Source organism: Gymnodraco acuticeps, unplaced genomic scaffold, assembly GCF_902827175.1.
Source record: "Gymnodraco acuticeps unplaced genomic scaffold, fGymAcu1.1, whole genome shotgun sequence".
Lineage (NCBI taxonomy): Eukaryota > Metazoa > Chordata > Actinopteri > Perciformes > Bathydraconidae > Gymnodraco > Gymnodraco acuticeps.
In genome coordinates this window covers 2,356,318-2,427,969 of record NW_022990398.1, presented here as the reverse complement: position 1 = coordinate 2,427,969, position 71,652 = coordinate 2,356,318, and the positions used below count along the sequence as shown (strand labels likewise).

At 40.9% G+C, this 71,652-nt stretch overlaps 4 protein-coding genes across 13 annotated transcripts in view; 1 reads left to right on the top strand and 3 right to left on the bottom strand.

Annotated features, from left to right (window-relative positions):
- Positions 1–17,516, bottom strand: part of slc6a4a (solute carrier family 6 member 4a) — a 19,324-nt gene extending 1,808 nt beyond the window's left edge. The window contains exons 1-14 of one of the 2 annotated variants that reach the window (XM_034224638.1): positions 17,348–17,516; positions 14,482–15,372; positions 11,681–11,815; positions 10,967–11,189; positions 8,810–8,948; positions 8,406–8,540; positions 8,201–8,304; positions 7,756–7,883; positions 7,478–7,590; positions 4,674–4,805; positions 4,170–4,269; positions 3,724–3,824; positions 1,781–1,948; positions 1,448–1,651 (exon numbers count right to left, since the gene is read on the bottom strand). In XM_034224638.1, coding sequence (XP_034080529.1) covers positions 1,490–1,651; positions 1,781–1,948; positions 3,724–3,824; positions 4,170–4,269; positions 4,674–4,805; positions 7,478–7,590; positions 7,756–7,883; positions 8,201–8,304; positions 8,406–8,540; positions 8,810–8,948; positions 10,967–11,189; positions 11,681–11,815; positions 14,482–14,956 — 2,115 coding nt within the window. In that variant the 5' untranslated portion in view covers positions 14,957–15,372; positions 17,348–17,516 and the 3' untranslated portion in view covers positions 1,448–1,489. Of the gene's footprint in view, positions 1–1,447; positions 1,652–1,780; positions 1,949–3,723; positions 3,825–4,169; positions 4,270–4,673; positions 4,806–7,477; positions 7,591–7,755; positions 7,884–8,200; positions 8,305–8,405; positions 8,541–8,809; positions 8,949–10,966; positions 11,190–11,680; positions 11,816–14,481; positions 15,373–17,347 lie in introns of those variants that run through there. The other variant, XM_034224639.1, reaches the window with a different exon arrangement.
- A 10,462-nt stretch (positions 17,517–27,978) lies between these two features.
- On the bottom strand, positions 27,979–57,477 carry blmh (bleomycin hydrolase). The gene is made up of 12 exons (XM_034224776.1): positions 57,210–57,477; positions 52,823–53,020; positions 50,992–51,101; positions 48,959–49,100; positions 48,125–48,213; positions 47,941–48,033; positions 37,276–37,431; positions 37,030–37,188; positions 36,860–36,927; positions 35,713–35,830; positions 34,692–34,758; positions 27,979–28,285 (listed from the first exon to the last, which is right to left on the bottom strand). Exons 1-12 carry the CDS (start codon positions 57,217–57,219, stop codon positions 28,137–28,139), a joined length of 1,359 nt encoding a protein of 452 aa, XP_034080667.1. The 5' UTR covers positions 57,220–57,477; the 3' UTR covers positions 27,979–28,136.
- A 1,564-nt stretch (positions 57,478–59,041) lies between these two features.
- Positions 59,042–61,691, top strand: si:dkey-52l18.4. The gene is made up of 5 exons (XM_034224631.1): positions 59,042–59,373; positions 60,301–60,621; positions 60,699–60,923; positions 61,003–61,031; positions 61,161–61,691. The coding sequence occupies exons 1-5, from the start codon at positions 59,322–59,324 to the stop codon at positions 61,257–61,259; spliced, it is 726 nt and encodes a 241-aa protein (XP_034080522.1). The 5' UTR covers positions 59,042–59,321; the 3' UTR covers positions 61,260–61,691.
- A 2,081-nt stretch (positions 61,692–63,772) lies between these two features.
- The window catches only part of LOC117551772 (rap1 GTPase-activating protein 2-like), a 124,365-nt gene continuing 116,485 nt past the window's right edge, over positions 63,773–71,652 (bottom strand). For 5 of the 9 annotated variants that reach the window (XM_034224798.1, XM_034224800.1, XM_034224797.1 and 2 more), the window contains 12 exons: positions 71,478–71,607; positions 71,005–71,160; positions 70,637–70,708; positions 69,653–69,739; positions 69,390–69,530; positions 67,714–67,863; positions 67,297–67,409; positions 66,777–66,875; positions 66,549–66,669; positions 64,784–64,886; positions 64,596–64,672; positions 63,774–64,372 (listed from right to left, as the gene is read on the bottom strand). In XM_034224798.1, coding sequence (XP_034080689.1) covers positions 64,364–64,372; positions 64,596–64,672; positions 64,784–64,886; positions 66,549–66,669; positions 66,777–66,875; positions 67,297–67,409; positions 67,714–67,863; positions 69,390–69,530; positions 69,653–69,739; positions 70,637–70,708; positions 71,005–71,160; positions 71,478–71,607 — 1,258 coding nt within the window. In that variant the 3' untranslated portion in view covers positions 63,774–64,363. Of the gene's footprint in view, positions 64,373–64,595; positions 64,673–64,783; positions 64,887–66,548; positions 66,670–66,776; positions 66,876–67,296; positions 67,410–67,713; positions 67,864–69,389; positions 69,531–69,652; positions 69,740–70,636; positions 70,709–71,004; positions 71,161–71,477; positions 71,608–71,652 lie in introns of all 9 variants that reach the window. The other 4 variants (XM_034224794.1, XM_034224796.1, XM_034224799.1 and 1 more) reach the window with 2 other exon arrangements.

The following is a 71,652-nucleotide window of genomic DNA, read 5'->3' as shown; positions in this document are numbered from 1 at the left end:
CAGTAGAGCAAGTACACACCTGAAAGTTAAGTTAGGGAATCACATAAACAATAATAAAGGTTACTTGCTCAAAGTGAAACAATATCATTTAAGTGTCAAACCTGTATCTTGAATAGGTTTTGAAGATCATTTGTATTAATGATGCTTATGTATCTTGCCATGCACCGTGCTCTGTTGTTAAAGCCCTGTTAATGACACATCTCGTCTGTTTTAGATTTGCTTTTATGTTCAAAACTGGCTACGTGAAGGCTTGCACAGGTGTTGAATGCCGATGTGTGACGTAAGAGTCAGAGGTAAGTGTTTGGTCTGTGTAATTAGGTAATGCCCTACATGTATGCATGTGTGTGTAAACTCTTATTTGTAATGGATTGTTTCTTGGCTCGCAAGGATCCTGGAGGGGGCCTGGGAGTACGCTTATCCGGTCTACATGTGTTTTGTAGACTTGGAGAAGGCGTATGACCGAGTTCCCAGGGAGTTACTGTGGGAGGTGCTGCGGGAGTATGGGGTGAGGGGGTCTCTACTCAGGGCCATCCAATCTCTGTACTCCCAAAGCGAGAGCTGTGTCCGGGTCCTCGGCAGTAAGTCGGACCCATTTCCGGTGAGGGTTGGCCGCCAGGGCTGCGCTTTGTCACCAATCCTGTTTGTAATATACATGGATCGGATTTCGAGGCGTAGTCGTGGGGGAGGGGGTCTGCAGTTCGGTGGACTAAGGATTGCACCACTGCTTTTTGCAGATGATGTGGTTCTAATGGCTTCATCGGTCTGCGACCTTCAGCACTCACTGGATCGGTTCGCAACCGAGTGTGAAGCGGCTGGGATGAGGATCAGCACCTCCAAATCTGAGGCCATGGTTCTCAGCAGGAAACCGATGGACTGTCCACTCCAAGTAGGGAATGAGTCCTTACCCCAAGTGAAGGAGTTCAAGTATCTCGGGGTCTTGTTCTCGAGTGAGGGAACAATGGAGCGTGAGATGGGCCGGAGAATCGGAGCAGCGGGAGCGGTACTGCAGTCGCTTTACCGCACCGTTGTGACGAAAAGGGAGCTGAGCCAGAAGGCAAAGCTCTCTGTCTTCCGGGCCATTTTCGTTCCTACCCTCACCTATGGTCATGAAGGATGGGTCATGACCGAAAGAACGAGATCGCGGATACAAGCAGCCGAGATGGGTTTTCTCCGCAGGGTGGCTGGTGTCTCCCTTAGGGATAAGGTGAGAAGTTCGGTCATCAGGGAGGGACTCGGAGTTGAGCCGCTCCTCCTTCGCGTCGAAAGGAGCCAGTTGAGGTGGTTCTGGCACCTAGTTAGGATGCCACCTGGGCGCCTCCCTAGGGAGGTGTTCCAGGCACGTCCAGCTGGGAAGAGACCAAGGGGTAGACCTAGGACCAGGTGGAGGGATTATATCTCTTCGCTGGCCTGGGAGCGCCTTGGGATCCCCCAGTCAGAGCTGGTTGATGTCGCCAGGGAAAAGAAAGTTTGGGGCTCTCTGCTGGAACTGCTACCCCCGCGACCCGACCACGGATAAGCGGGAGAAGATGGATGGATGGATGGATGTTTCTTGGCTTTGGCTTGGCTTTAATCTCTGGCCTCTGCCTCCTCTTTGATCCTGATCCCAAATAAAGCCTGACGGTGCATTCAAAGGAACTGTGGAACTGTGGAACTGTTGTTGGAGAGGTGTCAGTAAGAGAGCGAAAGGTCGTGTGGGGATAAGGACAGCGCAATGTGAACGAGGGGAGACATAGGGAAGATACACTTCAAATGTGAATGAAAAAGAAAGAAAATGCTGTACCTCTTTGAATGTTCCCTTGGCATTGAGCAAGTAGAAGACCATATAAGCAGGCACACAGATGAATGAAGAGACCCCGATGCAGTAGCCCAGGAAAGTGGTCCATGGAGGGAAGTGGTAGTCGAACAACCTGACTTCTGGAGGGAAGGCCAGGAAACTGATGATGATGAACTGTTGCACACAGGAACGGGAACACAAGCAGATATAACAAGGATTAAACAGCTGAAAATAATATGAGAAACTATAATATAAGCTTATAAGTATTCAAATTGCTCCTCTAGGCATTTACTCAACTTAGCGGCCTTCTGAGTTTGTACATACAGTGGGGCAAAAAAGTATTTAGTCAGCCACCAATTGTGCAAGTTCTCCCACTCAAAAAGATGAGAGAGGCCTGTAATTTTCATCCTAGGTATACCTCAACTATGAGAGACAAAATGAGAAAAAAAAATCCAGAAAATCACATTGTCTGATTTTTAAAGAATTTATTTGCAAATGATGGTGGAAAATAAGTATTTGGTCAATAACAAAAGTTCATCTCAATACTTTGTTATATACCCTTTGTTGGCAATGACAGAGGTCAAACGTTTTCTGTAAGTCTTCACAAGGTTTTCACACACTGTTGCTGGTATTTTGGCCCATTCCTCCATGCAGATCTCCTCTAGAGCAGTGATGTTTTGGGGCTGTCGCTGGGCAACACGGACTTTCAACTCCCTCCAAAGATTTTCTATGGGGTTGAGATCTGGAGACTGGCTAGGCCACTCCAGGACCTTGAAATGCTTCTTACGAAGCCACTCCTTCGTTGCCCGGGCGGTGTGTTTGGGATCATTGTCAAGCTGAAAGACCCAGCCACGTTTCATCTTCAATGCTCTTGCTGATGGAAGGAGGTTGTCACTCAAAATCTCACGATACATGGCCCCATTCATTCTTTCGTTTACACGGATCAGTCGTCCTGGTCCCTTTGCAGAAAAACAGCCCCAAAGCATGATGTTTCCACCCCCATGTTTCACAGTAGGTATGGTGTTCTTTGGATGCAACTCAGCATTCTTTTTCCTCCAAACCCATCTAGTTGAGTTTTCACCAAAAAGTTCTATTTTGGTTTCATCTGACCATATGACATTCTCCCAATCCTCTTCTGGATCATCTAAATGCTCTCTAGCAAACTTCAGACGGGCTTGGACATGTACTGGCTTAAGCAGGGGGACACGTCTGGCACTGCAGGATATGAGTCCCTGGCGGCGTAGTGTGTTACTGATGGTAGCCTTTGTTACTTTGGTCCCAGCTCTCTGCAGGTCATTGTCTAGGTCCCCCCGTGTGGTTCTGGGATTTTTGCTCACCGTTCTTGTGATCATTTTGACCCCACGGGGTGAGATCTTGCGTGGAGCCCCAGATCGAGGGAGATTATCAGTGGTCTTATATGTCTTCTATTTTCTAATAATTGCTCCCACAGTTGATTTCTTCACACCAAGCTGCTTACCTATTGCAGATTCAGTCTTCCCAGCCTGGTGCAGGTCAACAATTTTGTTTCTGGTGTCCTTTGACAGCTCTTTGGTCTTGGCCATAGTGGAGTTTGGAGTGTGACTGTTTGAGGTTGTGGACAGGTGTCTTTTATACTGATAACGAGTTCAAACAAGTGCCATTAATACAGTTAACGAGTGGAGGACAGAGGAGGCTCTTAAAGAAGAAGTTACAGGTCTGTGAGAGCCAGAAATCTTGTTTGTTTGTAAGTGACCAAATACTTATTTTACCGAGGAATTTATCAATTAATTCATTAAAAATCTTACAATTCCTGGATTCTTTCCCCCCATTCTGTCTCATAGTTGAAGTGTACCTAGGATGAAAATTACAGGCCTCTCTCATCTTTTTAAGTGGGAGAACTTGCACAATTGGTGGCTGACTAAATACTTTTTTGCCCCACTATATGTGTAAGTGCTGTAAACGGGCCTCACCATCAGGAAGCAGGGGCAGATGGCCACCCAGCAGATCCTCCAGAAACAACCCGGGTAGAAACCAAGCATGAGATGGATGTCATTACAGAAACGGTTGGTACCTGGAACACAAACCCAGAGTTAATACAAAGTCACAACAATCAGGAGGGCATCTTTTATGTGACCGAAACTAAACAGACACTAAAAAGACACAGAGGTAAGATTATAGTAACGTAATAAATCTGCAACAAATCTGCCTACTAATAAAGGGCTGGCTTATCTAAAGCCAGTTGAGTAGCACTTGAAATGTTTTTGCTCTATGAAGCCTGATGTACTTATATGATTCTGTTTTCTTCAAGTTTGTATTTTGTTGGTCGAACGCACTTATTGTAAGTCGCTTTGGATAAAAGCGTCAGCTAAATGCAATGCAACTCCACCCCATCATTGCTACAATCACACAGACTTGCCGTAGAACCAGGAGACGGCGATGACTTCGAGCAGCACCACGGTGATGACGGCGGGGCCTGTCGCGTACTCCTCAAACAGCTTCACCACAAACGCTCCACCCTGAGACAGCAGGCGAGAACAGAGAGAGGGATGAACTTATGTCAAGCTATTCACACATTATGTAAGAGGCTTCACAAATGATTAGGGGATTTTATGTAGGGTTCTAGATTAATTTAGTTATGCTCAGCCACTGCTTTAATCTGACTACTACAGTCCATTAGTTAAAATACAGCAGTAACAATTAGATACATTTGATCAATATAAGCTAGTTTATTGGTCTATAACATATTTTAATGGAAAGGGAGGATGTGAGAAATTACGGGCATTAAATAAAGTCTTGAATTAATGTTTCAATTTGTAGACGATTATCAAAATACAGCTGTATTATTTATGATAGATTTGTTCAATGCTTATTAGGTGACATTTTGAAAGTGGCTTGTGTGTGATGTGGTCATTTCACTTACATATGTGAGCGTGGAGAGGGCCCCGAGGAAGCAGACGCACACCAGGCCGAGGACAAACCACTCTCGTCTCTTAGACAGGAGCTGCGGGAACTCATCGATCATCGCCGTGATCACCCCCTCCAACCCTGCAAACTGCAGAGAGGAGTGCAGCAAGGAGGGGAGGGAGGCGGAAATAAGCAAGAGGAAAACTCAGAGGAGGATGAACAATTGAGAAAATAAGTATCTAGATACATTTTACTGCATCTAAATATTATTTGTTACTAATCAGCTGTTTGATCTCAATCTCAATTTATTTATATAGCACATTTAAAACAACCTCAGTTGACCAAAGTGCTGTACAGGCAATAACTACAATATAAAATAACACAATGGGAGTACAATAATAAAACAAATAATTAGAACATGATAAAAAGCACAATAAGAAAGATATACACAAACACATACAAATGTAAACATATAATGTTCAACTAGTATTAAAAGCCAGGGCAAAGAGGTGAGTTTTTAGCTGAGATTTAAAAAGTTCAATAGACTCAGCAGTCCGGATATGTACTGGGAGGCGGTTCCACAGTCTGTCACCTCGGGGTTTCTTCCTGCACCGAGGAACCACACCAACACATTTAGCTGAGCTGAGCGCAATGCTCTAGCTCAGTGGTTCCCAACCTGGGGGGCGCCAGGCCTCATCTGAGGCCAAATATCATATTTAGACTTTTTTTTTTTCTTCATTTTAAAAAATATATAATTGTAACGGCCCGTCTACACTACAGGCATCAACAAATCTTGAAGCTGGGTGTGTCTGAGGCTTGGCGATTTCTCACGCCCAAGGCGACCAACAACCAATCAGGATTCTCCCGCCCGCCCGCCCCCGGCATACAAAGCAATAGCAATGTTAAAACGAAGTAAACTGGATATAAAATCCCCAAACAGGCGAAAACCTACCAGTTTCATCCACTGTCTCTGCCACCTCCCTCCATGCCTCGCTCCTCCAGTTTGTATCCCGGTAGATGAACAGAGACTGATCATACAGCACCGGGTGATTCACTACCGCTATAATGAATTTTCCCTCCATTTTTTTGAATATGAGGAAATGACCTAGTCTCTCCCAGCATACACGCGGTTTGATTGGCTAGGCTTGTACTGGCAGATTTGCATACGCAGGATTTGATTGGCTGATGCCAAGCATCGAGCCTCAAAAGTTGAACATTGTTCAAAAGTTGAACATTGTTCAACTTTTGATGCCGATAGATGCTCGTGATGCTTGCAAAGCCATGCCATGCTCCCCACAATGCAGTTCGGCGAAGTTTTAAAATCTTCTACGTCACCCCATTCAAATGAATGGGCGAAGCGTTGAAAGCATTTTTCGATGCCTGTAGTGTAGACGGGCCGTAACGCACAAATTATTGTCGCTAAAAGCCTTGTCTCTACATTACAATAACATATAAGTAATAATTGATTAATTAATTTGAATAAAAATCCAAGTTAGTAGCTATTAAAGGCATAAAAGACAGAAATGTATAATTTTTTCTTTAATAGAAATGTTTCTTCTGCCCGTAAAGTGTCCAAACCAGGCTTGTCTGGATATACGTATTTTTAAAACAGTCATTGTCCATGCCGGTTTCAGTTGGATTATTTGTCAGTTGCTCCGATCAGATTGGTCTCCTCCATTTTGTAGATTATTTACGGTTTTTGAATCCACATAAACACATCGGCAAAATCCGGCTTACTTTGAGCATGTGTTTTAAACAGTTTAATCCCTTTGTGAATTGTTTCCACGTGCGCCGTCCTTTAATTTCTTCATACAGCGGGAATCCAAATGAATTAATCCTGAGTCCAATAACCATCAAAGTCAATCTAATAGTGCTCTTTAATTACGCTTTCATCCTCCTCACATTCATCCAGTTTGTGACAGTAGTTGTAGCATTTTTTAGACTTTTAAACTGTAATTACCACTGGGGGCCCCCCTTGTGTGTGTGTGGTGTGTGTGTGTGTGTGTGTGTGTGTGTGTGTGTGTGTGTGTGTGTGGGGGAGGGGGGGGGAAACTTCCTACAGGAGTCATTTGGGGGGGCTCTTGGGAAAAAAGGTTGGGAACCCCGCTCCAGCTCTAGCTGGAGCATGGGGGTGCAACAACTCAGACAGGTAAGGTGGTGCCAGTCCATGCAATGATTTAAAAACAACAGCTAAGTAATGAATCCAGTAAGAGTATGACACTCTTTTGGCAATCCACAGCACACTGATGACAAATGTTCAAGATGTATTGTGTACCCTGTTATTCACACATTGAAGTCAAAGAAAAAGAAGAGAAAAAACTCCTATCTGACATGAATCCACGTACAGCTCCACATTGTGCGGTAATATCCTCAGTCATAAAATGGAGGAGCATAGCAACCTGGATGCTGATTCCAGCCTGATTATCAGGAGGTGATAACAGCGCGGGTCTCTCCAGCTGGCTGCCTCAGCGCAGATAAACACAGGCTTATGGAGACAAGATCGCCACACAACAGCGATATGAAAGTCCTATTGCATTGTTTTCGCTGACTGTTATCCAACATCCAACAGAGAGGACAAATAATACCCAAAACCTTTATGGAGCAACGGCTACAACGGGTAAACACAAGTCAATCAGAACGAGGCATTAACCTGTATGACAAGGCAAATATGAAGCGTCTGTTTGTGGGTCTGAGAGAACACACAAGAGCCGGGCACTGTGCAACTAGAGAATCAGGTAGAAAGGAAAAAGGTGATGAAACACAAAACATTTGACTTGAGTATCTCAGTTTTGCACTGACATGAGTAATGATCAAACTAACCGTGCTGTCCAGACCCAACATAATGATCATGAGGAAGAAGATGATGGAGAAGAACGTAGCAGCAGGCATGTTTGCTATGGCTTCTGCGTAAATGATGAATAGCAGACTGGGACCTGGAACAGAGGGCAAGGAAAAGTGAATCTTATTCATCCTTACAGCTGCATTGTTGTCCAATGTGTGCATCATTCTGCTTTAGTGATATGATAAGTCAAAGCTTGTCCTACGTACAATTCTGATCAATTCAATCTAGGTTACTTATTCATCCCATTTGTACCTACCAGCATCCTTGGCCACACTCCCCACATCCTGCTGCCTCATCTCAGCCATGTAGCCCAACACGGTGAAGATGACGAAGCCGGACAGGAAGCTGGTCAGACAGTTCACAGAGCTGGTGATCAAGGCATCTCTGAGAAGGACAAATATTAAGAGCAAGAATTTGAGATCGGGAGAGCGTTGTTAATACTTATTCTTTGAGCCTCTTTATAGTTGTATAGACATCGGGAAACTTTGTGATAAAGGAATGTTATTGATCCACCTGTATAGATGCATGTTTCTGGAAACGTGTCTAGATAAAAAAGCTCTGATAATTCTATTTAAAGGATGTCTGTAGAGCTGTAATATAGGGATGAGAAAAAGCACCCAAGGCGGATTTGGCTTGATACACAGATAGGTTTCATTATATTGTAAAATATAAAGACATTTGTTTTCATGAGATGTTCTCACTTGTAGCAGTTGTTGTGAAATGGGTTGTAGCTGGCAAAAGCAAGGAGCACGCCAAACCCCGGACCCAGTGAGAAGAAAATCTGAGCTGCTGCATCAATCCACACCTGACAGATTGTGAAAGGTTCAACAATGTTAGTTTGTACAAATGTAATAGAAACACAAAAGTTTCAAATACAGCCTTGCTAGACTGCAACGACTGACTTACTGTTGTGCTAAGCAGTTTCTGCCAATCAGGTTTGAGATAGAAGACCACGCCCCTCCAGGCCCCGGGCAGAGTGGCCCCACGGACGAGCAGCACCAGGAGGACCAGGTATGGAAAAGTAGCAGTCACCCAAACTACCTGATGCAGGAAAGGAGGAAATACTATTCACTTTTCTGTCTGTAAACGTGTACTCTATGTCTAGTCGTAGGAGCGTAGATCATACTCATAGCTTGTTGACTGTCTATCTAACTAACTTTTCTACCCATGATGATGAATGATACTGGGTGAGTTAAGAGATGATAGAAGAATAAAACATATTTTTCTCTGCATCTCTGGCTCCATCAATCCATCCATCCATCCAGTCTAACTGACACCCCCATTAGCCAGGCAGGCGCCCCTTCGGTTACCTTTCCAGACGTCTTGACTCCTTTCCAGATGCTGAAGTAGACAATGGTGAAGATGAAGAGCAGGCAGAGGGCCAGCTGCCAGCTGACAGAGCCCAGCTGGTGCAGACCTTCGGAGCGGTGGACCTGCAGCACCTGGCGACTGGAGGGAGGAACAAGGCAGGGGGGATGTTGGGATTGAGAGGTGAGGACGAAGAGGGGGAGACAAGACAATTTCAATATACAGTAGGGAGACGACATGAGAGGAGACGGCAGGAGAAAGAGGGAGTCATTAAAAAAACACGGAAAGATGGAAGAAATTGGGGGAAGGACAAAGATGAGAAGGTATAAGAAAAATGTGTAGAATAATAACAGAGAAGATTAGACAGAGGAAGAAAAACAAAGATAGGGTCAATAGATGTTGGGACATTTGGAAAGCAGAGGAAAGAGATAGTGCTCGGAAGGAAGGAGATGGATCAGCAAGAAAAAAAAAACAGTTACAAAGAAGAGGAGATTAATATAGGTGTTTGAAGGGCAGGGTGTCAACAACAGGATAGAAAGGGATAATATAGGACGGGTATTAAATCAACAATACAGTATATTGAATATGAGGATGATAATGCCCAGACGAATATACACACATACATGGTACTTGCAGATGAAATGAGTCATAATGTAAGTTCACCTCAGGGAAACCGTAAGGAGTCTCAATAAACGCTGTGCGCGAGAGCCTTGACTGACTTCATAGCAGTTTACACAAGCCAAAGTGAAAAAAGAATTAGCAGGCAGAAAAGAAGGAGGCAGAAACGAGCAGCGAGGTTAACATCTGGTCACAGGTTAAGCACACAGAGCTCGCACGATAAAACAGAGACGTGATTTATGTTGAAAACAGGAAATTCTGGCGCCAGACTGAGTTGTGGAATTTGTTACTTTAAAACCTGCATTAGGAAAAGTCGACTACGGATAAACTCTCAATCTGTCCCAGCGGTCCGACGCAGACACGGCTGAGCGAGAAGCTGATAAGACCGAGCCAGGAAGACAAAGCTAAGGCTTTACTTTACAGTCAAATAAATAAGTAACTTGAGTGAGGGGAGAGATTTAACTTATTGTGGAAGAAGTAATAACGCTTAGAGTAATATACATAATCAGTTTACATTTATTTTTACCTGATAGGCTAGTACAATCAAATCTACAGTACAATCTGGTTTGTTGTAAAATCTTGAGCACAAATTGTTTCCTAGTCAACAATAGGGAAAAGGACAACTAAAAAAAAACATGTTTGTGTCACAACTGTGTTCTTACTAAAACTGCAGGTATTACTTTTGAATGTATATATTTGTTAACTGTTAGCACACATTAAAGCAGTAAGACAAGTATCGTTTTTTTGATTTTGATATACTTTATTAATCCCCGTGGGGAAATTGTTTCTCTGCATTTGACCCATCCTAGTGTTAGGAACAGTGTGCTGCCATTTTGAACGGCGCACGGGGAGCAGTGTAGGGAACGGTGCCTTGCTCAGGGGCACCTCGGTAGCACTTGGTCTTGCCGGGACTTGAACTGGTGACCTTCCAGTTGCCAAGACAAGTCCCTATCGACTTCGCCACCACCGCCCTCGTTATATTTCACCTTGACACTGACGCTCCACCTCTCGATTATCCTCCAATGATTTCACTGGGATTCGTTTGCAGGCTTTCCTATGATCCAATAATCATCTCAGCTGAATGATATCTAAACCACTTTATCTGTTTTATATCTTTGCTGTCATGTGAGTGTATGCAGCTTCTCTGCTTCACTCCCCCACCTGTGTCAAGGCCCCGTCTACCCTGGGAGGAGATCCAATTGACTGCTATTTATAGAGCTCTCCCCCCATAAATCTAATAGACAGAGTCAACGCCAAAGTCTATCAAGTAAAGCTTGTTCTTCACAGAGTATGTTACTAATGATTCCTGTACTTCTAACAATCTTAGATGAGATCAGTGTTTCTTATTACGAAATGATGGTAGCCAATTATGCAAGTGAACATTTTAAATAGAGGGATGGTGGTTCATCTGCCAGTGCACCTAAACACCAGAACCAGAGCCGGTAATTGCTCTCTGGAAGTCGTCCTCCCTCTCTCCCTCGACGTCTCACTCCTGCGTAACTCACCCCCTACGCATCTACATCCGACTTACATGTACTTACGTATAGAACTCTTCTGCAGGGGAGGTGGAGGAGTTGGACCAGGACACATTGTGGTCAGTGGACATGTAGCGGTTGCAGTTGGCTGTGTTCCAGCTGTTGGAGCAGGTGGTCCACGGCAGGGTGGGCCGAAACGACGACAGCAGATAGTACAGAGCCCAGGCCATGATGGTGTTGTAGTAGAAAGCGACGTAGAGGGCGATGATGCAGATGGCAAAGCCGATCCCTGTGAGAGTGGAAGAAAATTGAAAATCTTTATAGAATCCCCATTTATGTTTATTTAGATGAAATATAAGATAACATGTCTCGTGTGGCACCAGTCATTCACTCCTTCAGGAGACATCAGTGGTGTTTCCAAGCTAATTCAAGTTGCTACTGTGAGTTGGTGACATTTCTGAACAACAACAACAACCAACATACTATCACATTTCTGAGCATCTGGCATTTGGCATGGAAATGTGACAATTACCATAATACCTTCCGTTTTATTAGATGTACAAGGCACCGGAGATGCCCTTCAAGGGAACTGTACTGACGGGGTGGAGGAGGTTAAATGAACCGTCTCTCAGGCTCTGACGGCTGGACCTTTTCCCTTTTTTTGTTCTCCTACTGCCAATGTTCCCGTTTGTAGGAGCTACTCTCCTCCCTTTCAATCCAAGCTATTGCTTTTAACTCGTTTCTCTAACTGTTCTGTTTTCTCTCCTCTCCTACTGTTACCTTTGAAGATGGGGCAGATGTGTTTCCAGATGGAGATGCAGCCGCTGCGGTGGAACTGGCCGAGAGCCAGCTCCATGTAGAAGAGAGGGACGCCTCCAAATATCGCCATCAACAGGTAGGGCAGCAAAAAGGCACCTGGGGTGGGAGGCAAGAAATGGAAAGCATTGGGGATGAGAGCGGGAGATTAAGGCTTGGAAAGAGGGGTAGGAGGGAGAACAGAAATAAAGAAAACATTCGGGAAAGTGAGAGGGAAATAATGGGAAGAAATAAAGAGTTATGGATGAACAGTTAAAAGTCTATCACACTCCGGAGAAACACTTGTGGTTCACACTCCATCTGTAATCTCCTTAGGCCTCTAAATAACTCCCAATCTACAATGACATTAAAAAGCACTCTGTTAAAAACAATAAATATTGTAAGTATAACCGTGGTCATTCAAAATCTGCAATGTGTGCTTGCCCAGTTTCATAACTCTCCATTTAATGTGATGTGGAAAGACACAGTAAGAGGGTCGTTTTGTTTAAATTCTATAATGACAAATTAGGACTAGTGCAATGCTGGCTGCTAACAGAGGAAAGTATACACATGATGGAGGGAGAAGAGGAAGGCCACACACTGAAAAGCAGCAGGATGGCAGGGAAATCTGTGAACTCTACAACCTAATGTGCAGAGTTTGATAACCAGTGGCGAGCCGTCAGGGCCCTCTAGGCCCTCTGTGAGGGCCTAAGATATTCTAAAAAATAATATTTGAAAACATTAAGACAAAAACTTCTTTTTAAAAAAAATTGTATATGTTGTTGTTGTTACATTTTTCATTAGTTTTACCAAAATAACTTGATTTAATTGTATTTAAAATAATATTTCCAAAGAAATAAATCCTTCGAATCTGCCTGTTCAGTTTATGTTGGAATGTGAAGGGTTAAATGCCGTCTCTGCGAGTTATGTGAAGACGGGAGAGCTTGTTGGTCCCTCTGTAGATTCACAGAGGGCCAGCTATAGTAACTCAACCAGAGAGTAATGTCAAATGACAGTACAATTGACCAATCATATCTTCCCTCTAAATGGGCGGGCTTTATTTTCGCGGACTTTATGACAAGTTCCGCCCGCTGTGAGGTCTATGCGAGTGGTGCAGTGACGCGTCCTATAACCCGGAAGTAAGCTTCGCTCGGATTCCCTCGACAGAAAGCAACGGGATTTCTCCATAGGATTTTGGAAAATAGCTCGAAATAAGGTCTGTGGAAAACGAACCTGTTAGATAAATGCACGTTTTGTTCAGCCGGATAATATCCACATGTCTACCCTACTTTTATTGTTTTTGAATCATAAATCTAAACGATAGATTTATGATCGATATATTTATAATTAGCATAAGTTCGTTCATGATGGCTCACTTCAGTGATAGTGATGACATCGTTGCGAAATTATCAACCGAGTCATTTTCAAGATTGAGTTACAATGATAAACTGGAGTGGCAAAGGATCAGCTGCATGACCCGCCATCAAGTGCTTCATCCAAAAGGACGGGAGGATGGACTTTGTGTTTAAGTGATTTGATCATCAAAGGTAGGCCTAAGTCATTTTCAATGTGGGCCGCCGTGCCGACTTAATTCATTTGCAATTGTTAATTGGCTGTGGGTGCCCTGTCATGATAGGTGTTTATATAAATGGTGTTGTTTTGTGTGGTAGAGGGTCGCTGTCATTGATGCGTTTTGCACCCCGGACCACTGTTTTGATATTCCGCTGAAGTATACGCTGTGACGTAATATCTCTTCTTTTTTTCGAGGGAAGGGGGGGTCAGAGGGCCTAGGTATAAAAGTCACAGCTCGCCACTGTTGATAACACATCTCTTTCTTTCTTTCTGATTATCAACTTATTTGAATATGCATGTGTGAATGCGGGGCGGTGTGTGTCAAAGCAGAGCAAAGATAAGGGTTGATTGAGCAGCTGCCTGGGAGACAGGTTATTAAGCAAGGAGCAAGGCAGTGAAGGCGTTCTCATAAAAACCACAATTAATACTGTTGCCTCTATCAAGTGTCTCCCAGTCGCCATCTCTACCTCGCTCCGTGAGACACACACACAGAGCACAGGAAATTGCAAAGATTTTATTATTGCATATTCAATAAAAGTGGAAAGGTAGGCCCTGTTTGCTGCAAAGTGAGGATTGTGTAGTTACAGAGCTCAGGCGGACCACACAGGCTTTGTGAGGAACGTAAGCTTACCTCTTTGTGCCTTAGATTGTGCAAGATGAGCTGAATCAAGCGCTTCTCATAAACAACTAGGGTAACTGCAACACTTCATGTCTACACCCTTTTTCTTCAGCCGTTTCTTTTAGAGAAAATGATAATGTTCTAAGATGGCTCACCTGGTATTCTAAATTTAAGAGGGTTGAAAAAAAGTAAAAAACATTTATGAGCACAAAACATGGAGTTCCAGCTCATTAGTTATGGTAGGAGAATCAGGGTCCGACACTCATTCCTGCAATAGGTCGTAATCGTCAGTATGTTGTCTGTATATACGACGTGTATATGTACATTAGTCACGTGGGACAATGCTATATTTTATCGTGCACTAAGTAGTATTTATGCGTCTTCCTCCATCTTTAATGATGGTAAAAGTTACTTTAGAAAATGGACTTACTTCATCTGCTACATACTGTATCTTATTTTACATATGGTATATCAAGCAAGAACGCTTCTGTTCTTTCTAAACCTTAAAGGTGTGTTTACTCAAGCCAAGTTCTCCTAATCTCCACCCCTCTCCTTATCTTCCCCGTCCAATGTCAAAATAATTTTGCCTCCTCACCTCCTCCGTTTTGGTAGCAGATGTAAGGGAAGCGCCAGACGTTCCCCAGGTCCACAGCGTAGCCGATCACAGAGAGCAGGAAGTCCATCTTCTTGCTCCAGGTTTCTCTGGGCCTCTCCAAGCTGGTCTGTTGGACCACCAGAGTCCTGAGGCCCCCCGGCGGCACCGTGGCCCCGGGGCCTGACCCAGGCGCGGAGGCCGTCCCCCCGGAGCAGGCTGCGCCCCCCGGCCCCTCTTTGGGGCTCTGAGGCGTGGATGTGTTGAAGCCATTGGACACCTGCTGTCCAGAACCGGAGCTCAAACTCTTGGTTCCTTTCTCTGAGAGACCGTCAGCCAACGTCAGTCTGCCATTCTCCTGCTGTGTCCCCTCCTCTTCATCCCCCGGCCCCTCCGCTCTCCCTTTCTCCCTCTCTCCCTCTTTCTCCCCTTTGTCCATATTCAACATGTTCGTCAGCATCATGTCTTGTTTCTCCATTGGGTTGTGTTGGTGGTGGTTATGGCGAGGTGGTTAGGGGTGGAGGGAGGTTCTCAGTGACGATGAAGGGAATGTGGCGCTGCTGTCTGATGTGGCGCCCATCAGGGGAACAGAGGGGTGAGGAGGGCGAGGGAATGGTGCAGGGATGCTGTGGTGACTAAATTAGCAGGATTGTGAAAGGGCAGGTAAAGAAAACGGCTCAAATATACACTAAGAATTAAGAGAATGGGGCCAGATTGGGGGAGTTACGCGTGTGGGAGAGAACTGAAATGAGTCTGTTGAGCAAGAAAAAATACCAGGACGGACACGAGAAGAGAGATGTGTTTGAACAGGATGTGGACAGCAGAAAAGTTACAAGAGTCTTGGATCTTCTCCACAAACTGCTCGTCCTCTGAGACACTCAGTGATGCGGCAAACTGCAACACACAGGGAAAAGACACATATAAGTCACATGAAGAAAAAGGTATTCAGCTCACATTAACTTACTATAGAATGACTCTGAGATTTGACGATAACATAAAGTATCCAGATTTACCGCCCGTTTATTTAGGTAAAGTGAGAGATGGGAATGGACTAAAAAATAATGGTGTAAATCGAGTTGATTGTGCCGAGACGTGCTGACTTTCTTATTTTTTTCTTTCTAAGTTTCTAGTTTCATGCTGACTCAGCTGCATAACCTGTTTCCATGCTTATCTCATCAAAGCTGGAATACTTAAGGCTATACGCACATTATAAACACAAGCACCGGCAGGAAGGCAAAAAACACAAGAGAAAATCGTAAAAAAGTCAGAAAAGAAGAAGTTCTATTTTATTGTTTTGTTGATGTTACCAAAAGCAATATAAATGATTAGAGCAAAAATATCTGACATTAGTCACATATAAAAGTTTTTGCTCAACAGGTTGTCCCTGCAAAATGCTCTAAGTGGACAACAGATTATTATACATAATAAATATCTATAATTTTACCTCAAGGCTTGAAAACTATCATAGAACATTTATATAATACATTAAAACAAGAATATCTAAAATGCATATGTTTGACAGATTTGTAATAAGTATGCGTACAATTAGACATGGATGCTATTTCAAACGCACATTTTATTTTACGTGTCTTAAGTGACACAATTGTGTATATGTGTAAAATATATAAGATACATGCAGTATGTTTAACTCTTAATGAAATGATCAATTATAATTACTAAAGGATTTTTTTACTTTGGTTCTCATTTTTGTAAGAACAGCTTAACACAATTACACAATTACCTTTAATTTAACAAAAACAAACCACACTTAGACATTCCTTTTTCAGTACAAAGTTCACACATGCTCAAAATAGACTCTAAATTGCTCACGTGAGTAATGGGTCAAACTGAGAGCTATTTAGATTAAGAGTGATTTAGTTTACAGTGTTAGCTCAATTACTAATGAATGCCTGAATGTAGGTAGACATCATTTAAACGGAACGCCATTATCTTAATTAAGAACGAGTGTCCGGCACAAAATTCACTCTACACTAACATCTGAATACGCAGCAACCAAGGTCCTCTCTCCTCACACACTTGTACTCTTATTTCCTGATGAGAGCAAGTTATTCATTACAACAATTACTGAATTTAAATCTACTGTACAAAGACTGATTAAAACCAAGTACGCTCCTCCTGGCTGACAAAACCTATTTGATATCAAACTTGACCGACAATGACAGGCTGTGACAATCTCTACTCAAAGGTAGAATCTTTAAGGAAACGTAGGGATACATTGCAAATGTAATCACTTTAACACACATCACTGTTAAAACTTACTGGAATGATTGTACGTTTTTCACTTACAATCATTCACAAAGCCCTCAACGTATCAGCTGTCAAACCTTTCAAAAGAAGGTAGAGAAAAACAAACGATGGTGAACAGATCTGACCCGCAGAAACACTTGATCACAGTCTGAAAACACTGAGTGAAGAAGTAACACTCCAATTAAGTTTGAAAACTGTTTTTCCCCTTGCCCCGTTATCTAAGAAAACACAAAGAAATTGCAAAATGATACTGTGGTGGAAACTTTAAAGCCACTAGTAATGTAACAACATCTTGATTCTTTATCCTTTAGCGTTCAACCAAGAAGACTTTAATAAAGAATAAGCTGCGTAGGATGATAACATCCAGATTCAAACACAGATAAACTGAAATAAGACGCGTGAGAAAAATACCAATGACTGATAATGAAACAAACCAAATAAAAAAAGGTAGACTCTTTTGAGCCATCTCATATCTTAGTAAACTCTATTTAATCTTCAAATAAAATCGTCTCCAGGCGGACAATTTTGAAGCAAATACAAAAAAGCAAAACGAAGACACCATTAAGTTTTTATCCCAACTCCCATGCTTCACATACATTACCTCGAGAGATGGTAAATGAGGACGAGTAGAACCTGAGGCGGCTGTAAGACACTCAGCAGCAGCAGCAGCAACTTCTACCCAAACTTCAAAGAATCCTGTGGTGTTGCATGCACTAGCACATCAGGACACAGTGTTTGCCCATTGAGCTCTCAAACCTCTCTCATTCTCCCTCTCTCTCCCTCCCTTGTTGTCCCTCTCTCCCTGACTTGTAACCACACACACTTACACACATGCTGCGTTCAGAGACGCACAGACATATGCAGAGATGGATGTGCATTCGTTCAGAGAGAAGATACTGGAGAGACATTATGCAAGCGTGTGCGCACACACACACACACACACACACACACACACACACACACACACACACACACACACACACACACACCACACACACACACACACACACACACACACACACACACCACACACACACACACACACACACACACACACACACAGCCCTGCTTGAGTTCTCACACTCCCTCCTCTTCCATTTTCCTCATTATGCTTTCACATTTCTCTCATCAGTCAATCTTTGGTCCCCTCCCTCCATTTGTCTCCCCTTGTGTCATCACACACACCTGCTGCGGAGAGATTAGACTTTTGCTGCTTTGACCCGTTACCCGTAATTTCTGAGTCCTGTTCTACCTCAGCAAAACATGCTCAATTGAGATGATTTATACGTCAAATAATGCTTAAAACGTGAGCATTATTCAAGTTGTTGATGTGTTTTTTTTTAATCAAGTTACAAGCAGACTTCTGGGTGTTTTTGTTACTGAGCTTTAACAATAAAAGTGTATCTCCACTGAACATACTTTACACGCTGCATTAGAAAATGTAGCTCTCGGTTGGTGTTCTTGCAAGGTCAAGTGTGCGAGTCCCTGAATCATCTTTCTTTCTGTACTCAGTGCGAGGCTGTAGTAATGCTGAGAAGCTCCCAGATCAGACTGACCTTGCTTTCTAAACACTGTATACTTCCCAGGTTGTTGTTGTAATGTAGGCACACAGTCTGCTTTTTTTAAAGTTCTGAGTTCATGGTGTTTCGTTTACTGATCAGACGGCAAATTGTTGCATTGAACAGACAAACTGAACTGAAACTTCTGAATAAACTCAATAAATAAAATGTTTCAATGTAAAAGCAGTCTCCAGCTTTGTGTCTGTGTTTTATTTTGACTTCACGTTATATATCATGTGCACAAGCAGGCAGACGTCCAGACAGACACAAGCACAAACATGCAAACAGTTTGTCACGCATACCTGCGCTGCATAAACTACATGTGTAATCACTTAAGTAAGAGCAATCCTCTATGGTAGTTTTTTTAAATGCAGAATAAGGGATACAATCATATTTCAGGCTGACATTTTAAAGTTTCCACTACATGAACGTATATCAGCTTGCTTCTGAAATCCCCAAGACATCAGAAGGGCCCAGTGTATCCTTCACTCTATCAACTCATAAAGCTACGGCTCTCTGCCAGCTTTTGTAATTTAGCTGTTTTTAAACACAGAGCAACACCCTGCAGTCTGTGTTAAAGACGTCAGGAAGGGTTGAGTTAAAATAATGTGCTTATCAGAGTCTGCTTTGGCAACTCTCAGGGGGTTTCTTGGGTATTCTGGACCTGTGAAAAATAACAAAAGCTAAATATTTTTAAATATGCGGTTTCTCTCTGAAAGATTTCTCTATCTGTCGATTTATCTGGACAAACTATGTAATAGAGACACTTTATCTCAAGCTATATTTTAAACTATTTTACTGCAACTTCTTTTACCTATTGGCCGACATTTATGTTGTATAACATATCTCTAATGAGGTCATATTGTCAGTTATACCAAACTGGCTAATAATATGTTAGCTCTGCTGTCTGTCTATCTACAGTCTGTTTGTTGCTATAACAATAACTTCCATGGACAAATCCTTAAATAATCATCTTTACTGAATTGATGATGTAATGGGAAACACTGCAGGAAGGAAATGAAAGAAGCCTTTTTCTCGTGGCCAGCCATTAATGTAGGCATATTCAACTTTTCTTTTCCAGCTTAAAACATTGACTAATAGAGTGCCACAGTGACGCATCCTAAAACCCGGAAGTAAACTCCTTCCGGTTCCTTCGACAAAGACCAATGCAATTTCTCCATAGGATTTTATACTACTACCCTACTTTTATAATTTTCTAATCATAAATCTGTCGATCATAAATCTTTCGATAAGATTTATGATTCGAAAATTATAAAAGTAGATGGAGATTATCCGACTGAACAAAACGTGATCTGTCTCTTCAATTTGTGTCAACCACAGACCTTATTTCCAGTCATTTTCCAAAATCCTATGGAGAAAAGAAATTACATTGTTTTTTGTCGAAGGAACCGGAAGTGGTAAAATGCTAACTTACTTCCAGGTTTTAGGACTGGGGCACTCTATTACATTTTTATTGCAGAGGACTTGGCAACAAAAAAAAGAACAATTATGGATTGAAATATCAATAAGGCTCTTGAGGGCAGTTGGCGGTAATACATGTCCTCCTTCAAGCCACTTTGTCATCAAACACCTGCCCTACTGAAGAGCAAAAACTGCAGCCTATACCAACCTGACCGTTTTTTGCTCTGTAGGGTTTCTACTATGCTATACCTTCCCATGGCCCCCAGACATCATGCCAACTTGAGCCGTAGCTAATAAAAAACAAAGTGGATGCAGACAAGGGAGGGGGAAAGTGCATTAATGTGCTAGTCTGAAAACCTCTACACTTCTCTACACATCTGCACAAACAACACTAAAGGGAACTTGTAGTACTAGAAAAACACTTTTGGCTTTTACATGTCCCGCAATGAGTGACCAGCTCTGAGGAGGAGACTTATTTTCATTTGCAGTGGTAGAATAAGATGTTAGGAAATGGTGGAGATATTAATAATGGCATTTTTTAATGCTGACCATTTTGTATCTATGATGTAAAATATCTCTGTTGGCCCCGTCAAGCACCCGAGAAAATTCTGAAATACACAAAAGCAGTTACTAGGATTAATTATCATGGGTTTAATGTATCTCAGAATATGCATAGGCCTATAACTGAGGGGACATCTGTCTGTTAAAACTTAACTTCAATATGAAATCAAAATAATAGCTGACAGGAATTTCTCACATTTGTCGAGGACATTGAAATCTTCCCGGACACTTTGACAGGAACCGTTTTTTCTAACTGAAACGCTGTAAACCCCAGCCTTGATTTGTTTCAGTTTTGTCATCAATTCAACATCAATTCCCAAGAACATTACTGTGACATATTCCCTCATCATGTCAGTACATATTTGCAATCCTAATCATCCTAGGACGCACTGAGCTCAAAATATTTTACAAGCATAATGACAACTTGTATACCTAATGAGAAATGTTGATCAATAAACGCTTAGCAGATTAAATCCTGTTTGTTTATTCATTGACACGTTTTTCACAGTTGAAAGGTCTAAAATTAATGATGTTTGTCAGTGACAGAAATGTAGGATTGTTCAAACGCACAATGAGTAAGATTTGCCCGTATGTAAACACACAAAGTTGTCCCCTCCTCTATGGGTCCGACTCTAACCGGCGAGATTAAGGGGGCTTCAGTTTAGCCAGTTAATGGACATTTCTGCGTCCAGACAGGAGGATATTTCCTGAGCCTCAGACTCAGACGACACTGATTACAGTGTCAGCGCAGAACAGAGCCCCGGGGTGGGGCAGGGGCAGAGAAACAGGAACAGCCCAAACCCAGCAAAATTAGGAAAAAAGGGAAAATCCAGGCATAGGGCAGGGTCCCCTCGGATAGACACCAACACACACACTACTGGGTATGAAGTGATGACTGGGGGGGGTTATTATTGTCGAGTCTATGCATACATTTTTTAAGGAAAACACTACTCCAAAACCACTGGATTATACGTTTTTAACTAAACTTCAGGCAAGGATAGAAAATAATCAATGCATATTCATTTGGTTAAAGTGAAACAGAGAGTTGAAATGTGCCTTTTTAATGGAAGTAAATGTGTCAATGTTCAAGAGTTATGTAACAATTATGGTTTATACATAACACATTGTGGTCATTAAGTCACACTGGGTGTCATTAAGGATAACAAAACATACCGGCAACCAGACACAATCCTAACATTAACTGTCCCTTAGTCACTACAGTGACGTGCAACCACTATAAATAAACACAACCTTTAGGGCATCCAAGAACAGATTACAGGGCAGGTGGTGTGTCATGACGACAAGGGTTCAAATACTACAGGTATAACATTACATAATACTGGTAATTGAAGAACAATGTCCATTCAGAGGCCTATGACCGAATAGTGTTAGTGTTCATTACAGAACAAACTTTGTTTTTGTTTCCACATAAACTAGGAATGTAGTTCTCAGGTAGTTTACATTTATTGAGTATTTTTAATATAACAACTTTATTCTTCTAATATTATTCAGAAATGGGTCATATTATAGAATAATCAGTTATTATACTTTTGGTATTTAAAGTATGTGTTGATATATTTGTGTTCTTTACTGATGTATACATTTAAATGCAGGACCCTTATTTGTAACAGTATTTTGAGATGACAGTATTGCTACTTTGAAGTGAGTAACTCTCCCACCACTAAAGCTAGGTTTGTCAAAATGCCAGAGCATATATTTACACAAGACATGCCAGTGTTCAAAAGGCATCCTGGCATTGTGACATAAAACTAACAATGACAATGAAAACAGTACATCGTGAGACAAGAAGGAAACTTAAGTCAGATAATGTGAAAATGCACTTGGCATATTTATAATATACATAGAATTAGGCCATTTTGCCAGGGCTAAACTAATGACTTTACAATCATGTGATACTGGTGTCATTTATACACCGCGTCTGTAAGGAAAATATATTCTCCAGTCCACGTTTACCACCTTAATTATTTGACTAAGTACTGCAAATATTCCCCAAAGATCTCAGAGGCTGTTAGTACTTACTTTACCCAACAGATTTCTGAAAGGACAATTAAATAAATTAAATACTGATCATTTCATTCAAAAAGTGTCAGACACATACCCTGCGGGTGAGTTAGGATTATAGTTTGCATTGTGCTAATTATATTGGGATTTCTTGAGAAGATATTGGCTTTATGCCCACATTTTGTTCCCTCAAATAAAAAGTAGAAGCTGATTTGTGAAAATTGAACATAAAAAAAGCTTTTAAAAAGTTCAGACAAAAAAACATTTGATTGGTTTGAATCAAAATTACCCATAGACACTCGATGGATAGAGAAATTGTTAAGAAGTCATGACTTGTCTTCTCTGACTCTCTCTTGTACTGTATACAACACGTATATTTATCTTTCACCAAAAAGAGACTACATTTTTATTTAGTTTCTGTCAAAAACAACAATAATTTGGATTGGAGCCTAAAGTATATCTTGGCATTTTGAGCAAACATTCCAAAATATGACTTGCTTCACTTAAACTATTCGGATTTCAAAACCTTGTAATAAAACAGCTGGGGGATAAATGCCGAAAATAAGGTATTAATTAGACTTACTCAAAAGCTTGCACAGAAAACCTTTCACCTAGTAAATCAAACTATGTGTCTCTGGCTTCCAAACATACACATGTACTGTACATACCTTTCAGATATAGCAATCAGTATTAATGTATCATTTGAGTTAACAGTCATTTTAAAGAATGAACCAGCCTGAATTTGTTGACAGACAGTGAGTTGGTCTTACCTTGATATTTTGAGCATGACAGCTTGCGTTGTCCATGGAGCGTCTGGTCATCGAGTGTCCAAGAAGTCGCCTATCAACACTGTCTAAACCCAATCACACACATCACACATGCCTGGGCTTACAGCAGGCCGTATTCTGCTCTGCATGGCTTAAGACGCAAACACACACACTCAAGCATGCAGGCACCCACTCACACACACACTCTCACCCTAACACACATGCTGAGCTTTAGAAAAGGATCCCGCTCCTAATCCAAGACTTCTTGATGCATATTTATAAGAGGACCAAAGGAGAATAAGAAGGGAAGTCGGGCACATAAATTATGTTGCGAAATGTAGAAAACTTGTGAGGAGTAAGATTTACATTGTGAAGTGTGTGTGAGTGTAAGAGAGCGAGAGAGAGAGAGAAATAGAGAGAGATTACACAGTCCCAGCCTGTCTATGTCGTGGCCTAACCAACCCATTTACAGCCACTTGCTGGGCCAAAACGCACCATGACAGGTACAGTAGTGCAGTCAGTCTACTTAGCCTACATTGTATCTACGTGTGTGTGTGTGTGTGTGTGTGTGTGTGTACTGTGTACACGTGTGAGAGATTGAAGAGATATAAAATAGGGCAGTCTGGGACAGACAAATACAGTCCCTGTCATGCTGACATTAAATTATAATCACTGTGTCCTCTCTTGCTGTCTTAACCAAACACACACAGCATCCAGTCTAACCTTCTTGTTGAAAGCCAGGCTGTGTGAGTGTTGAACGTCATTCCAATCAGCATCAGCTGAAGTACTAGGTTAATCCTCATTGCAAAACATACAAATCCAAACACAGACACACATGCTACTGAGAAGGAGGAGAAAAAACAATGGAAGAGAATAATGAGACCAGGTGTGTGATAAACAGTCGTGTATAGTTCAACTGTGGGCTAATTCCTCATGTCTAACAAAAACATGGAAACTATCATAAGACTCATTTTGACGTCAGGACTTGTAAATCGTGTGTGTGTGTGTGTGTGTGTGTGTGTGTGTGTGTGTGTGTGTGTGTGTGTTCATAAATTCGAAATCCAGCTTTGCTCTGCATTCCATAGCCTACCTGATAGCAAATCCATGAGAGGTTGTTTGCTTTAGAGAATAAAACACATGTGAGGAACACTTTATATGCTGTTAAAGCCTATAGGCTACTGTTAAAACATAGCCTACAATGTATTAGGTACCTATACAGAATAGATTCACTGCAGGAATACCAGGAAGTGGTTACATCTGAATCCGATATAAAACCATCTTAAATCCACTTTAGCCAAGCAAAATCCTAATGTCCAAATATAAACAAAGACTTAGTGTTCACAGATATACGCGCTTATATCTCCCATGACACTACTAACATGAACATTTACAAAAAAGTAAGAAAACAGTGACCTGTCTGTTCCCTGACATTATGGTCACAAGCATATCTGTTTTCTATGGAAGCCCATTTCCGCCACTTGAACATAATTATGAGATAGAAAGTCATAATAATGAGATCAAAAGTCATAATTATGAGATAAGAAAGTCGAAATAATGAGATCAAAAGTCATAATTATGAGATAAGAAAGTCGAAATAATTAGATCAAAAGTCATAATTATGAGATAATAAAGTCATAATAATGAGATCAAAAGTCATAATTATGAGATAAGAAGTGCGCAAGCGCTGCAGTGGCGCTGTCTTCAAAGGTCCCTTCATCACCTTGCTGCTCTCCACCATGCAAACGGCATCTAGTCCTAAATAAGGTAACTATTACAGGTGACTTTTGTAAATGTTAGATGTTACATATAGCCTATATTGCAGCTAAACTACAACAATGCAGTTCATAGCTTTGACATTACCTGTTATGAACTATAATATGCCTATAGTTTTGTGGTAACGTTCACGCCACTAATGACAATAGTGTAGGTATACTGCTGCTGTGAGTTGCTAGCCTAACTCTAACCCGTGAACGACCACAAAACTATAGGCATATATATTATAGTTCATAACAGGTGACAGACTAGATGCCGTTTGCATGGTAGAGAGCAGCAAGGTGATGAAGGGACCTTTGAAGACAGCGCCACTGCAGCGCATGCGCACTTCTTATCTCATGACTTTTTATCTCATTATTTCGACTTTCTTATCTCATAATTATGACTTTTTATCTCATTATTATGACTTTTCATGGGGATTTTAATTTTTTTAAGTGGCGCAAATAGTTCCATAGTTTTCCTTGACAAAGTCATGGCAAATATTCGGTTGCAGGAATGGCTCACTTTTAATTAGCATTAGGGTTTTCTGACGAGAATTTCAGCCAAGTTTTATCATGCAAAACAAACGAAAAATTCATCGTGTGGGCTAAAAAGCTATTTACTGTATTGCACTTCGCCTAATTAACGGCATTTTAGGTTAGCTTGATGCAGATAACGTGACAAAATACACTCCATGTTTTTGATAAAAAAAATGAAACAAATGTGCAGAGAATATTATAGGCTACGAACCTCGATTTATCTTCAGGAAACCATTGTTGTTGATGAGTGTCGGTCTTCGTGTTTAATTTATTTGTTTTTTTCTGCAGAAAATGTTGTAGCCTATCCATTAACAGAGAAGTCGCCTCTTCTTTAGTCAATAGCTTCATGATATTGCATACGCATTTAAATAATTAACCACACAAATGCACACCTGTAAGCTCACTACAATTAGCTTGTTTTCCAAATGCGTCACTTAGCGTACAACGTTAAAAAAAAGTATGAAACTTTTTCTCAAGTAAATGAAAGTAGCTTATCATTTATAGCGATTGTATCATATATTCTATATTATAACATTGTTATTCCGGATATATTAACACATAACTTATGTTATATTAAGTTACTTTTCTAGTTGGAGCTGGTGCCGTTAGCTTTTTGAGCATAGGCTACTCACAGGACAGTAAGCTCAAATTTAACGTGTGATACAGTAGTACAATACATGTTTGATAACAGAATAAATGACTTAAGTTAATGTACTTAATTACCTTAAATGACTGTCAAGAGGAAAACAAACATGGAAACAAAATTAGACATGATAAATGTAATAATTGCCTATATTACTATTATTATTTTGAGATGTAAGACCTATCAAAGACTAACCGGCAATCATTTGTGAGATTTCTCAACCAAATACACTTGAAAATATTCTGCATCCAAAAAACAAATTACTCTTACCCAAAGTTTGACCTTGAGGCCCAGAACACATGTTCAAAGTTTCTTCTCAGAGCCTTCTCCCAGGTGAGCTGATGTGATTAATTGCTTTTGGAGGATTAAGTTTTGCACACAACCTGCCAATCATCTGAACAAGTGAGAAATATGCTCTCCACATGTTTTTTATCTCACTTTATCTCTTTTAAAAATAACCTGTCAATCGATCAATCTACACCTTTTGACTTTACAAAGGCACAGGTGAAATACAATATAAAATCATATCCTATTTACTCTTGAACACATTATGAAACACAGGATTTGCCAGCTAAGATTTACAGTGCACGCTCCTCTAAATCAAATCCAGATTAAAGTAAATACCATTCCTTTGAGGGGAGAATTTCTAGGAAAGAAATGATTGGGAAAGCTATCAATGAACACTTCAATCTCACAACATCATCTATCTAACTTCCGTAGCAAGTACATTTTTAAAAACTGCTTCACCCTATGATTCTCATACTATAAACTAAAGACGACATTTCCAAATCCTTTTTGAATCCTGTGAGAAAAGTAGCACAAGATATTCTGTTATGAATTTGTAGATATGTGAAAGGGATGGATGGATGAGGGAAAACTGGGAGAAAGCAAAAGTGTTAAAATGAGCCATTTCAGCTCAGCTAATGGGAAAGATAAGGTAGTGCCAGGCACCCTGAGTTCAGAGTGGGTAAACACAGAAGAGGTTGCGATTATAATGCGGGTTGATGAAGAGGACATAGGACTTAGTTGGTTTAAACTCTGTTTCCATGTTTTTTTAGGATTATTCTAAGACTATTTCGTATGGTGGGAATTTACAGAAAAGCTGTATATCACAAAATCCTGTCAGTTATTGAAACTCCCCTAAAAAAATAGGCCTGTCCGACCTGTAGATTACAACCTAAATCTTCCCAATTCACGCTGCAAACTGGTCCCCCTTAAGCCTGTGGTGCTGAATGGGCACTTTCAAAAACACGCTGCAGAGGGTGAATAGCAATAACTCAGCTGAAGGGCCTGCTGAGAGGACAGAGGTCATTTTTACCTTGACAGGAATGTTTTAAAGCAGGAAGAGTTGCAAAGTCACTGAGACATTATTTCAGTTTCTGTGCAGGAAGTGCTTGGATAGAGTATTATTGAAGTATGACCCTTTTCCTGCTTTTAACATTCCTAGATATCCAATCAGGGAGGATACAGGCAGAAGTTATGAAAACAATCTACATATAAGAAGCTTTTGCACGTAATGTTCACATGCATATCCCTCCTTCTTTCCTGGCTTACATTGTTTGCAGAAATACTGTTTTTTCAAGATCAATCAATCACTTCTGTTTTGCCCGTGTCCAGGATGTGAAAGGAACACAGGAATAAGTCAAAACAATGATTTTCAATCTATTTTAAAAACACTGAACCACACAGGTGTATCAATTAAAAAACAGGGTTGACTGCTTTTTATTGTATTTGTCGGTACAAACCTACCATATGTCCACAGCTCAGATTGCACTTATACTTAAATCTGCCTCTTGTTATTGAAGCCAACCTGTCTCAAATTGAAACACGTGTTTACGATGCAATAAACCCACTTCACCTTTTAAATGCTCAGGCCCAGATCCAGTGCTTTATGGTTTACCATCCACGAATATAAGAAACGTTGTGGGAGTGTAAACGTAAATGAAATAAAGACAAAACACAGGCAGTCCAGTAAAAAAAGAAAAGAAAATCTTTATTATTTTGTCTAGAAGAACAGGCTGTTGTGGAAGAAGGTATGGGAGAACTATTGGAGAGGTAAAGGCAGCCGAGGAATAGGGCGGAGTCAAATCGACCAGAGCTTGGGGCTGGAAACTGGATTTCTGTATTATGCCAAGGCTCCCATTGGGTCCCAGGCAGGAAGTACAACTGGCTCCTGTTGCATCACATCCAGGACTTCAGCGGAGAGGTACTTTTTGTCTACCACCACCTCGTACACATACTCGGAGAACCAATCATCCGTCATGATCAGGTAACCTGCAGAGAGAGACAGGGAACACAGCCAATGAGATTTATTTTTGACCTGAAAAGATGGGAGTAAAGCGTAGAACTGGGAAAACTGACAAATAAACCACAACTTGGAAATGAATCCAATTCAGGTGAAACTATATGGATACAAATGAGTTGGCTTTATCATCTTAATATGATACATGGGTGATGGGAACCGCAATTTACTACTTGACTTATTTGATCTACTACTATGTACCGACATAAATAAATCCAGGTGGATTGTATATATATTAACCAGGTAAATTGGAATAATATTACAAAATATAAACATCTGTTCAACACTTCACACAAACACATACATTTGTCCTTCATTTTTACACTTTAACCAAACCGATGCTGCTGAGATTGACAGAATGCTTACTTTGGAAAATAGATTTGTCTGTTTAGTTTTGTGAAATAAACATAAATCAGGACTTGGCGTGTCTCTCCTCCTCGTCAAAAACTTTTAACCAGTTTGTGACTGAATCACTAATAAGTTTGTTAAAGAAAACAAACATGTTAATCAGTTTTGGACTGCATGTGTTTAGATTATTATTAACATGGTGATTCAACTTGTCAGTCGGAATAAACAAGATCATGATTTTTTCTTTGTTAGAAAGTTTTTAAACAATGCAGGACAAGTGGCACTCCTCCAAATTTGAACATAGTCCCATGCAGAAAGATAACCTCATCTCAGATGCTTTGCATGTTACTAAAATGGACAGCTGTCCAGTCTTTAAACAAACGTTTGCTTTAAAGGATTCGAGAAAAGGCAAAGTAAATCGGCCAAGAAAATATTTAACTTGGAGATGTCAGCGATCAATCTGAACACCTCTGCAATAAAAGCAAATAAAGTTATTCCCAGAGAAATCTTTGTCCTACCAAGTTTACAAAGCTCCTTCCTAAGCCACTAAATATATTATAAAACAGTTCGAAGAAAACCCTTATCCCGATTATTTTTTAACAAGGAAATACCCTTACAAAGATCACATCATGCCACTTATTAAGCTGATCGTTGTTACTGCTGTTTCACTGAAAGAAGACAACATAACGCTGAAACAAACTTTGTCAATGCACGCACATTTTATTTGAATTGCTCTTTATCGCTAAACTCTATCGTTCCGACAGAAAAAAGGGTGGAGGACGCCAACAGTTCAAACTCCCCCACCCTAGAGTGCAGTATGCCTTCAACACTTCTGCTATCACCTCTGCATACCCACCCTGATAAAACTAAACAATGTCCGTCTCCGTCTGCCTCAGTGTGCGTGCGCGTGCGTGTGTGCGTGTGTGTGCTAGGGATGCCAGAAACTGACCATGAATATTGCGAATATTAATCGATTAAAAAAACACAGACAAATGGAATTCCGTTGTTTTAACCTGATCAGTTTGACCTGTCATCACAACGACGTGGTCTTGAAGTGAAGTTAGTAATGGCCGGCTGTGCTGCGTCTTTCTCTGTAGGCACTTCTTTGGCATGCTTCGCACTCAAATGCGAACGCATTGTTGATGTTGAGCTGTGGTAGACCAAAGTCTTTTCACAGAGCTTGCATTTTACTTCATTTGCACTTGTCAGTTCGAAGTAGATCCACGAGGAACTCTTCTTTGAACGTGCCGCTTTGTTCATCTTTAGTTGTGTTGTTCTCACTGTTCTGTATATCGCCAATAAATCAATCGCACGTGTGACGGAGAGAGGGGGGGGGGCGGTGTGTAGCAGGCTGCCCACTCTGCGCAGCCTACTGGCTTCCTCCAAGTTTACAGTAAAACTAACTGGTGGTGTGACCAATGGCCATTTACAATTATTAATACTATTATTAGCATTAGTCTATATGTTGGTTGAAACTTACTGTAGCCAGGAAAAAAAGAAAAACAAATAATAATACAAATATATATAAATTACATTTTAAAAATAATTTTCGATTATGGAGACTGTAACGAATATTCGAAAAATCGCTGGCATCCCTAGTGTGTGCAGCCATATCAAGGCAATGTAGCTGAATCTGGGTTCTCATGAACTCCAACCTTGGACTTACATGGACAGAAGACATGTTGGGATAACATAATCTCTTTTTGGAAGAGGATGTAGCCCCATGCTGAAATGATTAATTAAAATCACAGATGTCTACGTGTGTGTCTTCTGCTTAGATAACAAAAACGTAAAGTGTTGTGAAAACAGACCGGATCAAATCTCGTGCAGAACCGAGGAACATAGAAAGCTGGATGAGAACTGGCAACCATTTTAGAGTGATTATGGTGAAGTTATTTTGTTATTGTGTTTCTCTAATGCCACTTTCTAAGTCTCTTTACTTTTCCCCTCGTCATGTTTTCAAAGTTGAGCAAGCGAGATATCCCTCCTACTGTCAAGTTGACTTATCGAAGACGTCAGGGCGACCGCAAGAACGTGCCACGGTTCAAAACAATGTATTGGGGATGGCGTGTCTGGGTGTGTTGTGTATATGTGCTCTTCCAAGTATGCAAATCTTAGATGGCACGTTGCCTGGTTCTCACTGTGGTATCCTTGTGTGTGTGTTTGTGTGTGTGGATGTGAGCTTACTGGAACCCGCGTGTTGGGTGGCATGGTGGTGTGTGTGAAGGTTGGGTGTCCTTATTTGTTTTTAGGGATAGGCTAACTGTCCTGTCTCAGAACAGACATATGTACTGTAAGCTAAAGAAGTGTGGAACAGTTATCTGGCTGTGAGCGAACGAGCAGTGATTTAGACATATAGAAAAATACATGTCTTATTCTTTGAGTTTAAAGAAGTTAGCTGAACAGCTCAATGCTTGAAAATGTTCCTGACTATGTGAAACTACCACTTTCTTTTTCCCTTTAGCAAAGTGTAAACTGGATCGATGGAAAGGACATGATGACGTACCACAATTCCTCGAAGCATCAACATTTATATTTTGCACAATTTGGCCATTAAATAACATCCACTGTGGCTGCGTCATTTTACACCGCTGAGAAATCTGAGAGGTGCGTTTGTATTTTGGACAATAATCCCTACTTGATTTGTATGCCTTGAGTATGTCATCGTCATTTGATGTTGATTAAACGGTTTGCTCGTCACGCAAGGTATCACATGACATGAAAGGGAGCAAGGTCATTGGACAGACAAATTAAAAAATAATTTAGGTTGCTAGGTTACTTTGAAGACTGCGTGAACCAGTCATTGGGGCCCCAAAATAAAATATATATAAAACAAAAATGAAAAAAATAAAATAAAATGATATATATACATTTTTTTTTTTTTTTGCATGGGCCTCTGGACGGCTGTGGGCCCCGGTGCAATGCACCGGCGATAGTTACGCCACTGGGGTGACGTCACTTTTAGCCGAACTGCATTTTGGGAAGCAACGTGGAGCGTTGCTGGCGTCAAAAGTTGAACAATGTTCAACTTTTGACGCCTCGACGGAGGCGTCAGCCAATGAAATCCCGTTTATGCAAATCTGCCAGTACAAGCGCTAGCCAATCAAACCGCGTGGATGCTGGGAGAGACTACGCAGGTCATTTCCTCATATTCAAAAAAATGGAGGGAAAATTCATTATAGCGGTAGTGAATCACCCGGTGCTGTATGATCAGTCTCTGTTCATCTACCGGGATACAAACCGGAGGAGCGAGGCATGGAGGGAGGAGGCAGAGACAGTGGATGAAACTGGTAGGTTTTCGCCTGTTTGGGGATTTTATATCCAGTTTACTTCGTTTTAACATTGCTATTGCTTTGCATGTCGGGGGCGGGAGATTCATGTGATTGGTTGTTGGTCGCAAAAAATCCCCAAGCTTCAGATACGCCCACCTCCAAGCGTCAACGCACGCCGCTGTGTGGACGGGCCGTGATAATACATGTATTATTATTAGTAGTAGGCATTAAGATATATTGTATGGGCAACATGAATGTTTTTCTAAAATGCCAACCAATATAATACATTTATTCAGGATGTAGACCAACTGACACTAATTGGTATCCTTTAAAGCGTAGCATGGCCAAAATCAAAGATTAATATAGAAAGGATGGAGAATAGAACATAAAGTCAATCAAAGGTCAACACACACGGTTTAAAGACTGTGGTCATCCCTTGTAGTTTGATATATTCCCTCATTTATTGATTTAGACTAGAGAGGTTGGCCGTGTCCACACAACACAAGATGTATCTGTGAAATCATTTTGACACTTTTGACAGCACTGAGGAGAGGGTGGTCTTTTCTAAATATAAGAATAGAGCTGGATAATAAGAAACGGTGGGGAACAGTATACCCGCAGAGTTGTGGTAAGACTACAAAAAAGGCGTTTCTCATTTCATGGGAAGTGATACGAGTCTTTAAAATGAGCAGAGGTGACAGAAAGGCAACCGTGGTTTGGGTGCAAAATAAAGGCAATGGATAAGAAGAATACTGAAAAGTTAATGAAGCTTATCTTCATAAGAGTTTGTTATGTCCGCTACCAAGGAAATCCTTCCATCCACATTAACATCATCTTCTTGTATTTACTCAACAATGGAAGAATCATGTTCATGGAAAATCATAGTTTCTCTCTTTCCACGTCAAACTCATTCAGAGCTCAAGCTAAACCCGTGACAACTGTTAAGAAATCCACCTAAGGACCTGCACGTTTTAACAGGTTAAATGTAAGACTTTTTAATACCACATAGAATGCAGTTTAATACCCATTTGCTTTTTGCGGTTACGCTGGGAAAAGTATTAAAGAAATCCTAGAAAGTACACAACTGTATTGACATGTTTAAACAATGCAGGAGCGAAACATAACCAGGGTTTTTAATTTATTAATAGTCCATTGTCACACAAAGCGAAAAATAAATGTATTTTGACACGTTTTTTTTGTTGAAGCCGACATATTAGACAATTGAATGTAATACTTCAAAGACCTGCAGAACCCATTTCAAATGGAAGAAACAACAACCTTGAGCTGTGGAGTTAGCAAGGGGATAAACAAGGAAGAAATGGAAACCTTTCGTGAGAAGCTGAGGGTTAGGAGGCATATGAAAAGGCCTGAAGAGAGATGTTAAGCCTTTAGAAACCTTATAAACACACCCTTTACTTTACCCTACAACTCTATTTTCTCCTTTCCAAAATCATCTCCACATCTACCTGGCTTTGACATTTCTACCTGCAGTATTTCATTTCTGTTACATCTCTCTGTGTTCTACTCTCCTTCCTTTTCTCCATTCACTTCTTTTTCCCCTCAGCTTTTGTCAAACAAACAAGCCTCCGGATTCCCATGTGAACTCCACGTCTCAAACTTTTGTTCTGAAAAACGTTATTAATTTGGCTGGAGGTGCTGGCCCTGCCTATCTGCTGGTGTTTATGGAATAAGATATGCGTGAAATACATTTGATTTGACTGAGGGGTTTTCACATGTTTTCCCAACAGTCACTACGGTTTGTGGGGTCAAGCAAATATTGTGAGTAAGTGTGTGTCCCTCTGTGTGTATACGCATCGCTGTATGTGTGTGTTGCCAGACGATGCATGACTGACCTGAAATACTCTCCTATAATTTGCAGAGGAATGTGGAGCGCAGAGATGGAGAGGAGAGGGTGAGAGGAAGATGGGAAACAGAGATGAAAGGAGAGAGGGAATAACAGCAGTAGACAGTTACGTCTGGGACAGTGATGCGGTCTACCTGCTGTGTTTTGGGTCCTGTTGCATAAAGACAAACCATCCCTATTAACTCAACAACATTTTCCACGAGACTGTCTTGGTTTGTAAAAAACGTTTTGACTTTGCGGTTGAAAAACAAACAAAAAACAACTCCGTCAGCTGACCACTAAAAAAACAGGTTCAAACGTTTCCAGTTAACAAAACAAGTGTTATGTCTTATTACATGGATTCGGTTAGTTTTCTTGCTACAGTTTTAGCTAGCAATGTGATCACCAAGCCAAAACAAACTAATTGAACTTTATATTTTCTATTGAATTTGGAGGAATATCATTATGTTTTGTTCTGACCTTATAATATTATGCAGCTTGACCCATAGGCAAGGAGGTTAAATAACTATATTAAGAGCCTATGTGTGTGTGTCTGTGAGTCTTTACGAAACAGGACACAGCCAATTACAAGTTCATAAAGCAGCAACACATGGGAACCTCTCAGTCTAATCCTGTTCATAATTCAATAGGCACAAACAGGAAGATGATGATTTATCACGAGAGACACAGCGGTGCGAGAAAGATGTGATGGGTAGGCGGGAGGAGTACGTTGCAAAAGCATGAATACAATAATGGGACCTGATCCACATGAAAGCAACTATCTTTTTGCGTTTTTAGCCAGCTATGTCACAGTGAGTTGACAGTTCAAAATACATTTTGATGGTGATTCAATACAGGTTGGAAAGGACCCAAAGAAGATTTGTGTATTAATGGTATATGCATCTCTGAACTTACCTTTGTTTCCACGATCATCGCCCCAGGAGTTTTCCACCCTCCACTTCTCAAAGCCCTCTTTCCCATCCTGAAAGAGAGCAGACGATGATGGGTGGATAAGAGGGAGAAAATGTGACTTGAGGAAAGAAAGTGTGCTAACAGCTGGGGTTACTTACAAGGGGGGAAATTGACATCACTTTGAAAAACTGCAGCCGATTAAAGCAGCGTAAACACGGCTTTGATGCAATAAACCCTGCTAAATGTGTATATTCCTGTCTGACTGCTTGTATACGTTCCTTATGTTTGCATACTGGAGAGTCATCTACCTGTGCAGTATGTGTGTGTTCATTTCATTTCATCGTTTATTTGGCAGGGACAATGCACAGTGATGAACACTTAAAACATTCAAATGTGTCAAGCGTAACAGTGCCAGATTTAGCTTTGGGCTAATTTCCATCCGCAGTCCCTCACATAAAACATTTAAGAAGTTTACATTTTACAAACATAGCAAAAACAAAATACATGATGTGCAAAAAGTGCAAAAGAGCAAGAGCAGCATACACAAGTATTTACCACATTACAATATAGCAGCTACGACATGTTAAGTGCAAGAGAAGATATACAGTAAGAGCTACCTACAGTGCAAGAGGAGATACCCCTGTGTTAAAGTGCATTTAGCGGTGATTACACGTCTGTCTGTTTCTCAACCATTCTTTGAGTTGACCTTTAAAGCTATTGAGAGTGGGACAATCCCGTATCTCAGTTGGGAGGCTATTCCACAAAGAGCTGCCTTTAACGGAGAGGACATTTTGTCCAAAAGTGGTCCGTCTACGGTGGACTTCACAGTCTCCTCTGGTTTCTGACCTAGTGCAGCGTCCAGTGTCTTTTTTGTGGATGAATTCCCCTAAGGGGGGGGGGGGGGGGGGGGGCAGTCCATGTAAACATTTATTAAAAAAAACACATACTTTTAAAAGACTTCAAATTGTCAAAACTTAAGAAATTGTGTTTTTCAAGGATGGTACAGTGGTGGTATGAAGCGTACCTTGTCTGTGACAGCAGTGAGGACCATAGCGTGGGTCATGAGAGAGTCTCCATAGATCAAACGCTCCGCTTTAGAGAGGTTCTTCACCGACACTCCAAACACCAGCTCGTGGTTGAACCTGCGCGCACAAATGCATGAACATAAGTGATTACAAACTCCCCCTGATGAAAACAACGACAAAGCCCTTCATTCTGATCATTTCAATAGAAAAGGCAGTTCGTAAGTCTTTTCTTTCGTTGTAGGGGCTGCCAACAACGTATGATGCCCATGAATAAATCTTGTATTCCAGCTTTTCATTCCTCTCTAATGACATGACTGTAGGAAAGAAGCTGCATTAAGCCTCATCATCTTTCCATTCATAGTCTATGTATGGCTCATTAAAAGATCTGTGTGAAGGATGAGCTTCAGCAGAGATTGTTCCAGACGTTCGGCACCATGCTGGTTCAGTTTGCCGGGCAAAGTTAACCCAGGCACCAGAAGACACAGAAGCTTCTACACGTGAAGGGCGAAGATAAGCAACCGCTCCGCTGTGGAGAGAATAACACCTCGGGAATGCACATTGACATAAGCCTGTCAAACGTTAAATATTCACTATTTAGGATATTGTATTCTTCTTTTGGGTGAACTACTTGCTCAGAAAACACACGATTATCGTGGCCAAAAGCATTCACAATGAGAATACTATCACAATATATTGAGATAATAAATATATACATTTATAAATAATAATTTAAGAATAATATTTTAAGTCAAATCTTTGACTATCGTGTGTTTTGTCTCATTTTTGGCACGTTAATAGCAATTAATATACAAATGTGTGCGTCATGGGATTGGTGGAAGGAGACATAACGAGAATGGACAGAAATAAAAAGGATTAAAGAGGTTATTAATTATTTAAATAATATTATTATGTGCATAATATTGCCATGACATCAATATATTATAATTTGTTAAATATTTGTAAACATCACAGTTATTGTTAATACTAGTATATTTCAAGTTTATTGCAAGCATCAAATCCCAAATGTACGTTACTAGAAATGTTTGAAGCCATGTTGTAAACATATTGCTTCTAATATCTGGGACATATAGCAGACTAGAATAAAATGGCATTGAAAATAACTTCCACCTGATGCACTATACTCACACATTCATGTCGTTAATACCCAGCTTGCCGTGGAAATGTTTCCCGACGTCACAACCGAACCACACCGCCTAAGAGAAAGACAGAATTTCCAGATGTATGAAGTTCACACGATCAGACGCTTGATTGTAGAAATTTGGGGGTTACGGTCACGTCTATTTCCCCAAGCCTACCTCTCCCTCCTTGATGGAGTCAGCCGCAGCCTTTTTGAGCAGCTGGATGGCCTGGTTGTTGTACTGAGTGCTGCGGCCACCGACCATGTTTCCTAGGAAATCTACAGTGTACAGCTTCCCGTAGGGGTTCTGGGGTCGGGGGTCGTTCACAAGGCAGATCTGAGGGTGGAGAGTTAACATCCAAGCTCAGAAACAATACGAGAAACAGCAAGTAACACAACCTGATGTGTTGGAGGGGTCACATACTTTGTCCTGAATGTTGTATAGAGGTTTGACGTGCTCTATGTAGAAGTCCTGGGGGGTGAGGGGTCCCATGCGGTGGAAGTTCTTGTCCTTGTCCCTGTACTCCCAGCAGATGGTCTCAGGAGGGTTGCCTAAACACACACTGGCCACCCGGAACACCTGCACAGCACACAGTTTGAACATTAAAGGGGCCCTGTAATGCTGTTAGGGGTTTTCAAGATTCAAAAGATTCAAGATTCAAATGTCATATGTACAAAGGCTACAGTGTAGAAATGGCAATGAAGATCTTATGACGCGAGCTCCTCCCTTTCCTGTCGTGTGTTATATAGGTTTTTGTGCATGTAAATGGTCTGCCAAGGCTCAAGTCCCAAAGTTCCCTCCAGATAGGACTCTGCCGTAAAATGCTCACATTATTATGTAACACTTGTGCTTCTATTGTCCAGGCTAAAATCCCCAAAGTCCCTCCAGAGGGAGTTTCTCTCCCACACACTGTTACCCTGACTGAAATGCCTCCATTAGACTCCTTTGTTTACTTCTGTAACATAGTGACATCACTATGTAACACCCGTGCTTCTATTGGCTAGCGCTTCAACACATTTTACGTGATATGCTAAAGGGCGGGATATGCCTAGGCTTTTGACAAACAAGCATATTTAATTTGTTTAAGTAGTTGGTAAGCTTGAAACTGGCAGCGGCGGACACATGTTAGCAAATCTTACAATAATATCTAGTGGCATTTCTTGGTATGGTGGAAGGAAACTCCAGGGTCTGGTTTATATCCAAAAACTTCACTCCGTACCATGTTTGCTGTCAAAACGTTCACTAAGCTATAGCAACTCTGGCTCTCTGTGGCGAAGTCTCCTGCACGCTGGAGGATGCAAGTTACTTTGTCAGTGTTGTGATGAAGACTACTTCCCTGTGGATACGTGTGCATACTAGAAAGCAGTTGGCTGTTTGGAAATGTATGTCACACTTAATCTAGTTTGCCCGGGATTGTTTGAATCTCAAATGTAGGGATCTCCCACTCAAGTAGAGGAATACAAAAACATCTCTCTGGTGACTCTTTGCAAAGATACAGTATCAAAATTATTCAAAAATATTAGGGGACGTAAGAAAAACACAATATAGGGGATGTTTAACATTCACAGACTGTCAATCTTTGCATCAAAAACTCAGAAAACACATGAGTGAACAAAAAGTATCTCTCTTTTAACAAACCCCGAGGCACCTCCTGCCGATCTACTGCAGTAAAACCACCATGGGGCAAACCTGAACAGGGGCTTGTGTTTTCCTTACCTATAGGGAGGCTGTTGGAGATGTTTATAGATATAACTCCCAGCCCATATGTTAAAAGTGTGTTCACGTAACCCCACCAACCCTCTGTCTGTCCGTCCATCAATCAATGCCTGGGCCTCTTTCAGATTTCCCTACATTCTCCCGTCTTTTTCCTCCATACAGTGCCTCCCTCTCTACTGTCTTTTTCACTTCCATTCCCCCCCCCCCCCTTTCCTCCATGTGTCGTCCTGCGGTGCTGAAGTTCAGACAGAGTTCCTGTGGGCTAAATTGGGTTGTTTGGACTGAGCCGCCTGTCAATCGGGCCCTTCTAACCTCGGATATAGTAATCTGAGGAATTTCCCCTTTTTGCTTTTCACCTCTCCCATCCTCTGCTCTCCTCTCCCAAGACCCAGCACATGCTGTTCCTATCAAATACGATTAAAAACCTGAAAGCAGTCCATTGTTGGTGGTAGATAACAGCGTGTGCTATGTATTGTTCCAATTGTGCGGATGAATGGTGATACATCACGCTCTGTGCTTCGACTACGTGTGTCGCAAAGGACACATTTCCAATAAATTTGAACACACTTTGTTTTTATTAACTTCTACTGCTGATATCCAGATAAATTAAACTTGTCTAGCTGAATATAAAGCGGACGAGGGGATTATTTTTGGCTTAGCCTGGAGAAATACAGCAGCCATGGCAGCAGTTTCCCATACTTAGTCAACATATGAAATGCCCCTACAATAAAGATGACATTCCTCCTCTCTGGTTAGTGAACACTGAGCCCACTACTCTCACCCCACCCAGGCCCATTCTCTCTCACAGACAAATACACAAAAATGCATAAATTCCGGCCTGGCTTACACAAACAAACAATCCCCCTTCGTCATCACAGAAATGTCAAAAAGTACAGACGCACGCAAAAATACACACATGCACAGAGTCAACAAAGGCATCTGTTTGACTCCTCGTTCAACTACTTTGTTTAGACTGACTGTGGGCAAGACGACATGCCAAGGTGTCCGTCCTCTTGTCTGGTCTGTGTTTGCCCAGATGCCCTCGGCACCTTGAAAGACATCTTCGTTATCCCTTGACCCGCCCTTTTTCTCGCCATACCATCTTTTTGTCCAAATCCTCCAAAAGCAATACTCCCTGGACCCTTTCTACTCACAATTTGTCTTCCAGATACCCTGACACGTTGTTTCACTGTAAAGTATAGAGCACCGTCTAAATCTGATCTTTCTAAACTGTTATGAGATAACTTCTGCTATGATTTGGAGTATTATAAAGAGAATTTGACTGAGACGTACTGTAACCATCTCTCTTAATGCTAGATCAGCTGTGCGCCCACTCATCCTGCCCGTAAATAAAGTAGGTGCGAGGGAAAAGCTGAAAGAGCAGTGGCGAGCCGTCAGGGCCCTCTAGGCCCTCTGTGAGGGCCTAAGATATTCTAAAAAATAATATTTGAAAACATTTTTTAAAAAAAACATTTTTTTTAAAAATATTATTTTTTATATTTTGTTGTTGTTACATTTTTCATTAGTTTTACCAAAATAACTTGATTTAATTGTATTTAAAATAATATTTCTAAAGAAATAAATCCTTCGAATCTGCCTGTTCAGTTTCTGTTGGAATGTGAAGGGTTAAATGCCGTCTCTGCGAGTTATGTGAAGACGGGAGAGTTTGTTGGTCCCTCTGTAGATTCACAGAGGGCCAGCTATAGTAACGCAATGAGAGAGTAATGTCAAATGACAGTACAATTGACCAATCATATCTTCCCTCTAAATGGGCGGGCTTTATTTTCGCGGACTTTATGACTTTATGACTTTATAAGTTCCGCCCGCTGTGAGGTCTATGCGAGTGGTGCAGTGACGCGTCCTATAACCCGGAAGTAAGCTTCCCTCGGATTCCCTCGACAGAAAAGCAGTGGGATTTCTCCATAGGATTTTGGAAAATAGCTGGAAATAAGGTCTGTGGAAAACGAACCTGTTAGATAAATGCACGTTGTGTTCAGCCGGATAATATCCACATGTTTACCCTACTTTTATTATTTTTGAATCATAAATCTAATCGATAGATTTATGATCGATATATTTATAATTAGCATAAGTTCGTTCATGATGGCTCACTTCAGTGATAGTGATGACATCGTTGCGAAATTATTAACCGAGTCATTTTCAAGATTGAGTTACAATGATAAACTGGAATGGCAAAGGATCAGCTGCATGACCCGCCATCAAGTGCTTCATCCAAAAGGACAGGAGGATGGACTTTGTGTTTCAGTGATTTGATCATCAAAGGTAGGCCTAAGTCATTTTCAATGTAGGCCGCCGTGCCGACTTAATTCATTTGTAATTGCTACTTGGCTGTGGGTGCCCTGTCATGATAGGTGTTTATATAAATGGTGTTGTTTTGTGTGGTAGAGAGTCGCTGTCATTGATGCGTTTTGCACCCCGGACCACTGTTTTGATATTCCGCTGAAGTCTACTCGAGACGTAATATCTCTTCTTTTTTTTCGAGGGAAGGGGGGGGGGTCAGAGGGCCTAGGTATAAAAGTCACGGCTCGCCACTGTGAAAGAGAGACCTCGGTCACAGAATAAACAGCAACAGAGACATTCGAGCAGGATCAATATTTACCTGACAGATATATATTAGAGAGAGTACACGGAGAAAAGGGAGGGAGACTGAGAGCTGCAACGAATAGTGACGCAAAATAATAAAATACTTTGCTAAAAGTGCATCCTCACAGCAGTGTTCAAGTGTCTGAAATGTGTTGAGCGTTAAGTATTTATATGTATCTCACTCACACATACAATTGATAACATGATATTGTTCCTTAAATTTGATTCACAAACCACACACTTTCTCCTTTCAGGCACAGTGAGTGCTAGAAAAGAAACTGATAAATCTGATCATACTGTCAGTTTACAGATGTATCAATGTTTGTGTTTTCAACATGGAATTCACGAATGATTGGAGTCCAGGCCCTCAGGATACACTTCATTAGTTCTGCATTACGGCAACGGGGCGTTGATCCTAAACTCCACTTATGTTTGGACTGTAACTTCAAAAGACCATCTCATTCATTTATTAATATTCTAAACATTAACACAATACTAATTGCTAACAGGTTTGAGGAACCAGCTGTTATAAGAGTTAGCTAACAGGCAGCTTTCTCTTCTGCTCATCAGTCTCCAGCAGAAGGTCTTCCTCAGGTCATTCTCGTATCGAGTTTGCGTGTCTTGCTATAAACAATAAGCTGACTGGATGCACGCTATTGTGGCTAACCGCAGCTAATCTTCGATAGCATCTGCGCTCCAGTGTTGTCCGGCTGGGATATCTCTGCCTGTTTATTTGTTTTACGTCACCCAAACAAACAAATCACCTGAAGTAAGGAGTGAGTCTATAACACAACCTTGAGTGAGACACTCCGGTTACAGTTAAAGGGGCCTACTATGCTAATTTTCAGATGTACATCTTGTGTCTCTACTGAGACATGTTTCCATGCTTTAATGTTCAAAAAGCTCTTTATTTTTCTCATACTGCCTGTGCTGCAGCACCTCTTTTCACCCTCTGTCTGAAACCAGGGCCCAGTCTGCTCTGATTGGTTAGCTAGCCAGCTCTGTTGTGATTGGTCACCTGCTTATAGATGTTCGGTCCCTTTGCCCATCATGCGCTAGCCAATAGAAGTGGGGTGTTTCATTGTGATGTCACTATGTTACGGCAATCAACAAAGGAGTCCAATGGAGGCGTTTCAGGCGAGGGGGGAGTTTTTGGGAGAGAAACTCCCTAGTCCATAGGGACTTTGCAACTGGAAGGTCACCAGTTCAAGTCCCTGAAAGACCAAGTGCTACCGAGGTGTCCCTGAGCAAGGCACCGTTCCCTACACTGCTCCCCTGGCGCCGTACATAATGGCAGCACACTGCTCCTAACACTAGGATGGGTCAAATGCAGAGAAACCATTTTGTTACATAGCACCTGTACTACGTAATGACAATAAGTTGAATCTTCTATGGAGAGATTTGAGTTATTGAGGCATAAACATGATTTAATTAGCATGTTGCAATAAATGCCTTTTAAAAACAGATGCACCTGCTGGAATGCCCTGATTACTATAAGATGCACAGGAAACTGTTTAGGTGATGTAAGCTTGCACTATTTAGTTTAACAAAAAATATCTTAAAGAGCAAATTAGTTGGCTTTTGTCATCTTGTGTGTAACGAAAATGGTTCTATGTTCAGTGCAGCAATATGTTCACCTGTTTCTGACAGAATATCTTTAAAAAATAAAAAAAAATGGTATTGAGATCTACTGCAGGAATTAAATGCCAGATAATGTTTTTAAAATATTTTTTAGGTAGAATGAATGCCTCTTGTATTTTGTACATTAGGCATACGAATGTGATAACGAATTAAGATTCGCTATGCATTTAGCAAAAATGATTTCATACATAATTAGGGTCTGAAGCAGGAACTCAACCTGCCAATGCCAAAACATGCGCCTCATTGCTACACTGAGGTAAATCTATAACTATTGTCTAGAAGCTGGACTTGTTAGTGTAAACAAATGACACCATGCAAACAGTTTTTGGTTTTGATAAACTTTCATGTTTTTTTAAACATGCAACACATGTGGTCGGCGTTGTATTCTAACAATTGGGGCAAAAAAGTGGACGACTCTGCCCCTAACAATGACAAATCTGCAGCAACCCACCCACATCAAACAACAAATCAACCGAGTCAATAGCCGGCGGCGGCGACCCTCTTTAACTGCAGCAAGAAGGTTCCTCTGTGATCTGATGGCCGCCTCATAAATTAGACTTGTCTTGAGAATCACTCTCCGTGCGCTCAGAGCCAAAAACAGAGCCGCACACGGTGTTTCTGATTCCATGACGCAATGGAGCATAGAAGGGGCTACAGTTGTGGTGTGAGGGATACCATCTGTGTGTGCACTGCTAACTACACGTGCACGTACAGTTACCAGCGAATGGCCCTTCATTTGTGTGCCTACTTGTCTATGTAAGTGAGAGTACAGGAGCAGGGACACTCACCAGATACAGCATCAAAGAAAAAGACTGCCTTTGAAACGTATCCTCCTCTGCCTCAATAGTGCAGCGTACGGATACTGTAATCGTAACTATAAAGACAAACGGTGCATGAGTTTAGCTTGCTAGCCGAGTGTACGTGCAGCTTTAAAAAAGGCTCAAGCTGCTATTGTAGAGGTTTTTAGGTAGATATGATGTGCAATGAGCCTGACCGATGTTAACAAAGCGAATAGATTCTTTACACGCAAGGGGATCCATTTAAATCAAGCGCACCCTGGGTACAGTAAGTGGAAGCAGAGACGCTGACCCTGGTTGCCTGTCATGGGAGTTTGTGAGGGGCTGGCGTGATGAAGACCAGTGCACCCTCACAGCCGCTACGTACGGGGGGTGGACAGCATCACCTCAAAGCAAAACTGACATGCCACTCTGATCCCGAGAAACATATGTGCACACACTGATGCAAAGGCAGAGGAAACACTGGTTTCCCACATGTACTGTAAGAGTAATACACCCACACACACGCTCAGTAGAAGGGGTTATGGAACAGTTTTTACACTGACTTTGCCATTTCTTTATACAAGCAGTGTTTCCCCTATATACAAATAGTGGCGGCGCAGCGCCGCTGCTGAAATATGCGCGCCGCTGCTAGGGGGTGTCGGCCAGGTACCCAAAAAAAATATATATACTTTTTATTTTTTTATTAAAATAATAATAAGTGGCGACCCTTTTTCATTTTTGATTGTTTGTTATGTGGATTTGTAGTATTTGTGTTACTGTATGTGTTATTTTTGCTAAATCTTGAGACATTGCCACTGTATGTACTAGGCAGGGCCTAGGGCGCCAGATCTGGGGAGCGCTGCGGTGGTAGCTCTGGGAGGAAGAGAGAGAGAGGGCGCACCGGTACCGGCGCTGTTGTTATTAGAATCTGGTGCTAGCTGCGCTAACGGATATAAGAAGTAGATGTTTCTACAACCAGGGTGGAGGAGAGCTCTCCTGTCAGACTGAGAGGCTCAGTGAGGTAAAGTTCTCTGAGTGTTTAGATAAGTTAATTTGAGTTTTTAAGTTATCTCAGTGGGTCTCAAACGTTTTGACCACAAGGCACTCCTATTAGGATAAATAAAAACAGGTTTGAAATCATTCCAATGTATACTATAGGACAGTAAACCAAAAATATCGTTTAAAGTTGGAGGGATACAAAAATATGCATGAATAAATAAATGTTAAGGTAAAATAAGATATAAATGAACAACAAAAATACATTTATTTGTTATTGGCTATGGTAGGTTATTGGTTATGTTCACATACTTATTTGATTATTAAAATGTAGCCCAATCTTTTTCATATGGGGGTTTTAGAGTTGTACCCCCTAGATCAGGTCTCTAGTAATTGTGTGCTCAAAGTGCACCAGATTGAAGCATTTTACTTATAATACCCCGGACCCCCCTAGAGGATGTGACGTCGACTCCCCAATTCAAACATGTTCATACAATACTGAATACATTTGAAGCCATTTTGACGTATATTACCTATGTCAATACGTTTCTGTTTTTGTAGTGTATTTGTCTTTTGTAGAGATTGTTCATTTATTCTTTATATATAAAATCTCGCCTAGGGCAGCAAATTGGCTAGAACCGGCCCTGGTACTAGTATAGGCCTCAAGAGCCTTTCTTGTGCTGGCAGACACATGGAAACAAATTGGCGGGGCACACTTTGCACGCGCACACTACAAAATTCCACGCGCTCACATTATGCTGGGCCCACGTGCCTTAGCACCGCTGCTATGACTCCATCCTAGGGGAAACACTGTACAAGTATGGTAGATTTGTATCCGTTAATTTTGATCAATGATGTTATTTGTCTTATTAATTAAATTGTTATTTAGTTTTAAAAGAAGAAATGAGCTTACAATTGATTATTTTATCTGACAAATTGTCAAAGATATTTGTTTCCAATGAAATTAATGCAAATCCTTGCGTTTTAGAACCTGTGATCAGGACAATTTGACTAAATAAATGATTACCTAACCAATATGCAACTGTGATGCTTCTCGCCGCTGAACATTGACACTTTAATGTGCTTTTGAAAATACAATTCAAAACATGCTCTTCCTATCTATAGCACAGTAACTACTTGCTAGCTGTACATCAAAAGCAGGCAAGGTTAAATATAATCCCTGAATTTCTATTTAATTTGATTTATGAATTCAAGAATATGGATTATTTTTAAATAATGGGATTTGATGGATGTCAAATGTAACTTGTTGTACTGATATGGAGGTCCAATACTGAATAATGGTTTTAAATCTGGCTCGTTCTTCTTACAACAGCGGCTCGTCCATCAGCAGCGGCCGTGACAGAGCGGTGTTTCGCAAAACAAACCGCTTCCAGGTGGACAAACAAACACACCGACGACCCTCCGCCACCCCCACCCTGTCGTGCAGTGTGGTGGGAGCAGTCTTAACTGTTGCATAACATATGTGTGTTAGTGTGTGTGTGGTGGCGCAGTGAGATACAGGCGACTGTTTAAACAAGCAAGCAGCCAGAAGCACAATGCACTCAAACAGCTGACAACAAAGGCTGCACCCCCAGAGCAGCGTTGTGTGTGCGACCCACTCAATGGGAGGCTGATTGACTGACTGGCCGCTCATACAGTCACTCAGACACACACACACACACACACAGGAAGCGTAAATAATGCCTTTTATACACACACACACCTAGACACTGTAACCTGTCCCAGCCACAAAAACACACTGTAGGCACATTTCCCCGCACGCACATTTCCCCGCACGCATGGACATACAAACATGTTACGTTGCCGTGGTGTGAAATACTTTGTGCACGTTCATTATTATTTAGGATGTGAATTTTATCTTTGCTGTCCAGCGTCAGATGCTCTGTGTTAGACTGTTCCATAAACAAGATCGCTATCTTCAACCTCCCACATTTGGGGCGGTGTGCAGGTGATTTCTTTACTTTTAATTGTTGCATGGTCCTGATATGACATGTGCACACACACACATTTGCATTAAGACTATTAAGTCATACTACACTGCAGACAGTCAGGTATTTTGCAAGTTCTCTTAAGGGGAAACATAATTATTTTTGAAGGCCTTGGAAGCAAGACAATTAACGGACCTGAATGGCGCCAAAGAAAACACTGTATTACTGAAGTGCTGCATCAGATCTGACAAGTGGCTGGAATGTCTTTCCACTTGTTTCTCAATTAATTAAGCAGTCTGATATTAAACATGAATGATATGGGTATTAAAAAATGACTCTATTTAAATAAGCGATTGTTAAAGCTTCTTATTTAAAAAGAAAACTGTACCCCACCTAATTTTAGGGGGTAAAGACATCATATTGACCAAAGCATCACTAGGTTACTCTTTGTTGCAGCTCATATAATGTATTAACAGTTGTAACTTGAATCTGTCAACCCTACACCAGGATTAACTCGAACCCTGATTACATTCAGTTCATTTCAGGTATCACTTTTAACTGCTCAGTTATGTCTTAATGGACAGCGCCCTCTTCTGGTAGAAATAGGAAAGTGTTACAGACCGGTTTTTTTTTTTTTTAAATCAGATGTTTATATTCAGTGTATTATTATAATTCTGTTCTCATTCCTTTGAGGGGCATTGCAACTGATAATGATAACAATTATATAAATAAAAACATATATATTCATAATCACAGTAATACGAATAGCTCTATATGGTGTCAAACTCAATTTCATCATGGGCCACATCAGCATTAAGGTTGCACTCAAAGGGCTGGTTGTAACTTTAAGAATATATCAATATATATATATATTTAAAATTGTATTATATTACATTATTGCCTCTGCATTGGATTATTATCGGATAGGGTAATAACTTCATAATTAACTACGTCTGAGAGCAGAAGTCTAGGGAAAATCATTTCAAATAATTGCAAGTCTCTTCAGTGCGCATGTCACACAATGAGATGCATTGTGGGACATGTAGTTTATGGACATCGTGCTTCTGTAAAGTGGCATGAAACCGTATAATAAACGTATTATATTTTTTGCAAGCTCTTGCGGGCCAAATAAAATGAAGTTGGGGGCCGGATTTGGCCCACGGGCCTTGAGTTTGACACCCCTGCTCTATAGTGTATTGCCATATATCGTGATATTTTCTGAGACGGTAATCTCGTAAAGTCCCAACCCTAACCTAAAACGATTCTAGAGGAACTACATTTAGTCCCTAGCTCCTCCAGACAGACACAGGCTATGTAACAGAGTTCCTTTAAAACATGCTAATGGTTGCCTGGAGTGTAAAGGCACTATAATCTATCCTATAGGATCTCTCACTCAGTCTCACCTCTTCAATCATGGTGTCCAAGGCCTCAGAGAGCTCAGCTTTAGTAGCGTCACTGGCCACCATGTTCCTCAGTCTTAGGCTGTATTCCCTCAGCTGGAACACACAGGGACACAAAAACAACAGTCAGCACATTCTCACAGATTGATCGTGATTAGTTTGAACTGAAGGAAGTGTGTAAACGCACCTTATGGTTAAGGATGTCATTCATTCTGCGTGAAGCCTCGGAGCTGTGAGACTCGGGAAAGGATTTCTTTGGGATGACTCCATACTTTTCTGAAGACAGGACGAAACAACATTTAAAACTATTTTCTTAAAACAGCAAAAAAACATTATTGTTAATGCAATAACTGTAAAACTGCAATTAATATCCAGAACTTTCATATGCTTCAGTCACTGGACTCAGCGCACCCATACTTAAGAAATGTGTTTATATTGGACCAGTATTTCATTCATTTGTCACAAAGTTCTTGCTGCATTAGATGTAGCTTTGCAGCAGTTAAGATTGTTAATTTACAGCACCAACACAATTCATCTCTTTGTCCTCCTAAAAACGCACCTGCCCTTCAGCAAGGATGCTAGTTGTCATACCAAGAAGTCAAAAAGAGTCAAAACTAAACAGAGAAATGTGGGGACACTTGTTTTGTAGCCAGAAATGTTGAGGAAGATGAGACAATGAAACTGAAACGGAGCAATAAACATGTGTTTATATAAATCTCTGGTCCCTTGACGATTAAAGGATTTGAAGTAATCGAGAAAAGGACACACATTCAGACTTCTGCCTAAAAAGTAAGGAGTCTCCACTTGTTTACCATGCTGATAAAAATGTATGAATTACACTTTGAGGCTTATAGTCTCCCTAAAATTATCTGACTGATTAAATGGTGAAGAATATATTGACAAAAGTGACCTTGCTTTAATTGCGACCTGTGTTTATTGGTCCAAACATGCAGCCACAACTGGCAAATAAAATGGATTTGGCGTTTAATAAGGGTTAACCTTTAATAAAAGTCGTACAAACCGATGAGGTTGACCAGCATGTCCCACTGTCCTCCGTCATTGGTTGGATTGGAGAGCAGGAACTGGACCAGACGTCCGTCGACGGGCTCCTTCCTCTGCGCTGTCTCCACACAGGCCTGCAGGAAGTAGTAGCAACGCTCAATCTGGAAGAGAAAACAAACAGAAAAAATGTTAAGGGCTGAACAAATTAGACTTGAGTTAGACTTGAGTCACAAAACGTAGTACTTGAGACCAAACTAACTGTAAGAAATCAACCTCATAATTTAAGATACAACCCAAACACATTTAAGCATCAAGTTATTACCTGCAGAGCAACAGAACATAAGTAAAACGGTATCAGGCTTGAACATATTATTATAAGTTCTATAATTTGTAAAAGGACAATAAATAACATATTTCGTAGTAGCAATGTTAAATATGTAGCAAAACGAGCAAACAGAAAGGCAAAACATGGTGACCAAAAAGAGAAATGTGTGGTTTTCAATGTAATACTGTGACTTTACCAATACGTAAAGCATACACTTAAGTTAGGCTTAAGACACAAAACAGTACTTCAGACTCAACCAACTGTAAAACATCAACCTCCGAAGAAAATCAACAAGATCGTGTCAGGCAGGCTTTGTACTCAGCCGTTATTATTAGATAAATCATTTATAAAAGAACATTAACTAACACAGCTTTCGGGTCATTTCATTGGTCAGTATTCAGAGGCCTGAAAGACCCGCTCATAGAGAGTGAACTACACATCTGATGTCATTTAAGAATCTATGGCTGACCGCAGGCGGGATATTCTTAGCGCTCCACATTCACTGTATCCTTGTTTGGAGCTTGGATTCAGTGTTACTCCCTTCGGCTGGCACATGCTACAAAGAAAGGTGTGTTCATGGTGCATGGAACAAACAACTGTCTACACATGTGGGAGAAAAACAGAGACAGACAAAAGTAAAAACATTTGGCCGCTGTCACTGTGACGTCAAACCTCGAAGGGCACTGACTATAACCACGCAAAAGAGGGATTTACAGAAGTTGGACAATGACTTTATACACTGCTGCATAATAATCCACACACGCAATGTCCTGACCGCAAAACAACACAAATAAACACTTCCACACAGGGAACGCAAACGGTTGTATCCGCTACTTTTCTCTTTCGTACAGCCCGTTCGGCCACACAGAAACACAAACGATAACGGGTCCCAAGGTGGATAGATCTGCAACCAGAACGCTCTGGGGGGGCAAACGGCTCAGTGTGTACGCCCTATACGATCATTTCCTGATAACGATGAAGCCATAGCCCCGCCTCTCCCCACCTCTGCTGCTACAGATGTTAGTGCAACATCTACAGCTCCTCTACCACAACCATCAGCAACAAGTGGACATGGAGAACTATATGTTGCTAAATCCACCGCGGAGAATAAACAGAAGGGCAACCATGGCAACCGTGCTCGGGGGTCTTCTTCGCTGCTTTTGGTGTATTTTGTGGCAGAAGTACAGCGCCACTTACAGGCCTGGCATATGTACGACAGCGTCTCCAGCGCTTTCGAGCAGTCTCGTGCGGAAGTACAGCGCCACTTACAGGCCCGGCATATGTACTACAGCGTCTCCAGCGCTTTCGAGCAGTCTCGTGCGGAAGTACAGCGCCACTTACAGGCCCGGCATATGTACTACAGCGTCTCCAGCGCTTTCGAGCAGTCTCGTGCGGAAGTACAGCGCCACTTACAGGCCCGGCATATGTACTACAGCGTCTCCAGCGCTTTCGAGCAGTCTCGTGCGGAAGTACAGCGCCACTTACAGGCCCGGCATATGTACTACAGCGTCTCCAGCGCTTTCGAACGGTCTCGTGTGAACGGAAGACTTTTTTGATATCGTATTCGGTTCCTTTGCGTTTTGTATGCGTTTGCGTGTAAGTGGGGTCTTAGTGTATACAACAGTAAGATAGGAAAACGTGCAATAAATCTACAGTTGACAGATATCAGATACACAGTGCATCCATCAGCCCATTGAGGAACAGAGAACAGTTGGTGAGGGTCTTACCTTGTCCCAGAAAAAGAGATACGACTGACTAAACTCAAACTCCTCTATGTTGAACTTCTTCATGAAGGGAAGTCGCATGACGTTGAGGCACGAGAAGATCCAACATCTCCCTGGAAACAGAGAAAGTGACGTTGAGACACGAAGATGCGCAGATTAGTGAGGACTTAAAGTAACATTTGTTTAGGTACAGGAATCAGAAATGCTGTTTGGCCTAACTTTCATTATTTATATAGTTGGCAGTGTGTTTGATTCCTTGATTGAACAACAACTTGATTTGTAACTGACAAAGAATGTGTCATTTTAAAGTGTATAAATTATAGCATAGTCACTGTGTAACATGCATGAGATGCAAATCTTGATAAATTGACAAGAAGTTGGATTTACCAGTTTAAAGAAAGTTTCATGAACTAAAACTGATAGTCTGCATTGTATCATGGTTGGCATGGACTCTATTCAGGATTCTCAATTTGCATTTATTCATTTGTTTTTAAGGCAAGACTTTAAAGCGCAACATTGCAGCCTTTTTTGATAACAATTGAGAAAAAATTAAGCATGCATATCCACTATTTTTAACAGATAGTCGCAGTATAGGAATAGTTATATAAAGAATATATATCATTTAGGGATGTAACGATATATCGAATATCGCGGTAAATACATGTCTCAATACCGTTGTGAGACTGACAAAATCTACCGCAATTTAAACCTTTATTCAACCAGGTGGTCCCATTGAGATCATCGATCTCTTTTTCAAGGGAGACCTGTCCAACATGGCAGCAAGTAGGTTACAACGTGAACATAAAACAACAGATAACACAAAAGGACATTTACAGGGCTACATGTACATACCTAGAGACATTGACAAGTACCAACAGTATATTTATATCTCGCCCTGTCAATAAGCCTCACCTTCTTGGCAACAACTGTATTGTTTTTGAAGTGGTGGAGAGACAATGCACAGTTTGACCCACTGCTGTCACCCATGGCCAAAGCATATCTCTCTGTCCCGGCAACATCAGTACCAAGCAAGAGAGTTTTTTCCACAGCAGGGGATTTTGTAAACGCCCAAACATCCCAGCTTCTACCTGGAAATGTGGGCATGCTCATATTCCTAAAAGATAACCTTGGTGATGCTGAGTGAGTGAGTGAGTGAGTGAGTGAGTGAGTGAGTGAGTGAGTGAGTGAGTGAGTGAGTGAGTGAGTTAGAGTTGAGTTACTTGAAAAACTAAAGTGAAACTTGATTTATTCTATTGCAGGGTCTGATTATTATATTGTTGACACTTTAAAATACTACTATCCTACTAAAGTGCTGTACAAATCAGATTTATTATTTAATAAATAAATACATTTAAAAAATAATAAATAATTCACATTTTTTTTCTTTATTTTTCAATATTGCGATAAATATCGTACTGTGGACTTTTTTAAATCGCGATATTATCGTACCGTGAGTTTTTGGTATCGTTACATCCCTAATATCATTTGAGAAAACTTGTGCAGCTTGTCCTCCAATCAGTATTATTCAGGTTTGCTACAGTATGGCACAGGAATTTGATCATTTCTAAATCTAAAGTGTTCACTATTTACTTCAGAAATACCATCACTTTTAGTACAAATGTGTGATGGTTCACATTTGTTTGTGCTGCCTTTCGATGCATTGTTTAATAGGCAAATTCACCAACTAAATGATGTGTGTGTGATGAGCCAACAGCTAAACACATCCATTCAGACCCACATATGGATGTGATGAGCCAACAGCTAAACACATCCATTCAGACCCACATATGGATGCATTTGGTTTCATAGTAATAATGACTGTATGATGTCCTACCTGAGCTTTTCTGGTTGGTGATGGGCTTGCCCTCTGTGGATATAGTGTGCTGGAAGATGTGCACAGTATCCTGGACGGTCTGCCGTTGCAGACAGACCTCCAGCGGGTCGACGCAGGTCGACACATTCTGGGCCAGCAGGTAGCGCGGCTCGGCCCGCAGCCGCTTCAGGAAGGAGGCGACTTTCTCCTGACTCAGACCTGCAGGAGCGAGAAGGTCACATGAAGTTAATTTGTAACAGGAAGGCTTTTACAGATAGACATTGGGACAGATAACTATTACTACAAGCAGGAACTACCTACTTTCCCAATTACCATGAGTCCTCTGTGCACTTCAGGTATACACACTTCTCTCTTTAGATCTGATTTACGAGCACTTACACACTTAAACGTCACAATAATGCCTGGAAAATGCCAGATCAATAGTCATAAAATAAAAGCACATCATTTATTGAATACTACAGCTGTCTTGTGCATCGCTCTTTCCACCATCTAGAGTTTATAGTGGACAATAGCCTATAAGCATATTGAGCACCCTCCTGATTAGACCTCTGATGAGAAACGAAGGACGCTAGGCATAGTGCAAAACAAGGTAGTTATCAAATATGCTTTCTAGTTTCTCTTAAAGCAGCCTTAAGGAGCTAAGAGCTGATCTGAGCTCAGTGGTATCACTTGTCTGGCTCCATCTGTGAGACGAACACACTGGAAAGTCTCTCTAGTCCTGGGTAGGATGGGTGCACACACACTTTGAGAGGGTAATAGTGCAGAGCAATTAACCGTTGAAAGAGACATTGCCTAGTCATGCATGAGGCCGACTGTTCGACCCCTCTCTCTCAGCTGCATTCTGGTTATTTTCCATCGACACAAATTCAATGACCACCGCAGATTAGGAGAGTGTCAAGCTTCATACCCCGTCATGCCAAGTGTATCATCAGAACCTGACCCGAGGTAGAGAATATTTCAAGAGCAGGCCTGCATGGGGGCCCGTGTCATAACAGGGTTTTTGCTAGTGGCGTAACAGCTGCATTTTTGGACAGTGATTTGTATGGAAAGGGTTCAAATGAGATGCTTATTTAAAACTATGATAGGTGTACTGCAGGGTTTCCCACACATAGACTATACTTGGGCGGGCCGCCCAGGTATATTAACGGCCGCCCAGGTATATTAACGGCCGCCCAGGTATATTAACGGCCGCCCAGGTATATTAACGGCCGCCCAGGTATATTAACGGCCGCCCAGGTATATTAACGGCCGCCCAGGTATATTAACGGCCGCCCAGGTATATTAACGGCCGCCCAGGTATATTAACGGCCGCCCAGGTATATTAACGGCCGCCCAGGTATATTAACGGCCGCCCAGGTATATTAACGGCCGCCCAAGTATATTTCGCGACCCATTTAGTTGTTTTTTTTCATTCGTCTGTGACCACGACGCCATCTGCGATCGATTAACTTGTGGACAATGGTCCCTCGCTCTACGCCTCCTGCACCCAGTCCCGGACTGGCCATCGGGAGGACCGGGGGGTTTCCCAATGGCCTGGCCTGTTAAGTGGCCTGCCTCACACAGGGTGACTGGCTGTCTATATGATGTGGCCTGCCGACATGGCCACTGAGGGAGGGAGACAGGAGAGGAGGGAGACAGGTGAGGCTGGTTCAGGAGCCCAGACACACACAACTATAAATGAACCAAAAATAAATAAATAAACAAGTTTCAGTGTTTTTTTCATATTGGAAATGGGATGTTATTGGTTATGGCCATTGATGTATACAGTTCTGTTTCATATGGTGTTTCCATAGATCTAGTCTCTTTATTTCCCCCTCAAAGTGCACCAGATTGATGCATTTAACTCCAATATTTAAAAACAAATCTTACCGGGGGAGCATGCCCCCGGACCCCCCTAGAGGATTTGAGGTCCACCCCCGCTTAAAATTATTACATTGATAGGTTCCTAAATACATTTACCATTTAAAAAAAAAAATAGTAACCCATGTCCATGTGTTTCTTTGTGGGTAGTAGATTTAAACTATAGGGCTATCACTATGGGCCCTGCCTGTACCTGTTCACTCTGCCATGACGTGAAGACGTGACGTGACGTGTAAACAAACGACCAACAGAAAGGTTAACGTTAATGTTGTTGTCACCTCAAAACACTGTAACACATTCAAAGTGAAATAAGAGAGGTCTTAAAGAACAGATTCCAAAAAGCCAAAGGGTGAGGAAGTCAGTTGGTCTGGATGTTTTTCAACAAGTGGATGCATGAATGCTGAGAACATACATCACAGTAGTTTTCTATGGAGGGGCCGACCCCAGGCAGCCGGGGTGACTTGCACATTTACACATCAATGGTTATACAACAGGCTTTATATATTAGCGAAGCACTTTATTATGCCCATCACTGCTACATGTGCAACTGCAGTTGGCATCAAGCCAAACGGTGGAGGCTCAGTAGACATCCACAATAATTGACTAAAACACCGTCCAAAGATCAGCATATTATCAAAATATCAAAGTCCTGCATTTTAATCGACACTTTAAAATATTGGAAGAAAGATAAAGAAACATTGGGTTTACAGAAGAGCACACTTAGGTAACAAAGGTCTTAGAAATAACTGTCTGACCTTTGCTTACGTGAAACAAAAAACAGTTGTGAAAGCTGAGGTTAGGTAGCGAAATCGAAACAATCAAAATCAATCTGAAGCAGTGGTTAAAGTATTCAGGATGGGTTAAATATCTTATATAATAACAAACTGCCAAATAATCTGTTTGTGTTAACCCACTCATGGTTGTAGTTACTTAAATATAATGTTGGATGGTTAAATCTATACCACGTAATCATATTTGTAAAGTTTGTCCCAAGTATTGTGTGCCAAAATCTGAATTTATAAAGTAACCAGTAAATAAACCTGTAAAATAAATGTAGTGGAGTAAAACCTACAACATTAACTTCTAAAATGTAATAGAGTAGAAGTATAAAGTAGTATAACATGAATATACTGTGGTAAAGTACAAGTACCTCAAATGTATACTTAAGTAGAGAACTTGAGTAAATGTACATCGTTAGTAACCAGCACACTGATCTTAAATCATTGTTGGAATATAAAGAAGAATTATAGGTGAAGCTTTTATTTTGAAAGTGCCATCTAACGAAAACCAGATTACAAATGAACTGTTAGGCCTACCTCCTTAAATACTTTGACAGTTTCTGGTATTACCAAATCAGATGCATGACTGGCTAGCCACACAAGCTAACACCTCTGGATCCTGAAAATTCATCCAGATTGTAACTAATACATTATTGTGGGTTAGCTGTGTGTGTCTCCTGTTTAGATGTCAGTAGTGATGTTACGTATTGCGCTGCCTGTCGATACCACGTGACTGCTTCAGAAAGCGATTCAGATCGGTTGAACCACATCGCTCATATTCATATTACCCATGGATGTATAATAAGAACGATATTACCCCTCCTGTACCCGGGCCCGGTGCTGACACGATGTCATTAAGAGAGCTCAGACCCTCACTTATATAGAGGTCGGAACATGTCAAAAGTATAAATAAATAAGTATAAATAAATGTAGGAATAAAAAAAAATGAATAAATACAGGACTAAATATATTGCAGTGTTTTCAGATTTAGTGTACGTGCTGTGGCTCAGCCGGAAAGCAGTTGACTCTCAACCGCAGGGTCCCTGGTTCAACGACTGGTTCATACATCCTTTTTTTTGTTTATAAAAGCTACAGCTAAATGAGATAATGTAGTTAATAAATGTATTTTTTGATATGGTTTAGCATTTCTCAGGCTACAACATGGTTAAGTTTACGAATATTATTAAGGAATACAAATCCCTCTTTGCAATGTTTACCAGCCTCCTTAGGCTTTTCAATCACAATCATTAAACTGGAATAAATACAATATTGTTAACATGAAAATATGATTTTATGTTCGTTGTTTAGAGGTATTCTAAGGCTTTACTCATTGGGAACTCGGTATGAGATAGAGCACACTGTTGAGATGTCCAATCTGCCTGGTTTACACACTTTGACCAACAGGGGGGTTTGTGTTCAAATGAAGCCCATGATGAAGCCTCATGAGATGAACCCTTTTGCGAACCAATTGGCTGGAAAGCTTCATAAGGCTTCATCTCGCCATCACTAGATGTCAGTACTTTGTTGATAGAGTATCGGAATGAACGGACACACCTAGTGAAGTAAAAGACTGTAAATCTATGCTAACAGACTGGCAATGCTAGCGTGTTGAATGCTATGGTTGAATGCTAACTTAGCACATTAGCTTCCTCAGCTGTCATCCTCTAGCTGTCAAATACAGACTGCACTCGGGCATATAATAAACGAACCACCGGGGCTGAAACAGCAGAAAGTAGCACTCGACCTACCAGTTTCCATGTTTCCGTGGAGCTTGGGAAGCGTTGTCTGTTTTCCTGAAAAGTCACCGGCTCTTTGTTTATCTCCTTCACCGAAAGTCAGTCGGTGACGGTGTGAAAACAGGGTGCGCTCGTTTGGGCACTCGCAGCCGGTGTTTGACGTGGCGGATGGGCGGAGTTATTGGAAAAAGGGACCGCACCAAAATCAACGCCAAATTAAAATAAAAAACAACTTATACAGAAAATAATGTATTTAATGATTGTATTATGTATATTACACTTATATTATTGTGTAACCTGTTATTATTTTTTACTTTACAAATTCAAACTCAGACATAAGATTCAATACAAGTAATATTTATTTCCACATGTATATTTTCCACATGTATTATCTTATTTTTAACTTTGTAACTTTTTAATGCTATTTTATTTCTATTTCAGAAATATTTTGGACTGTTTATTTCTAGTGTCTTAATTTATCTTATTGTCTTATGCTGCTGCAACGCAAACATTTCCCAAATTGAGATCAATAAAGTACTTATCTATCTATCTATCTATCTATATAAACTAGTAGTGTTTTTAACTGTTTCAAACATATGGATTACGGTACAGTTTTTTTATGTATATTTAAATCTAATAACACACATTTTTACTGTTGTATTTCCCCCCCAAAATACTCGCACAATACTACTTCTTACATACATGCTGGGCACATACAATAATTTACTGTATTTCATTTAGATATATACATTTTATTTTCCAATAGGCTTTATACAAAATATCATGTGTATACACTATCATGTGTTAAATTGTTGTTTTGGTGACCATATCAACCTGTCTGGATCTATTACCAAAGTAATTATGAATATGGAGTCCTGCTGTGAAGTAACCTAATTGAACTAATTGAAATAATGCTGCCTGACGTATGTGCCTGACACAACAAGGGCATTTCCAGTCATTATATTTTGCAGTTTTTCTTCCACAGAGCACCACTACCCTTATTTTATCGGACAAACTCACGTGAGTGGCAGAGATCAAGGAACCATTAAACGAGTGCGCCAACGCCAAGAGTGAAAAATGTGCCTGAATAAATACGGAATAAACGTCCGGTTATTGTTTTTCAAAACAAAACCACGCTTTATAACTAATTAAGTAAGTAAGTAGACCACTTCATATGTGTACTTCATTCATTCCAGCACTTACATTGTACACGCGTGAGGGGGATCACTTGATGTATGTAAGAAACGTTTACAGCAAGAACATGTTTTCTCTTTAAAAGTGACAAGCTTTTATTTTGAAAGTTGATTTTTTTGTTAAAAAAACAGTTTGCCTTTTGTTGCTGGAAAAGTACAGGGTGTAAAAAGTCTCTAAAACTTTTCACCATGTTGGAAATAAAGCTCTTTAAACCCTTAAAACTTTTTCTGCAAGCTCGGTTAAAAGGAAGTTATTATTTATTCAGTATGAAAGAAGTATGAAAAACAACATCATTGCATAAACATGGCATACACAGGCATAAACCATGCATCACATATCAGCCATTGAAAGGGCAAACACATAATGAATCCAGAATTGCTTATATGCTCCAAAACAAAGAAATAAAATCTTGCTCAGTGTAACTGTTCCTTGAAACTGGCCCCATTTATGAGGTCATGCTTTCCTGTAATTTAGTATGTGAGCCTTGCAGAGAGAGAGAGAGAGAGAGATGTGTGTGTGTGTGTGTGTGTGTGTGTGTGTGTGTGTGTGTGTGTGTGTGTGTGTGTGTGTGTGTGTGTGTGTGTGTGTGTGTGTGTGTGTGTGTGTGTGTGTGTGTGTGTGTGTGTGTGTGTGTGTGTGTGTGTGTGTGTGTGGGAGTTGATTAGTGGGTTTCTTCCTTCCTTTACTTCCATCTGGACACCAGCAGCAGCAGCAGCAGCAGCATAAAGGACAGGCAGTCAAACGATTGAGGAAAACAAAATGAGAGAAAGAGCGAGTTCATGGAACCCCAGCAACTGAAAAACATTCTAACAAGCAGTGTATCCTTCGCTGCCATGCATATCAAACTTCTACACAAGCCCTGACTTGATCTGCAAAGTGGAAGTGAAAGACATTTGTCATGAACGTAGACAAATACTGTTACTGCCAGACATGCGTTACCATCTCCTGAGTGCCATCAGCTGTCTCTGCCTTCTTCATGCTGGTAAGTCATTTGTTTTGCTACTTGCACGTATTAGGAAGTCTCATTCAAATTCTCATTTTAAATATGGGAAATCTCCCATTTGTTACATTTGACAAGCTTTGCTGGGTGAGAGTACATAGTCTTGCCTTTTAACTCACACGTGACACCCAGTATTAAAGCTCTTTTGCTTTTAACCTAGAACAATCTAAAACCCTCTGGTCTTCTGGTACTGTGCTTTTATACCTAAAGACAAAGACCCATGGTGAAGTGTCTTTTTATTATTATGGCCCATGATTGTGGAAGGCCCGATGGTCAGCATAAACTTTCAAGACCAACTCAAGAGTTAACTTTTTAATGTGGCTTTTAATTTAATTGTATTTATCCTTGTTTTATTCTGGTCTGTGTTTGTTGAATACTGTTGGTATTTAGTGTTTTTTTATTAATATCAAAGTCATGTGTCTACTACCTGGAAGGGGAGGTGTGTTAGTATTGTTATTGTTTTGGATGTGAAGAACTTTGGGTTACCTATTAGGTATGAAACATAATAAATACAGTTTGATTTGATCTGTTGTATAGCTTTAAAGGAGGTAACCCACAGTCTATGAAATCTTTTCCTATATGTTGTATGTATTTAGTGTGTGAAATGTTTGTTGCTACACTATTTCCCTATATTCTGACATCAAAATCAATTTTTCTGTGCATACGGTAGTTATTTAGGTTCATTCTGAATGCAGGAAAACAACCCAAAATATGTACAAACTATGTATATTGAATCTAATTATGCAATCTTTGATGTTGAAGTTCAATATTGGTCAAAATGTTCACATAGTTTCAATATGGCCTTATCAAAGTATTATACATAGCAAGGTAACAATCCTATTTGCATATTTCTGTGTATGCAGTTCTTTGTTGCACAATAATTAGCTAAAGGATCCTTCCCACTTTCAGTTGCTGAAGAATGCAGCCAGGTTGTCCTGGCAGACCGTGAGACGTTGGACGTCCCAGCGGGGGGCAGTTTGTATCTGTCCTGTGTGGTCCAGCACTGTGGAGGCGCCTGGACGGGAGACTGGATGCGGAGAAATTCAACTGAGGAAAACTTAATTTTCAGGCACCATGTGACCAAGGTGAATCTCTCAGCCAATCAAACTAAACTGATTTTAAATGTCCTGAATGTCCACAAATCAGACGAAGGTTCCTATGGATGCAGTGTTACATGGGCTCAAGATGACACTGAGCAGGGAAACTTGAAGTATGTGAACGTCACTGCAGGTATGTGGACTCATTTATAATATGATTATCATGACTCAAACAAGATAATCTAATTACCTAACTTGTGTCGCCCCTAGCTGTCTCCTCTCAGAGGAGTGTGTTGCACAGGATTTTGGTCTGTGCCGCTGCTGCTCTGTCTCTTCCTGTCATTCTGGGATTGGCTCGTTGTCTGAGTTCAGAAGTCAAGCCTCTGCCACTTCCCAGGACACGCTTCCCCCCGTCAGCTGCAAGCAGAAACCAACCACACCCAGCTCCACAGTTACCTCCGATACCAATGAAACGTAGCACTTCCTCTCACAAAGGTATCCAGATTTCATATTGTTTTGCCTGTAACACTGGTAATCTGGTATTTACTGTGTTGTTATTTTTTGTATTTTACAGCCATTCCAATGGCCAGGCAGAAGACTGAGGTAAGTGAACGCCCCGTTTCAAGACAGGATGCCCTTTGCAGTGCCGTGAAAACTATTTGTTTCCTCTCACTAGCCTTAAATGCCAAACATGCCCTTGAGTGCGCTTAAATAACTTTTTTTTATTTGCAGGTGGTGTATGCAGACATTTCCCAGGATGCATTGAGACAGCAGGGAGTCACCAAAAAGCCTGACCAGTCCACTGTGTATTCATCCCTCAGATTTTCCTGACTGCAGCAAAGCAGGTGCAAACACAATCTGTGAATAGTGTAATATGTATTCTGGATGTCTTCAGGAAACCTGAGATCTTTTCACTTTTCATTCTTTATCTCAAGGCTTCATGTGCATATTGTGGCAATTCACTAAAGCAGAAGACAAAATAAGATGCCAAGTAATCCAGCAACGTCATGTTTGTCTATGTGCCAAAATCCTTCATGCAGGATATCGCATATTGAGAAGATAATGAAGCGATATTGCAGCATGAATTCACTGACAAACACTTTTTAGAATGTGACTGGGAAACAAAACATTAAATGCAGTATAGCTAATTTAAATGTATTGCAGGTTTTTAAAATGTTGAAACCAACTGTCTATATAATATCTACCAATGTTTCTGATGTGACTTTGTACATAACGTATTAAAAGTATCAACAACACCCTCCATCCAGTGTTTTGTGAGATTTAAAAAATGAGATAAACCACATAAATGACACAAAATACAACATTTTATTTTAGAATAAATTCTCAATGGCACGTTACATAACCAAATATACATATACATTTTTTAGACATCTTTTAAATTAATATATCCCTCTAATAATTTTTACGTTTTTAATTAGCATACTCTGCAGTTACATTTTTACATTACATCAATGCAAAAGAAGTTATCTTTTTAATAAATTAAGCATATTAACAGAGGAAAGGCTGCAGGGCATTTTCGGCGATACCTGCTACAAACTAAACTTTTCTGATATTTCTGTCCCTGCTTCTCTCTCTGGAGGTAATCACTGGCCTATAAGTAAGCACAGTGTGTATAAGTCAATGCTGTTAACTTCCTTGAGGTTTGTATCAAGAAACTTAACAGCTTCCTGCCAAGTTAAAATGTCACCCAAATTACAAGGTCTTTGTAAATTAGGTGAACTGACCCTTTAAACCTTCTGAGATTTGAGTTTTGCATGTCCTAACTTCACACACTATCAAGCCATCCAGGAATGGTTCTCCCCACGGTAAAAGTACAAAGATATTCTTCCAAAGACCCACCATCTTGGGTTTTTGGTCACATAGGAAACACATCTGTGTGTCTTTAAGCTTTTTTCTTGATAAGCACAATCCCACGTTGCCCTGCTAATTCTCGTTTGTGCAGCTCCAGGCTAAGTTATGGGATAGTTGAGGACTTGAGTAGACCTATTGTGCTTTAAGCAACTGGCAATTTACTTCTAGAAGACTTTGTAATAACAACTAACAATGCGTCAAATAAAAAAATAGGAAAAAAAGTTCACATTCAAATTGTTTTTGCCAAAGTGTGGTTCAAAGGTTCGTTTTTTTCAAGTTTTCTTCATCAGCTTAAATGCTGGGAACTTTAAACCCAGTAGACCATAGACACAGATACACCGAGCTAGCAAGCTTCAATGGGAGGTATCAGAAGGTGAAATGTTTTCAGTACATTAAGTGCAACGTCTATTTTCAGCAGATGAGGGTGTTGAGCGTCTACCCACAAACCTGCTGTAACCGGACCCCGAAGTATTTTGTCCTCTCACATAGTGAGAGAGACAGACAGATAGACAGACAGAGCGAAAGAGAGCATCAGTGGTGAAAAGAGCTTTTGATAGATTGTAAGGCGCAGCTTTGGCTAAAGTAAGCGTATGGCAAAATGCGTTGGCAGTGTCTCCTACTGTGTCACTTGTGAGCTAATTTCCACTTACCAAGCACAGGAATTTGAAGTTACCCTTACAGGTACATAAATGCTGTGATAGATATTGACTGAGTTTCGTGTTTATAGTGCAGTAGACACAACACGGCAGCTAGCAGGGTTACAAAAGCATCCTGAAAATGAGGTGTTCCCTAGAAAAGCACTTTTTATACGCAAAGCTCAGATCCTTCAGAGGAGAATTGAGACTCCCTTTTCCAAAACGCTGCTACTGTAAGTCTACATTATATTTCCGTGCATGTGTTGTCTGTCTGTGTGTGTCCACATACTTTTTTTTAAGGTAAAAGAGGAACTGTTGCCAGACTTACCATTTAAGGGAAAAGGCAAAAAGGGAACATCCTGATGTCTGACAATTGTTAAAGACGTCCTTTGCACTTTCCACTAGATAAAGAGTAACAGTTTAGCCATAGTCTCATTCTTCTTGATCAACTTGTTTCTCTTTAATCTAGGTACTTGAGACTTGACTTATACCTCATTCACACCAACGGTGTTTCAGGGCCGGTTCGGAGCTGGAGCTTGAAAAGCACCGGGTTTTCCTGTTCACACCACAGCGGAGCAGCCTCTTAGCTCTGGAATCCGGTTCGTTTCAAGCACCAAAAAATTGTCCGGCTAGAGCAAAAGCACCGCATACGTCACGCTAACGTCGAGGTGGGGGCAGAGACAGATCAACTCCTGAACAACAACAAAAAGCCGGCGTTGTATCCAGTTTGTACACAACGATGGAGAAACTTAACAAGCAGCAGTGGTCCACTGAAGAGACCAGCTATCTACTGGGAATCTGGTCTTCCGAAGAGGTACAGAGGAAGCTGGAGCACAATCGGCCATTGTTGTTGTTGTCGGTGTCAGCTGTGAGGAGTTTCCGCGCAGTTTGGCTTTATGAAGCAGGCACGCAAACGGTTACGTCATGACGCAAACGATGACGCAATGACGCAGCACCAGTCGGACTCTGTGCGGTGTGAAAAGAGCCGGAGCTAAACCGAAGAACCGGTTCTGAACCTAAAAAGCTCTAGCACGGAGCTTGAACCGGAGTTGCGTTGGTGTGAATGAGGTATTACTCTGCCCACTCACAGTATTACAGCTATGCTAGGACCCTCGTGTGATGTGAACACTTAACAACAGAGATGCAGCAACTTGTAACATCGACAAAGTATTTATCTAATTTCTGTAGCCTAAGGTAGGTTAAAGGAAAGCCCACATGTTAGCTGATTCTCCTCACTATACACTCACAGTATTGTCAGTTTGTTTATAGTTAGTGGGGACTCCGGTGCAGGTGGTAATCATGGCGTGATCCTTGGCGTATGGAAGTGGTTCTCCAGGGGTTTTGTGGTTGTTGTGTTTATTTTTTTGCAGCATCGTTCGCCCGCGCTGTCCCTTTGTTGTGCAAGTCTGATATTTTCCTTCCACAAAGCTACTCGGACTGAAAGAGAGGAAAGTGAACAGTTAGAGTATTCACAAACTGAATGCTTCTTTCTGTCTGGGCCTATTACCCAACACCAGTTCACCTGTGTCATGACATTACAAAGATAATAAGATGGACATTCAGTGATATATCTCGTCATTTTTACTATGACTGTGTAATAAGAAACAAGTCTTACAATATTTATTTTTAAATTTAAAAAAAGCTGACCATGCATACTTACAGTTGTGGATGACTGGCTCATTTTGTCAAAGCGGAACTTCAAGTTTGACCTCGGTGACGTCTTACTTTTCACATCTGCTGAATATGGGAGAAGGAAATGTAAAGAAAAGGAAGAACATGCTCATTGGAGAGTCTGTCATCTCACGTTGTGAATACTTAAAGTGTGTCTGTGTAAAAACATAGATTTACCTGTTGGACTGCGGCACATGATGACAGGCGTCCCTGATCCCTGGCTGTCAACACTGAGGGAAGGACTGAAGGCGGACGAGGACGCTATAGAGGGATGGTTGGCCTGGGGGAGGAGAGCACAGAAGCATTTATTATTGAGGAAGAGATGGGGGAGGAAAGGAACTGAAGAGGCTCAGGAAACAAAAAAGGGATATTTTAGCTGAAGTTGATTTAACACTTCCTGAAGGCAAAGAGGCACCACATGTCGGGAAGGAAGTACGGAAAGGATGCTTGCGAGAAAGAGCATGTTTGCTTTCTCAGACATTTGATCAATGAAGGCACATTATTTTAGGCCTGCAAAAGTTGCAATGTCTTTATGTAAAACAGTAGTTCATAGCGGTAAATGGCTGACAATGTGTGAAGCTTAAAAACATTTCCCCCTACCAGCATCACTAAAGCTAACTAATTACTCTCACTGCCAGAGGGGGGAGACAAAAGCTCAACACTTAAGCTTTAAGGTGAAAAAGAGCAAGACTTTTTTTATGAAACACTCTGGTATACTTTACTGCTACATATTCTTTTATTACGTTCTGGCCCTGAAAAGTTACAATTTCTACAGCCCACTGTTTATCTGTCTGTTAGAAGATAACACGACTAGCAGTATCATTTGAGACACAGAAAGGGAGAGGAGCTCTAATCATTAATACCAAAGCGCTAAAACTTAACACTCTCCATTAGACGGTCTTTGGTAATTACAGACTATCTAACCCAGGGGTCGGCAACCCGCAGCTCTCGAGCCGCATGCGGCTCTTTAAGCCCTCTGCTCTGGCTCCCTTGAGTTTAGACATACATAAGAAGGAAATTAAATAAAAGTATTTGTAGGACTATTTAAATGTTGTTGCACAGTTGAAAATGTTTCATATATTGTATTTTGAGGTGATACTGTGACACATAAATAAAAAACAAAACGGTTTTAATTAGGTCAACTAAAATATGCATGATACCCTGCTACGGTTCCGCACCAGCACCTTTTCTTACAGGCGAATAACCTGACCCCCGGCTCGATGAGCGAACTATGGATAAATCAAAGAAAAGAAAGATATCGAAGGAACACAGGATTTAATTCTGCGTGGACAGAGTTATCTGCTTTCACAGCAAACGATGCTGGCTTACCGGTATGTTTGATAGGTAGAGAGAAGTTGTTAAAGGTGCTGCAGCCTTTACGTATCGAGGAAAAAAACAGAAGAGGAAGACAGCTGACGATCTTCAGTCATAATTCAATCAGTTAACTATTTTTACAGTGCAGCTATATGTTTTCTTTATTTCAAAGTGGGTACATTTTAATTGTATTTTTTTCCCTTCAAATGTGTAGAGGACTACCCAAGTGCTGTGTTTAATTTATTTTAAAGTAGGCCTGTGTATTTTTTTTAATTCGCCTTATAAGAGTTATTTGTTTCTTATTAGAGGTTAACAGTTTTATAAATAATAAATGCAATATTATTTTAGTTTTTGTCTATGATATAACAATAAATACAACTTTATAAGCTATCAAATATGTTTTGCGGCTCCAGACAAAACAAATTGTTGTGAAAGGTGGCAAAATGGCTCTTTTGGTCAAAAAGGTTGCAGACCCCTGATCTAACCCATTAAGGCTTCTAAATGGACCAACAATCTCACACTCAGTTAAGGAGTTTTTCTTGTTTTAGTTCTGCTCTATCTTTAAACCCAAATACTGATTGTTTTGAATGTCCTGAAAATATGGACAGTCTTTAAGAGTTGAACTCACTGTCTCCAGTTCTTCCAGAGCTTCTGTTTCTCCCGTGGTGCTGCTGAAGCTGCTGGTGCTGGACGAAGAACGAGAGATGTTCGGTCTGCCGCTGCTGCCCTCTTTCAGCTTAATGAACGGCCTGTGGAGAGAAACAGAGGGGAACAGAGATGTAGAGAAGCTGACCATAAGACGAAAAAAAGGGACATAAGAGCAACTTTGCCTAGTTTTACTTTTGCCATCTCCTACCTCTCTTTGTTGGGGCAGATCTCCGGTGAGCTGGGATTGGACGATGTCTCTGACCTCACTTCTTGGGAAAGCGAGCAGACCTCTGCAGTCTTTTGGTCACTGCAGACAAAAGAAAACAGATAAATAAAAACAAACACAGACATTGAGAGTGTCTATAACATACTCATAACAGACTCCATTGGAGACTTCTTTCTGAAGCCTATTGGAGATACCATTGTATTATCCGAGGTACAGCGGCATGTACCTAATAGCTGAGGGATCGCGGCATGTAGTGTTGTTATATCTGTGGGACCATAGTACCATGGTATGTACTATAGTTTACTATGGAAAAATGTCTAATGGGAGGGATTTTTTTTACTTGTAAACTTCAACACATTGATCTTACTTCTTTTATTTAAGCATTACATCTGAGTCCACCACTGAGTCCACCACTTCCTAATACCTACTGAGTCCACCTCTTCCTAATACCTAATCCCAAATGCAGTGACATTTAAAACGGTGAGACGAGCAAAACAGCAACCTGCGTGTGTTTTTGTCCGATGGGGATTCTGTGCTGGAGTGAAGACGAGGGAAGAGGCCTGAGCGCCGTTTCACAGGGCTCTTCAGAGGAGACTTGGCTGACAACACAGGAGGCTGAAGATCACAGAGTACACAATTAAGTTCTCCCATTTAAAAAGACATAGGATAGACTCTTAATGACTAATTGACATTAAACAATTGTCCCTTAAAACATTGCATTATTCTCTGTTTGACACAGAAGCTCTCAGTGCAAGCTGTTTAAGAGACTGCCATTGCATTATTTAAAATCACAACACAGATTTACTTTATTTTCATATTACCTTAATAATAGTAATATAGTACTTTTACACAGCACCATTTCCCACTCAATTTAAAGTGACCCTTCATCACCCATTTCCCTTTAAGTCCTATTACTCACAGTGAAGGTGCTCTTTGTGCATTCACTTGTGCTCTGCGGCAGCCCTCCTCCACTCACGCTGGCCGGGACCCCCCCTCCTACCCCGGGGCTTCTGTGGCGGTGAGACCCCACCATGGTCTCCATAGAGTGGCTCCTGACACGCATGGCTCTCTGGAGGAAGGAGAGGAAACAGACAGTTGGAGAGGAATACACCGAAAAGGGGGTGAAAGGGAACGTGGAATAGGAGTGGAAAGGTACATTAGTAACATAAAGATAGAGAATAGAAGTGAGGTTTTATCAGTGTAATGCAACAGTAATGTTATGTATGATTTGACGTTTAGGTTCATAGATGCTATTGTACAGAACAACCACCAGGGGGCGCAGCTCTCCAAGAATGAAGCAAAGTGAGCTGTAGTGGATGAATAAAGTTTGTTGTACTACTTATTATTGTTATTACTTAGTATTAATTTGGTTTAATAATAACATGATTTATTGAAAAAAAAATCAGAGAGTCCTGTAATACTGTAATAGGACAACTGTACATATTTTAACATTATTTAAAGTCTTCATTTTGCTATCTAACACATATAGTGCTTATTTCTTTGAAAGCATAAACACAAACAACATCATATAAAAGAATGTTTATTAATGATATGGTGATCCTCTGTTGAATTTACAGTAATGCAGACAGGTAATACACAGCGACTGCCAGGACGGCAATGAGAACAGCAGCGCCTGGGACTGACTGCAGAAAGTGCATAGCTGTCCATAGTGCCTGTGAAGAGCAAGAGAGCCAAATTGTCACATTAGTCACACACACACACACACACACACACACACACACACACACACACACCACACACACACACACACACACACACACACACACACACACACACACACACACACACACACACACACACACACACACACACACACACACACACACACACCACATTACATTGACTTACATGCATTTCCTGGAGACTTATCCTAACCTTAACCATAACCAACACATGCTTAACCCTAACCCTAACCCTTACCCTAATCCTAAACCTAACCAAGTCTTCACCCTAAAATTAATGATTCCCCTTATGGGGACCTCCAATTTGTCCCCATAAGGGAGGTGAGTCGCCACATGTGACTATGTAAACAGATTTAGGTCCCCACAAGTATAGTAATGCTAGGCCACACACACACACACACACACACACACACACACACACACACACACACACACACACACACACACACACACACACACAGATGGAAGTACACATTTACATGGTCCTATTAACATCAATTAGTCTTTCGTTAAGGACAATAGAGTGTGAGGACTTATGAGAAAAAGACAGTTAGTCAATTAGCAATTGATAGAAAACAGAAGAGACAAATTAAGAAAAAGGGATCATTTTTGTTAAAAGCACATAAGTACAGCTGTGTTTCATTCGTTTTTACACTCACACATGATTGCACAAGTCTACACACACACTCTTTGTGTCAATATCTCGATGAATATAGAGAAAAGCAGTAGCAACAATGGTTAAGCATCTGACGTCATCTTGCAGACCTGTGACATTTAGTTCACCTACAGCATGAAAACCCCACTCTCCTGTGCTGTGTGATTATATAAATGTCACAGAGCTGCGAGAACATTACATGCTGTCATGTATATCTCTGTGGAAGTCCATGTTCACCTTGAAGGACTCCAGCAGACCCCCGTGCCCCCCGTTCTCCAGCTTGTCGTCGTCTCCCGGCTGAAACAGCCCCAGTGTGGCCTGGCTCTGGCGGTGCAGCTCGTCGTGGAGGTTGTCCAGCAGCGCAGCTCGCGTTCGCCCCTGGAATCAATAAAAAACCCAACAAAATCATGAAAATATCGGCAACGTGGTTATGTTGATGATAATGGAGGAGGCTGTGATTGATGGTCTACTGCGAGTGGTTGTGCGGACGTATCACTCACCTCTAGTTTGGCGAATTTGTCGGATTTGTAGCAGGCGTTTTCGGCATTGATCAGCTTCGTCAGCAGGAAGTCTCGAAACTCAGGACCCTGGAGAGAGGAAGAGAGAGAGGGAGCAATAGTGAGGGAAGGAAAGGTGACCTATAACCATCAGCACCATAAATTACATCCTTACCTGTCTCAAAACCTTTACTTTATGCCTTTTTTTACTTGTTTTAATTAAGATATTTAAAAAACTAGCTCTAATGGAAGAAGTAGCCCACTCAGATCCTTTACTTATAAAAGGTACAAAACAACAATGTAAAGAAATAGATCATTACTACACAAAAGTCTGCAATCAATGTCATATTTCAGCTAAATATGCATAAAGTATGACAATTACTGACACTGAGTCAAGTAGAAGTAGAATTTCTAGAGGTATATCTAACATGCTAACCTAAGCAACCCATCAGAGACTGTGTGTCTGTGTGAGTACCCATCAGAGACTGCACTGACCTCACCACCTTCAAAAAACTCACCTCTTCAATCTGGCTTTTAATGTGTGATTGTTTTTGTATTATTTGACTTTAACTTTAACTATATATTTATTTGTTGTTCCTTTATTTTATTTTCTCTTCACTATATCTGTAAAGCGTCTTTGAGCACCTGTAAAAGCGCTAACAAATTAAATCTATTATTATTATTATTATTATTATTATTATTATTATTAAGCGTGGTAGTTAAGTAAGCTTGAGTTATGTGGTGGTTAAAGTATGAATAATAATAATAATGCATTACATTTTTTTTATTAGAGCGCTTTTACAGGTGCTCAAAGCGCTTTACAATTACACATTACACATATTAGAAATCAGAGTCAAGGAGAAGAAGTCAAAGCCATTTTTTTTACAATACGTTACTTTTCCATCATGTTTAAATCCAAGTGATGTCTTAAGTCGGTATTGTTAACAACACAAAGCGTATTTTTGAATTTGTCAAGTCTATTCTCACCTTCCTAAAGACAGCTGGGTTGGGAAGAGGCGGTCCAAAAGGAGGCACATCCTCCCTCGCTGTAACAGACACCTGTTGACATAAAACAAATAATAGAAACACGTTATTAGCATGCATGACAGGAGGCCTCATGTTTCAAGCTGGGAGGATGTAACGTCTGAGGAAATTGCAAGGGAAAATTGATTTATTCTTCAATTTGTTCTGCTTATGCATTTATTTATGTTGTTTTATGACAAGCACCCAGCTGACAAGGACCACTGGCAGTTTCAAAACACTCTTCACACAATGTTTGATTTACTCTTCTACAGTTATTAAAGAGCAACCCAGAATAGGAGTTATGTCTTCTACCATGCAGGCCTGGTTTGTACCTTGTAGGTTGTGTGCTCTGTGCAGGGGTTCTCCACCTGCACCAGCACATAAGAATGCAGGAAATTTGAGGCGATCATGTCTGGAACAAACGGTGTGGAATCTTCCTGGAAGACTGCAGCCACGATGTCATTTCCTATGTGCCTTTTCCTCTGGAGCTAAAGAGTTAGAGGGGGAAAGTTAAAAGATTACAAGTTGGTTAACGGCTTTGGTTTTATGGCTGTGTGGCTTATAGGTAACATTTAAATCAACAGTAAGAGTTTTTTACGACACATGCTGTTAACCAATAACAAACACAGGATTTACAAGAGGCTTTTATTTGCTTCAGTTCAAATAACTTGTAAACCTCTGATTTACATTTAACCACAGCTTACATAATGGCAATTCAGCAAGAAGAACCGCATGACATATTGCCAATATCTGACTGGTTTAAAATCTTGCAGTTAAATCTAGCAATATTAAAGCCATCATTTACCTGCTGCACATCTCCCTCAGTGAAGGGAAGCTTGGTTGACACATGGAACATGATCTCTCTCTGTCTGAAGACGGTGTAGACAGATTCAGTGCCTGTTTGTCCGTGAGATACATCCAGCCCACCGCGGAACCTGGCATTATCAAAGCACATGTGTCATTGTATCTTTGTGACCTCC

Excerpts from the sequence above, each read along its gene's own strand:
- blmh (XM_034224776.1), bottom strand. Across the intron at positions 51,102-52,822 it reads CACCAACCAGAAAAGCTCAG|GGAGATGTTGGATCTTCTCG; the intron begins GTAGGACATCAT and ends CTCTGTTTCCAG. Across the intron at positions 35,831-36,859 it reads GGTATTAACGACATGAATGT|GTTCAACCACGAGCTGGTGT; the intron begins GTGAGTATAGTG and ends TTGTGCGCGCAG.
- si:dkey-52l18.4 (XM_034224631.1), top strand. The coding sequence starts at position 59,322 with ATGCGTTACCATCTCCTGAGTGCCATCAGCTGTCTCTGCCTTCTTCAT. Across the intron at positions 59,374-60,300 it reads TCTCTGCCTTCTTCATGCTG|TTGCTGAAGAATGCAGCCAG; the intron begins GTAAGTCATTTG and ends TCCCACTTTCAG. Across the intron at positions 60,622-60,698 it reads GTATGTGAACGTCACTGCAG|CTGTCTCCTCTCAGAGGAGT; the intron begins GTATGTGGACTC and ends TGTCGCCCCTAG.